Raw genomic sequence first — 71,406 nt, forward strand, 5'->3', positions numbered from 1 at the left:
AAGCCTGAGCGACGGTTACGGTGGTGACGCACAGCCAGGCGGATGGCAGCAGGGGTACAGATGGAAGGTGCCCACCCGCTGGCTCTGCCGTCACCCCCGGGGGCTTCTGGAGAGTAGCTGGCAGATGTGAGGGCTGAGGCTCCGCTCCTCGGAAGAGCAATTCTTGCTTCTGGCGGTAGGAGGAAGGTGGGATGCCAGCACCCCGACGGGGGCATGCGGCCTTGCAGAGGGTCATTGAGCAGCTGACGTGAGGGGAGCGAGGATGACGTCACCGGTGACGAACGAAGAGGGACCATCATGAAATACGCCATGGGAGGGAAGGAAAAGCTTTGTGCGGGAACACTTAAGGAGAGAGCTGTCCTCCCCACCCCAGGACATTTTCTCCGTGGAAAACAAATGATGCAGTGATTCACAACGCTAAATTGTGCCTAATTTAAGCAGGGGAGGGCACTCACCCCGTGTCCATCTTCTGCAAGGAGACAAAACGGGGTTCTGGGGGGGATGAGAAGCAGCAAGTGCTTTGTTAATTAGGAAGCAACCACCAGCTCCCTATTGTTTTCAGCCTAGGACAGAGCTGGTTGGTGAGGGTGGTCTTAAAAAAAACCCTCATGCAATTGCCAAACAAAGCAACCATGACTTTGGGTCCTATAATGGCTGCCCCTCCTTATTCACCAAGGGACCAGCTCCAGGCTCATTAGCACCTCAAGTGGGCCAGCTCTCCCTAGTTCACAGGTCGGCCCTGCTGTGTTACCCTAAGGGAGAAGTTTACATCTCCAACCACGGACACCAAAACCCTAGAAAACTCAGGACTCAGGACCTCAGGAAGGATTCTGCTGCCTAGCTGGCCTGGGGGTGGGGGTGGGGCTCTACCATCCATGGTGCAGTGGTTGCTTTGAGCTGGAGGCCTCCAGAAGAGAGCCACTTTCTCTCCTCAGCACCACTGTCTGTAGAGCATGCCCATGAGCAGGTGCGAACACTGTCTGTCACATCTCTGTTGTGGGGTCCGGTTTTTTGTTTGAAACACACACACACACACACACACACACACACACACGCCTCTCTAGGGTCCCAGTCTTATCACCTCTTAGCAGTCCTTTATCATCCAAAGGACAAGGATGGTCAGGGCATTCTAGATGCGATTGGGTGTTGGGGTGACGGTTCCCAGGGGAGGCTAAACTGAATCTCTCTTGGAAAGAAAGCTGGGGGAGACAGATGATGAGACCCCGGCCCCAGCCCCCCTTGAGGTAGAATCAAGTTGTCTAACTGTGTTGGGTTCTGTCCCCACCTCTGTGGAATGGAAAGGTCTGAACAGGCCTGGTATCGTCCTAAGACCCAAGGAGACAGCTTCTTTGACTACTTAGAATTGGCCAGTTTTGTTTATAAGTGCAGCAGAGATGTGGAAGAGGTGGTCCACAAGCTCCTTCTTCAAGACCCCCAGTCAGGGTGGGATAGAGATATTGAAGTCACTCGTGGCCCAGCTGGGGGCCTCCTGCAGAACTGTTTGTGACACCTGTTCTCAGTGTCTGAGATCCCAGGGGACCTGGGCAGGAAGTAGGTGTCATATACAGTATGAGGAAGAAGACCAGCATGGTCTCTCTGCCTGGGTTTGGATAGGTTGGCTTCTGGACAGCTGTATGCACGCCCTCCATTGTGTAGAGAAGAAAGCTGAGGCACACCGAGGTGGCAAAGCCGACACCAAATGCCACTCAGAAATGAATCCTCAAAAGGAGACCCTGTGCCTTGCAAGGTAAGACTGACTTCAGCTTCCAGACAGTTCATTTCTGAGTCTTCCCTGAGGGTCCTCATGTTTCAGGAGAGGCCAAAGACAAGCATGCACCTTTTGCCTGCAGTTCTAGTCCGAGTACCTACTAGTACTTGAACAATGGAGCTGGGTCGTGGCCCTGCTGATAAAAGATTTTTTTTCTTCTTCTTCTGTAACTCTAAGTACCTAAGGAATGCGGTGGTTACACAGGCTGGTCCGTTTGTTAGAATAAAACCACAAGGAAATGATCTTGCTCAGGGACCTTGGGCGTGGCCTCTGCTAGCAATGGAATGGCAATGAGTTGACTCCTGGCCCCAGTGAGTGACAGGGAAGGCCCGGGGCATAAGGTACAGCTGGGCATGTTGCTCCCTTTTGATGGGTCCCAAGAGTTAGGATGTGAAGGCACGGAACCAGGGCAGCAGTAAGCTGGACTCCTATGTTTGTAGGTTAGGAGGCAGCAAGTTGCCCTCACCCCCAAGGCTGGAACTTCCACCCTCCTTGCGAATTCCTGCCTCCTAGGTCTCAACTTTCTCTCTTGCTGCCAGTACCCAGGAGGATTTTCTAACACTCTGATCTTTCCTCCCTGGTCTGTGCCACCTTCCAGACCCCAGTTTGTAACAAAAGTACCAAGACACATTTTCTACTTTGTACCTCCAAGATGGGAATACAGGCTCTCCTGTGCACACATCTCTGGTGGCTGTACACCCTGTTTTCCTCTATGAGGACGCTTGGTAGATTGGGTCAGACCTGCTCTATTCACTCCAGGTTACCTGAGTTACCCTGAAAAGCCCTGTCTCCAAATAGCCATATTCTGAGCCACTGGGAATTAGGGAGGAAATATGGATTTGGGAGAGACATAATTCACCCCACAACAGCCTGGGGTCAGTTCTTGAAATAAATCACCTTCACAAAGATCCCTCCCCAGGCTCTGCTTCTAGGGGAACATAGATTGGAAGTGGACCTCCAGCTTTTTAGTAAAGGAGGGACGATCCCTCCATCCCTTAGTGTAGGATGTATGTCAGCTTGTTGCCTGGAGATCAGCTCCTGGCATGCACCTGTAGCTGCTGGTACTCCCAGGGGAACAGGTCAGGAAAAAAATAGAGAGGGGACCTGGGATAGGGTTCTGTCCACACTTCCCTTGAAAACCGTGGTGCTGTTCAGAAACTGCTTCCATGTGTGCTTTTGTTGATGGAAATCCGACAATTTCCAAAATTCAACTAGCAATTGAAATCAGGGACGGGTCTTGTGGTTCAGCTGGTGGAGTGCTAGCCTAGACGGGTGACATTCTGAGTTCAGTCCCCATCATTCCACAAGCCCAGATGTGGTGGCCTGTCTCTAATCCCAGCCAGCACCCAGGAGGCAGAGGCAGGAGGTTCAGAAGTTCAAGGTCCATCCTTGGCTACCCAGTGAGTTCATGGCGGGGGCCCGTGTTATGTAAGACCCTGTCTCAAAGGAAGAAAGGGAGGGAGGGACGGAGGGAGGAAGGAAGGAAGAAAACAGTTTAATAATATAAATAATTTGCTCTTCAACTTTCTTGACAGAGTCATCTTTGAGTTCCTGGTAAATCAGAGGAACAAAGGAATTACAAATTACAGGAATGGAAAGAAAGCCACTCCACAGACTAGCCCCAGGGGCTTCTCCAGCTGGCAAGGGAGCTGGATCCTTCAGCCTTCCCAGACTCAGCCAGGGACATTGGGAGTCAGGGCTCCCTGCAGTTCCCAGCCACAAAGCCAGCTCCACATGCGATAACAAACAGTTTAATTAACCTCTCAGCTTTTTCCATCTCTGTGGCAGGACTCCAAATACTTGCCACTGGGAGGCCGGGAATGAATGTCTTCCATCAGGATGGACACAAGAAACTACAGTACTGTGAGCATCAAGAAGGGAGACAGCCTGGGCTCCAGGCACAATCTCCTATCCAGATGTGTCTCATCTGCCTCCTTAGACATGATGTGCATTCTCCTCTATACTGGACAGATACCCTGAAGCTGCACCCATCCAGTGCAATGGTCTGTGGGGCCCATGTCCTATTGAGCTTCAACTACCTCTTTCTCTAAGTGGTGGGGGAAGGGGGTGGATGGATTCTTCTTCTTCGTCAGGGGCTCAGTGGGAATCCAGCCTCACTAATTGCCTTTTAATAAATGGGTTATTTTTTTTTAAATAGGTAAGTTGTCTGTCTGCACTTAATTAATAGTGACTAGTTACTATTGCAACCCATTTATCTGAGACAAGCTCTTATTTCTGTGAGAAATCCAGCACTCACTGCCTTATTATTTGGGTCAGAAGAGACAACGTACGCAGTGCATGAGCAGCTGGGGCAGGTGGATCCTAGTCTAGATCTGCCACCATTTGGTCACCATGCTCAAATTCAGCCTCTAAGATTTTGCTAAGGGTTTGGTTTCTTACAGTCAAACACCACTGGGCTGTAGACAGAGAATTCCTGACCCCAAGGATGTCAGAAGTAGCTAAATGGGCCATTGTTCCTGGCTGGCCCTTACAGTATGGAGTGAGGGTTGGGGAGGGTTATATGAGAAGTTGGAAACCTGCAGCCAGAGTGAGCTATGAGGGTTTGTCTGTCACCTGTGGGGTCCCTGTGTTTCAATGTCAGGGAGGACCTGGGGAAGAAAGGCAAATGGAGGTAGATACCACACTCACAGGAGAGCTCACTGACAGAGAACAGGTCGAGACCCACAGACTGCCTCCAGGAACTTTTAACCCTGGCTCTCAACAAAGCTTCAGCTACTGTCCTGCAAGGAGGACCGGAAGCCATATTCCCACAGATAATCCACTTGTCAAGATGCACATTTGTGTGTATGTGTGAGCATGTATACAAGTGTATGTGTACGGGGATGCGTGTGTGCACCTGTGCGCATGCGTGTGGAGGCCAAAGGCCAACTTGGATGTTTTCCTCAATTGTTTTTCGCCGTTTTGCTTCGTTTTTGTTTTGTTCTCAGAGTCTTTCGCTGAGCCTGGAGCACACCCATCCAGCGTGTCTTAGTTTCCTCCCAGCCCCAAGACACACACATTTTGAGGCCAATAAGAAGTCCTGTTTTTGTAGGAAGCAGTTAACAGCCTATGCTTGACCCTTCCCCTATAACCTACCCTGTCCCAGCCGGCACAAAAAGGCTGTGACCCAGCAGCTCTATTCTTCTGGTAGCCCTTGCAGATGGCCAACGTGGCATGGATGTGTTAACTGCTTCAGGGACTGTTCTAAGTAGGGACTGAGATCTGAGTGGCTTTCCTTACAACCCAATGAGAGGCTCTTCCCAAGGCTTCTCTGGTTTATTGGGGGTACAGTGGCATAAACACAGGAGGCCCTGTCTTATAGACCCCAAACACTGGTGTCTCTCACCACCAGTGCATTGTAGATTGCGAGGCCTGGCTCTTCAGGGCATCCCTTCTTGCCTGTTATTAGCTTGGGAACACCCATTCATTATATTGAGATAAGCAAACTCAGACGCCAGCCCAGACCAAGTTCCTCCAGGCCAGAGGAGGTGGGAAGAACCACCCTCCTCATAGAAATGGGCCCTGGGCTCCTGGCTAGGAGGAGCTGGGGGTTGGACGCTGAGTTGAGCAAAGGCCTGCAGTAAATGGAGACTATCCTTCTGACGAGTCTCCTTAGTGGGTCTAGGGAGGCTCAAAGGACTTAGAGACCCAGGGCCAGTTTGGATCCAATGTTCGGGGACCTCAAAAGCTGCTGAGTCAGAGCCAATAAAACGGCCCACCTTCACACCCCAGGCTGCTTGCCTCCTGCTTCCTGTGCCAGCGCCATTTGTAAATAATCAGCTTACACAAATGAGATTCTTTAAGCAAGCAGCACATCTCTACATGGCTTTGCGTAGGAGCCAAGGCTCCGAGGTGCCAAAGGGACACAGGGAATATGCTCTCTGAAGCCTCCCTTTTGTCTGGTCCCTTCCTCTGCAGGGTGGCCACTGTGGCACACACGAGCAAGCACAAGGGTATCTATTGTCTAACCGGGTTACACAGAGATGGCTCTTTTCTGCACTCTTTGATTTTTTTTTCCTTCCTTCACCGTGTGCCAATGCTTTGCCCACGGAACAGAGCTTTGGCTCTTTCTATGGCCGAGCTGCGTCTCATTGGATGGTGGCTCACAGTTGCAGATGGCTGATGTTCAGACCAGCATCATATTAAACAGTGATCTTCAACACACTCTTCCAGGTAAGTGTCCACAAAGAGAACGCAGTGGTGGACAGCAAGACAGACAGACAGATGTCTGCAGATCTGCATCCCCGCTTGCAGGATGTGGTGGAAGCCTCTGGAAGCCTTTGCCTGGTATACGGCTGGCTGCTGGCTTTGACCTGGTGTTCTTCCATTCGATGAGAGACATACGCGTGGCAATCTGGCCCAGACAGACCTGCAGATCCGTCTGTCCTAAAGTAATACTTGAATACTAGAAACCGATTACCCAGGAGGAGGAAGAAAAGGGGGGTTTAGGGGGGCCAAAGCAACTCCTGGGGGCCAGGGCTGTCCTGCCTGGCTAAGCCCTTGTCACTGTTGGGTCCCAGGGTTCTTGTGTGTTGACAGGGACTACCTCTAGTTGAGGCAGGAGAATAAGGCAGAGAGATCCCCAAAACCTTACACACAGGGGTATAAATTAGCACATAAGAGGGTCTAGCAGAGAGAAAGACTGGAAGCCCACCTCAAAGGATGTTGGCTAACAGGCCTAGCATGCAGAGAAAAGCCTGTTCAACACAAATGCATTAGGAAACCTGCAGACCTGCAGTGTGAAAGCCGGCCCTTTGTATAGCAGTGAGGAACGGAGAACCTTCCTGCCTGCTCCAGCCCACTTCCTTCTTTGGAAGTAGTCCTTTGTTAGTAAAATGTCCCCATTCCTGTCACCATCCACGTGTCTCTGTCCAATTCCTGGCCTGGGGACACAAAAGCCTTGACATCCTAAGGGTTGCCTACTGAACCCCAGCATCTGCAATATCACAGAGGGATGCCCCTTTCCCTGACCGTAAGGGTCATAGCTAGCTACCTGGAAGCAAGAAACACTGCCCTTCTCCCATAGATCTAGCTGTATCCTACTGAGATCTACTCGTGTATCCTCCAACCTCCTAGAAACAAAATGGCGGAGGGGCCAGGAGACGCTTTGCCACACCAGTGGGTACACTATGAGGGCTGGTCATCCCACTGACTCTGATCCAACAGGGCTAGGGGCTCTTAGAGTCTACCAGCCCTGGGAGGATCAGCCTTCCTGGGGTGACTGTCTTGCGGTGACAGTTGTGAGACAGATGGAAACAGATCTAAGAAGAGCGGTTGGAGCCCATCCATCAGCACATGGGTTATTAGACTATGTGCATACGACGCAGAGAGGCACAGGTGGGCCGAGGGAGGTGACACTGGGATGCTGACGGCGCCATCCCTGCAGGGACGACACTGCCGTTCCCTTCCATCTTCTGTGATGCTCTTCATGTGACTTCCATGTGAATGGAGAAGTATTGTAAGAAATAGTTTGACCCTCATACATGGTTCCTGGGGTGCTGTGAGCTGGCCCTAGCCCCTGCACCGGAGCCCCGCATCTGTCCCATCCCATGATGTGATTCGATTCGTGTGCTATGATTTACTCCACAGCACCCTAAGACTGGATAGGAAGGGAAGAGAAGTTCTGGGTGGGTTCTGCCCATGAACAAGCCTAGGCTGCACTGAACACACTGTCTGGAGGAGAAAGCTCCTGGGTCAGGCTCAGCCCAACACCCTGCTCAGCTTATGTGTGGAAAGAGGACTTGACCACTACCTGCGTGGGGAGGTCCAGGGTGGAGGATTCAGGACAGTCAGTCATACACTCTCCTTGATACCCCTCACCTGAGAAGTCCTCACCTGAGAAGTACTTTAGAACTGACAGGTAGCAAGGATCTTCTTTCCCCAGAACTACTGGAGTTTCCATCCCAAAAGGTCCATGGTCACCTGATCCCAAAGGCTCAGTTCTTTCCTCATGGTCCCAGATCATGAGGCACCCCCATGCCTCATTGTCCCCTCAACCATAGGTCTGGGTTTTTTTTTTTTTTTTTTTTTTTTTTTTTTTTGGTTTTTGTTTTTTTGAGACAGGGTTTCTCTGTGTAGCTCTGGCTGTCCTGGAACTCACTCTGTGGACCAGGCTGGCCTCGAACTCAGAAATCTGCCTGCCTCTGCCTCCCAAGTGCTGGGATCAAAGGCGTGCGCCACCACCGCCCGGCTCTACCCATAGGTCTGAACTGATCTGTCCTGCAGCTCGCACAGTCTGACATTCACAATTCACTGTGTCCAGAGCCTCCACCTCTCAATGCTCAGAACACTGGTCATGTGCAGGAAGGATTTTTACAGATGGCTCACCCCAGCCATGTGGCTACCCTACCCTGGGTACCAGGTGACCACTCTTCTAGCTTGTAGGCCACCTGCAGTAGGGACAGAGCATTTGTGTTTGTATGTGTGTGCATGTACATACATGTATTGTGTGAATATGTATGTGTATGAATACGTATGTATGCAGTGTGTGAATATGTATATGTGTGGATATGTATGTGTGAATATGCATGTATGTGAATAAGTATGTGTGTACATGCACATACATGTATATGTATGAATATGTGTGTGCCTGTACATGCATGTATGTGTGTGTATATATATGTGTATAAATATATATGGGTGTGCATGTACACACATGTATGTGTGTGAATGTGTGTGTGCCTGTACATGTGTGTGAATAAGTATGTGTGTGCATGCACATACATGTATGTGTATGAATATGTGTGTGCCTGTACATGCATGCATGAATGTGTGTGAATATATATATGTGTGTGAATATATGTGTGTGAATATATGTGTATAAATATATATGGGTGTGCATGTACATACATGCATGTGTGTGAATGTGTATTTTTATGTGCATGTACATACAGGTATGTGTGTGAATATGTCTGTGTGTGTGTGTGTGTGTGTGTGTGTTTCCACTTCACATAGCAGAAAGAGGAGAGAGAAGGGAGGGGAGAGAAGTGACTTCGGGACAGAGAGTGACTGAGCTGATGCCCAGACATGACCTCGGTACCTTTAGCTTCAAGAGTATTTCTTGATTTAGTCATAGCCCTTGAGGGGTCAGGAAGTGGCCAGGGGACTCCCATTTTCTAGTCACACTCTCCCAGGTGTGTAAACCATGCATGTAACATTGCTTAGAAAGTAGAGAGAACTGCAAGTTGACTAATGAAGTTGATTCACGGCCGATAGAATCCATACAGATTTATTGTGTGTGCCCGTAGTGACTCTCAGGCTTGGTTATGGTGAAGACAATGGATCCCTGCCTGAAGGAAAACTTTCTGGAATATTCTGTAAGTTGAGAAAGCATTTGAGAGACAAAAGCCAGACTTGGCTCTGAGAAACACATTTTCCATTCCCTCTTCTTGAGCCAACAAGTGGTATGGAGAGCATTGGGGGCTGCTTGGCAGGAATCTGACATTGGGCCAGGACAAGGGATGGGCTTCAGGCAGGAATCTGACATTGGGCTAGGACAAGGAAGTAAGTTCAGGCAGGAATCTAAATTTTAGGCTAGAACAGGGAAGTAGGCTTCAGGCAAGAATATGGCTTTGGGCTAGGACAGGGAAGTAGGCTCAGATATCTTGGTCATCCTGATAAGCCCTTAGAAACAGTGATCTTGAGACTTTGTTTATTGTCTTGCTTGTTCCTTGACTATTTGCATCTATTGTATTGCTAGTTCCTCAACCTAGAACTGGCCTTATTACTTGCATGTAATTAAAATGGTATAAGAGCAGATTGGGGAAAAAATTAACCCGCTTCAGCCTCTGAATTGGCTGAGGTCATGTTACAACGTTGTCTAATTGTCTTTTTTCTTTTTAATCCTGGCTCCTGCCCTGGAGAATCTGTTGACTGACTGAGCTGGCTTGGTCAAGATAGGTCTGTCCTTTGTCCAGTATGTCTGATGGTCTGAGTGTTCTAGCAGGGCACACCCCAACAGTAACTTCTCATAACCATGATCCCCTAGGAGTGCAAAATAACACCATAGAAGTCAAGAGAGCAAGCTGTGTTTTGTACAGTATAGGGGTGAATACTGGGAAAGAAGAGCCCTACCACTGAGCTACACCCCAGGCCCCAGAGACCGTCTTGACTGTGCCACCTGTCAGCATTGCCTCAGTTTTCCCCAACAAGGGGGAACGCTATCCTTTGCCCAAAATGGCTGTCTTCACCAAGGAACAGGTCGGCACGAACAACCTAGCCAGACTCTAAGATCGGCCAACTCTCCCCCATGGAGTCCATCATTGATGCATCGTGGTTGGTGGTTAGAAGGCATAGCTTCCCTGCATTCCCCTTAACCTCCCATCTCGGGGTTGAAGGATAGACTTGAGTGTGGGCCCTGTGTAGGAGGAAGCTATCCAACTGTAGAAACCCTGGGGGCTTCTTCCACAAGCTCAGCCCTAGCTCCCCTAAGAATACCCTAGCTCACGGTAGATGCTGTGCTCCAAGAAACTCATCCTTTCTTGCCACAAAGAACTTCATCCCATCAAGAGGTGCGTGGCTTCCAGCAGGCAGCAACTGAGTTTAGGTTACTGAATGGCCCTGTTGTGTAGTTGTGAACCAGAAGGGGAAATTTGAGAGTTCGGAACATTTCCTATCCTTTGGGGCATTTTTTTTATTTGTTTGTTTGTTTTTGTTTTTATAACACACCGTAGTCCGTGGCAGCTTCCTGGACTCTTTCAGAACCATTGCTAAGGTCATCTTGATTCAATGACCGGAGGCCAGTATGAGCTGTCCTGGAGGGCTCAAGGGTGGACTGGAGCTGTGGCTGGCAGCTTCGTGGGAATGTATCCACCCTCTGTCGGGAAAGGACCTTTCTCCTGCAGACAGTGAGATTAGTCTAAGGCAGACAGGCTTGGGTCTGCTCTGTAGAAGAGTTCTGGCGATCTGGGTATGTTACCTGCTCAGTGCATATGCTAGTGCTGTCCTCTGAGCCACCAGGCTCTGCCTTTGCTCCTGCTGTCCTTCAGACAGACTCCCTCAGCTTCAGTTGCCATTGGGTTCTAGCCCATAACTCAATTATCAAATTTATACTAATCTAAGTTCTGCCATGTGTCAGGTTACGTCTCCTCAGGCTGTGAGCTGCTAGAAGCTACATAACCATGAGCACTGGGGGGCGTTTCTTTTGTAAAACATCTTGGTAGGTCCTTTGAATACCAAGGGGACCCAAGGCATGGACCTTCAGGACTCTTAGGGTTGCAGAAAGCAAGAGGCCACCTTGAAGTGGGGTCTTTGCTGGAGTAGGGGCTTCCCCCTTCCTGCCCTCCCTCTCTCTTCTTCTGATCCTGGGGAGAGGCTCAGAGAGAAGACTCTGGGACATTCATGGAGGACAGCTCAGAGACCTCAGAGAAGAGAAGTAAACGCCCTGAGTATTTTTCTTGGTATCTACTTCTGGCCTGGTCACCATAACTGAGAGGCAGGGCTACTTTTGTCTAGCCTGGACAACTAGGTGTGTTTAGCTACAGTTTAGTCAAGTGGTTTCTGATACAGGCTACACTCCAGCATCAGAGCTGGCAACACTTGTTCCCCAAGAAACAGGGCAATGCACAGGCAACAAGGTTTATAATGCCAGGCTGGTGACCATGGCCACCAGCATTCCTTGTGACTGGCCTCTGTTGTCAAGACAGGGTTTTACCTATATAGATGTAACCATGGACCTTTCTATGCCTGTCCTTGTCCTGAATAATGATGTGGGAACTTATTTTATTTGCGAATGCCTACACCTTAAGCTAGGCTTGTTCCCAACCGGCCCATAACTCAATTATCCAATTTATACTAATCTAAGCCATGTGTCAGGTTACGTCTCCTCAGTTTCACATGTCCGACTTCTTCCTTATCTAGGTGGTGAATCTTCCCACACCTGACTCCTTCCCATAGTTCCTCTCTCTGCCGGATGTCCCACCTTACTATCCTGCCTTTTGCTATAGTTTCCTTTTAACCAATCAGAAGATCTCTTAGGCAGGCAAGAAAGGACAGAGACACATCTTCACACAGTGTACAAAAGCATCAGTCCAGCACATGGACTCCAAGGAGACCCTTCAATGAACTGCCTGTCTCCTTGTATAGCCTGGGGGCAGAGAGGTATATTTAGGTCAACTTCTAGGCCCAAGGGTCCAGTTGATCAGCTTGTGACCAACCTATAGGCAAAAGACATATTTTACATTTTTAAATGTCTTGGGTGAGGAGACTTATCTCACAATACGTGACAATTACACAAAATTCCTGACTCAAAGACACAAGGACAGTTGAACGAGCCTTTCTGCTTGCTCCTGGGGCATCATGGGTATTCTGATACTGTGGCCACCTGGACTCTTCAGAAGCTGTTTACTGACCCTGAGAAAGGGTCTCCTTCCCACACTCCAGTCCTTCTTGGAACACGACAAGCTGCTGACAGATGCAAAATGTACTCCAGGCCTCTACCGAGGCCACTTGGCTCCTGCACGTCAGCTGTTGAGATCCTAAGAGGCTGTGGCCCCCCACTTTCCACCTAAAGTAGACAGATAAGGCCAGTGTTTTACTGCCTGGGGTAAGGACCACCCAGGCAGCTTCCTGGCCCACTCTCTGTGGTCTGGGAGCCATCAGACTATCTCAAGAACATTCAGTTTGGATTCCAACAAAGCCCAGAGTCCAGGCATTGGCCCATGAGGATAGAGCTGGTTTACCAGTTCCTGCCAGGCTGGAACTGAAGGCCAGTAAGGAAACACCAGAACTGGTTCCTGAGCTCCTGTAATGGCAAGGGGCACTCTCTCTCCATCTCCTGCCATGACTGACTAGAGAATTGCAAGCTGGTATAAATGTCTTGGCAGAGCCATTAAGTAGACAATCTTCCCCCAGCTCTGGTTCAAGATGAGAGTCCCCAGGGTGACGGCTACTCATTTTCTCACAAGCCATGCTTGGATCTAAGTATCTAGAACATTCTCTGGTGTTTCCACCATCTGCCTCTGGCTCAGAGCACCTTTGATCGGGAAGGATTAGAGGAGGGGGGAGGGATGTGCCTAGAGACCCATGTGGGCCGCAGAGGGGAGGTCATGCAACCCCGAAGCAAGCTGGCTCTCACCAGGTGTGTCTACCTCAAGGTCTCTCTGCACTGGGGAACCGTGCATGATAAAATGCACCCGGACTTCAAGATGGACAAGACAGAGTTCTTCTGAGCTGAGAGGCATGGCAGAAAGTCAGTGAACCAGAGAGAGACAGAGAGAGGGAGAGAGAGGTCCACAGGGATTTCAAGGGAGACCAAGGAGGGGTGAGAAAGATGAATGGATACAGGGCTAGAGAATTTTGAGCCCAGGGATTTTTTGCAGGAAGTGGGATATAGAAATGAGAGGAAGGAAGCTTCCGTGTGTTACCACAGGCCACGCCAAGTGCCAAGTGCCCTGCTCACATGACCAGAGCAAAAGACTTAACTGTACGTGTCCTCACATGGTAGGTATGGGGTTGACTACAAATCGTGTTCCTTCTGGCCTATCTGTATAGCCTAATCTTTCCTCTCTGGACCTCCCAGGCCCAGGGACCCCTCCACCCACCTGTGGGATCCAGAGGCCCCGTGGGCAAATGTGTGTCTCGTGGAAGAACGCAGCCTCCTCTTCAGCCTCTGCAAGACACACTTCTCGTCACCTTCCCACTGGGGCAAGAAAGCTGGGGACCAAGGACTTAAGTCACAGGCTCCGAGTGAGTTTAAGGGCCCCGGCAGCTAAACACGGCTTCTGCTCGCCATCCTGTATGGGAATCAAACACGTGTCTCCAGAGGTTCAGGCTGTTTCCTTCCAAACCCTGCTCTATAACATCAGTGGTGGGCGATGGGTATCTGAGGAGTAAGAAGAGGCATTATGGACTTGCACCCAGGTCTGGAGAGACTCCTTGGTGCTTTGTCAACATTCAAAGAAAGCAGCCAGAAACCCTCAGTCCTGGGCTCCTGGCTCCTCCGGCATAGTGTCCTGACAGACTCCAAGGAAACTCAGGAGAGTTTACCGAGGAGCAGCCACTGGACCCCAGAACTCTGAGTCTTCCGTGACATTCAGGAAAGACAACTGATATCATGGAGCTGTTGCCCTGCCCAGAAGCTCCCTGTTGGCCTCACTTGGCAGCTAGTAGAGGCCTGAGAGAGCAGACCTCGGTCCTTTCTTTGTCGTATGTGCATAGGTGGGTCACTCAGTAATATGCTTGGCTGCCTTCCTGGTCTCCAGCAGGGCCATATGAAAGCTTGCCTCCTATATATTCACAAGCATCCGGTGGCCCAGAAGTGTGGGATTAGCCTGGGTTGGTCTCTCTGTGAGGTTCTTCTCCCCCAGGTGCATGCTGGGATATACCTGTGCAACGTAGTACCTTGAAGCTGTGAGCTTCTTCATCCACTGCTCAGGGCCTCCTGAAGCCTTCTCTCTCCTCAAAATCTGCTTTCTTCTAGTCCCCTGGGGCATGGTGTTCATGAAATGGGTTCAGGCAGAGTTGTGGAGAGGCGGGTCGGCACTCGGGAGCTGTCTCACAATCTTTCTCTTCACGCCTTTCTAGAAAGAGCCGTGTTAGCTTTTGAAGGGCAGCGGTGTGTGAATACCACTTAAAGGATAACTTTGGATTATTTTCTTAATGGCAAAGCAAACATTTATGTCTTGTATGCCAAAGGGCCTGCTGGAGTGTGGGAATATTGACTCTCAGGGCGCTGGCCTCCGTGACTGCAAGGCTCAGGCGGGGAAGGAAGAACTGGCTGCTGGCTGCCTTACTTGGCCACCGCAAGCCAAACACTTGCTCCTTTGTCCCTGGGCTTACGCAGGTTATAGCTGTGGCTGTGACTGTGGCTGCGGTGGGGGCTGGGGCTGGAGCCTGTGCCATGTGCTGCTGGTTCTATTTTCCTGCAAATGGCAAAGAGGGCCAGGCGCACAGTGCCAGGTCTTCCGAGTGGGCCCATCCTGACGGACACTTCCCTGGCTGGAAACAAGATGTCGGGAGGAATGGGAACAGATCCTGCCTCTCTGGCTTTGACATCTTGTGCCAGAGGTATAAATCACTGCTTAGAAGGCATGGAGATGGCTCAGTTGATAAAGAGCTCGCCTTACAAGCATGGGAGTCTGAGTTCCATCCTCAGAGTCCACAGGGGAAAAAAGGATGGGCATAGTGGCTTGCGTTTGCAATCCTGGCTCTGGGGAGCCTGGTATAGTTTCTGTGACTTGCTGGCCCTACCCTATTTGGTGAGATCCAGGTAAGTAGGAGACCCTGTGTCACAAAAGTAGGTGGACAGCACACGGGGAACAATGGCTAAGGTTGTCCTTTGACCTACACATGTATATGCACACAAGGGAACTCACGCCAACACACATATATACTTGAATAGATATCACATATGCACTCATGTGCACGCGCGCATACAGACACACACACACACACACAAAACAGGAAAGGAGAAAAAGATAACTGTACTTGCCTGAGCCCTCCTCTCCCACCTCATCCCTATTTATATATGGTGGCCATCCTGTGGTCCCTATTGGAAGCATCATCCAATGGCCCTTTGGTGGATGCAGCCTGCACCCGTTGCTTAGAGTACTGCAGCAAAGCATTGTACACACTGTAGCCTGGTGGTCCAGCCAAGGAAGCAAGGGCCTATGGTGACCACAGGGCCACCAAGGAGCTGTTAGCCAGAGCCATGCTGGTACCAGGGAGCTGTGGTTTCACCCACCATCCTTACAGCCCTGTGCAGGAGTTCCGGGAAGCTTGACCCTCTGGTAGGAGGCTTTGCTCTCATGGCCCAAGGACACGGTGCTACATGGGAAGCAAGCAGATCCTAACCCTAGCAAGAGATGGCGATTCGGGTGGTCTCAACCCACGTGAAGAAGCAGCAGCTCCTGATGGGCAGGAGCAACTTCCTGTCAGCTCACAGGGCTGCTTTCCCTCTGACTCCCAACACAACCTTGCTATCCTGTTCTGGAACTTTCCTCAGACACCCCAGCTGCTCTAGGCCCTGCCTGGAAAAGTACCCTGCTGTTTTCATGTCCTACAAGGTGACTCCATGTCCTGTGGCTCTGACTCAGTAATCTCTGAGAAGCTGGGGAAGGAGTAAGTTTCTAGGATCCAGGGTTTTCCAGGATAAAGCATATTTGCTGAGGCTGGAGGGGTAGAGGGCCTCCCTCCTAGTCCCTGCTGGCCTCTCTGACCCACACAGAGATTGTGGGGCTGGCATTTGTTCCGACCCTGAGGCAGAGAAGCCCATCCTTATAGGGGGGTCATGCTCTCTAAGCTCCTGGGTGCTACGTCTATCTCTCCATCCTTCTCCTGGCTCTGTGGCACGAGGAACCACGCAGGCACAGGGGTTTCTCTGTACATCCCAGGATTCCGTCACAGCTGTCACCTCACTGCTGTCTCCATGGCCGGAACGCGTCCTCCACTCGAAAAGGTTGCCAGCCACTCAGCCTCACCCTGCTCTGCTTGTGTACGTACCTGGCCTGTCATAGAAAAGACATCTTGAAGATCCTGTCAGTAGCCTTAGCCTTGTCAGGTCCGCCCACTCGGACCTGGCCCAGCCTAGAGCAGCTGTCCCACTGTAACCATCTGCCCTGTGGCCTTTGAGCTTCTGCTGTTGCGTCCGCTGCTTCTACAGGTCAACAGAGGTGAAGACTCTGGTTCTGACCCGCAGCGTGCACGCTCACGGACAAATGCTTGCATGCGAATGTACCAGTGTGCGAGCACAAGCTCACTATGAGCCTCTGTGGGTGTGCACGCCGTGAACCTATATGTGTGTGTGTGTGTGTATCTATATAGACCGCGAACATCTTTGTGCTGTGTCCGCATGTACCATAGATGCACAATGTATCTCTTGAGTAGATCTCATGGGTGTGTTATGTGCACACATATGAATAAAAGTCATCCTGTTTGAGGAAGGATGGTGTGCTTTGGCAGGCTGGGAGAATTTCTAGGCTGTATGTCGATCCTCATAGGACGACTGGGGCTTCCACATCTGCCCCCATTCAGGGGCACCTGGAGAGTACCTGATGTCTTCACAGTCATCTACCCTCATAAACTCATTCACCACGTTCCTCTTGGATTTCGGCAGATGTGCATGTGGCTACAGGTGCATGCACATAAGAGTCTTCTGATAGGGATAGCAGCTCCTCAGAGGCCAAGGAAGGTTGGCCACTGAGGCTCGGCTGAATGTAATATTGTATCGGCTTTACTGCCCGAGTATATGCTTGACTTTCTTTCCTTCCAAGTACCCAGTGGTCAGAGCCAAAGGACCCCCCCCCCCACATGGCACTAGAGAAAGGGCAAGGGGCAGGAGGGGGCTAGCAGGCAGGACATATCGCTCCTAGGGCAGCTGTCTCTCCTTGACCTTCAGAACACCATATGCCACGCTGGCCACCCTTTAAAGAGCAGCTGATTGTCTCAAATGCTGCCCTGCTCTGGAACCCGCACGCCCTCCCTCCACGGACCGCAGGCTGCCAGCTGAGTGGCGGGTGGCAGCTGCCCTGAGCTGGAAGCTTTTGATTTGCGTCAGTGCCTAGCTGGCCAGGAGGGGCCTGCACGGCGGGTGCTTGGCAGCTGCACAGAGTCACAATGACATCATGGCTCTCGGGAGCCCAGGCAGGCATCCCAGGAGAGACAGGCGGCATGGTCAACAGCAGTGCATGGTGCCGAGCCCTCACCTCTCTCCCTACTGTGCCGGGCTTTGAAGGCAGTTTCCGTGATGCGCACGCCACGGAGGTCAAGCCCCTAGAGGCGGAGCGGAAGTGGATTATCCCTCCCCCATCAGGCTCCCTTTGGCTCCCAGAGCAGCCGGCTTGTCATTCTGTGGCTACCCGGTCATGGAGAACTCCTGCTAATTGAGGGTCTCTGGAGGAGCCCTCACCACCCCTGCAAACCTGCAATTTTACCGAGATAAAAGCGTCCTCAAAGGGCCTCCAGTGCGAGCACCGTGGCTGCGAGCCGGGGTCAGAAAGAGTCACTGTCGACTCTCCCCTGGTGTGCCACAGAGGCTGTGCCATAGCCTAGCCTTTCCTGGGTGGAAAGAGCCGGGCAGTCAGTAGTGGAGTTGTATAAACCTACGTGTGTCGGTCTGTATCATTTACACCCCGCGATCTCTCTCTCTCTCATTTTTTTTGTCTTTTTTTTTTTTTTTTAAACTAATGCCTCCTGCTCAGGGCAGGAGCAATTGTGAATCACTTCAAAGACTGGATGGTTTATCCTTACAAAGAATTTCTGGGAAGGCGCCGGCAGCCTGTTCTCAAAAAAAAAAAAAAAAAAAAAAAAAGCGAGACCGGTTGTCACCATGGTCACCCAGCCCATCCCCCCTCCTGTCAGCAAAATACTCCTACTCCTGGAGGTAATTACCTCTGATGGAGCTGCCCATATCCCTTCTGCTAGTGTCTACAAGCAGCTCATGCTTCTTAGCCAAGACACCCTCACTGAGCAAGCTGTACCTCGGTTCACCTGCACAGATGTTTCCCCACCCTGAGGAAAACACTCTGAAGATGATACTGCGGTCTCTCAGAGCTCCCAGCACCAAAGCTTTACTGTACCCACGGCCTCTGCACCCCTCACTGAGTACTGGGATGAGGGTAAGGTCGGGGGAGGGGCAGTTGTGACTGCAATGGACTTGTGGTCAGATAGTAGTTGCCCTGCTAGCTTAGCAAAGTGAGGGGACCGGGCATCCACTGTGAAGGTGACCTGGGCTCTTTGCATCTTGCTGAAGGCTTCTTAGCACTCTGTGACCCGTCTTTTTTTCTTTTTTTTTCCTTCTCTCACTCCCCAAGGGAGCTCTTTAACCGGATTCTCTCCCTGGAATCCAAGAATCCAGGAAAAGGAGGTTTCCAGAAACCCCAAATCAGCCAGGTTGGGGGGAGGGGGGGCAGGGTTAGGCCCACAGGAAAGCACTCAAAAGGTTTACCTTGAGAGTTCAGATCTTGTGCCCAGGATCTATCAGCCAAGGAGACAGGAAGCTGGCACTAGAGCCTGGGGTGGTGACAGACAGTGTGTGACAGACAGTGTCTGATTCGAATGGAACTGTGGTCTGGAGACCGCCAGGCCACACTATGTTCCCTCCCCACCTAGCAACTGTGTGGATCCTATTTCTGAGTGTCTGGGACCTTCCCTTGCCCACCCCACCATGCTTCCTAGCCTCGTTCTGTGTGGCTGAGAGGCTGAGTGCTGAGTCACCCATGGGTCCCTAACTTGGAGCATCTTAGTCTATTTGTTTCCTGCGGCCAACCAAGCAAAGCACAGAAGACTGGGTGGCTTAAACCACAGACATTCACTGTCTAGGAGATCTGGAGGTCAGAAGTCCAAGGTTGAGGTGTGGTCAGGCAGCTGTCCAAAGGTCTGAGGGCAGCTGGTAACTGGCTTCTCCAGACCCCTGGTGCTATAAAACTCCCTGGACCCTGCCTCATCACCTGGTCGCCCCATTCGACTGGGCTGGCATCTCCTTTTTCATGGATGGTCGTAATTACAGTGGTTGCCTTTAAGACCTAGCCTAATCCAAGGCTAGCCCATCTTTATAGCCTCGCCCTGTGCATAGCTTCTTCCAAGTATAGTCCCACTCACAGGTCCCCCATGGACAGACGGGTGGCTACCACTCAATCCCTTAGGGATTTGCAGGAAAGTCCTCCCTATGTCAACCAACTTTCTCTAACTGACCCAACTGGGTGAACAGATAAGGAAACAGAGACTTCGTTGAGTGAGACACAGCCAGGACTACAACCTAGGTCATGTGTCCTTGATGTTCTGTCTGTGTTGGGGTAGAATGGGGGTCTCCTCGGCATCACTGAGCACCTCCAGATTGAGGGGACTCTTCTTTTGTGATCTGATTCTCAGCCTGACCCACCACTTACCAGCCCTGTGACCTCTGCACTGGTTCACCTCACAGACATGTGGCTGACCACCAGCCACTGGCTGTCTGATTCCTCCTGGTCTGTAGCTGTATGTGGCCACCCAGCCTGGCATGACCCTGACCTCTAGCCACTAGGGAGAGAGCTATGCGTCAGATGCCAAGGAGGCCTTGTGACATGCCAGGGCTCTGAGGCTGGCAGAGCCAGTATGTGTGGCCAGTCACTTAGGTCACAGGCCAGGCCACACAGAGTCAGAAGGGACCGAAAGTCTTCTTGTCCAGATGGATGACAGATTCCCCCCACTCTCTCTTTCCCATCTATTTCTGCTGGGGTCAGTGTCCTGACTACAGATGTGAAGCCTCTGAGGTCTCAATAGGTCAGGCTGCTATAGGTGACATGTGGCACAGACTTTCTGAGAGCAGGAAGGTGACCCATGAGGAAGAAGTAAGAAGAATCCCTGCCCACAAATAGTAACACACACACCAACTGTCCACCAAGATGGGAAAGCCTGGAGCTTAGTCCCAGTTCTCCGAGTCTTAGAGCTTCCAAGAAGCCAGGCTTGACTCCAGCCTTTGGGGTGCTGGCTTCAGAGAGAATCTATGGCTTTCAGGAGATCATCAGATGGACTACCTACCACTCAGGGAAGTGAATGCGGGGGGTGGGGGGGAGAGGTCCCCACCTGCCTGGCTTCTCTTCTTGAAATGGGCATGGCTCTCAAAGGCCCCTTGACTGAGGTGAAGGAATGTCCCTGGCTGGTGATAAATTGGCAGATGAACATGCTGTTATCCCCATGCTCCTGGACACCTGGGAAGTGGTTCTTAGCCCTGAAAACCCTAAGACACCCATGACATGAGCCGTGGGGCCAATTGAAAGGAAGGACGGGGCAGTGGGACAGATGGTACTTCTGCCAACCTGGGAAGAAGGGAGTCTCAAGCAGAGGCAGGGCCATCCTTTCTAGAGTCCCAAGGTTCCAAACCTGCCTTGTGTATTTGAGCAGGTGGGCAGAGTGACGAAGGGCCAGACAGTGAGAGCCTCTGGACGAGGTTCTGCTGCCCTGTGTATCCAGCACCCACCGGCACCCATCGCTGCCCTGGACACAGGATCACGGTGAGGCAAAACACCTGCCTGCTTGCAGCTCTGGGAGACATTCAGCCTGCACAGTGTCCCTCCCACGCTGTGACTTTGTCTGCAGCTTACTGAGTTCCAAGACCCTTCTCTCCAGAGAGCCTCCAGGCTGGAGTCTACGACCTGAGCCCCAGCGCCCGTTGAAATGCATTTTTCTTTTCATCCCATCAACGCTTAAACAGGGATGGCTCTTGAACAAAGCCCTTGGGTAGCCTCAGACCTCACTGATTCCACGGAGAACCACATCCGTGAGTGCCTCAAGCTGTGGCCTCATACATTCACTCTTTCCCCAAGATGGCAGCTCAGAAAGATCAGAAAGAATGGACTTGCTGAGCAGTTCTGTAGGTATTTAGACTCATTCTTCTTATAGAAAGAGCCTGAAGCTCTTAGGTGGTGGACCCCCAAAGGGACAGGGCTCCCCCATGGCAACATAGTAGGTCTAGGTGAGGAGACCTCACCACATACCCTCCAGGACCATAATCCCCTATTTAACCTCTGTCTGCAGCAGGATTCACTTGACAGGATGAAATAGAATCTCTCTATGTATGGCTGATGTGGAGAGCTTTGGGGACTGCTTGGCAGGAATCTGACATTGGGCCAGGACAAGGAAACTTAGGCAGGAATCTAATTTTAGGCTAGAACCGGGAAATAAGTTCCGGGAGGAATAGGATTTTGAGCTAGAACAAAGAAGTAGGCTTCAGGCAAGAATATGACTTTGGGCTAGGACAGGGAAGTAGGCTCAGATATCTTGGTCATCCCGATAAGGCCTTAGAAACAGTGATCGTGGCAGTAATCTCCGGACTTTGTTTATTGCCTTGCTTGCTCCTTGACTATTTGTATCTAGTGTCTTGCTTGTTCTTCAACCTAGAACTGACCTTATTTACTTGCATGTAATTAAAATGGTATAAAAGCAGATTGGGGAAAAAAATTAACCCGCTTCAGCCTCAGAACTGGCTGGGGTCATGCTACAATGTGTAGCCCTGGCTGTCCTGGAACTCACTCTGTAGACCAGGCTGGCCTCAAACTCAGAAATCTGCCTGCCTCTGCCTCCCAAATGCTGGGATTAAAGGCATGTGCCACCACTTTTTAAAGACTTATTTGTTTATTTATTTATTTATTTAATGTGTGTGAGTACACTGCAGCTATCTTCAGACACACACTAGAAGAGGGCATCGGATCCCTTTACAGATGGTTGTGAGCCACCATGTGGTTGCTGGGAATTGAACTCAGGACCTCTGGAAGAGCAGTCAGTGCTCTTAGCCACTGAGCCAACTCTCTAGCCAGTCTTTTTTCTTTTTAATCCTCGCTCCTGCCCTGGAGAATCTTGTTGACTGACTGAACTGGCTTGGTCAGCTGGTGGGGGGCTCCCACAGTGAACTGGCACAGTGTTCGGGGCCACAGTCCTCTCCAGTCAGCTGCCATTCCCTCAGACAGGCTGCCTCACACAGCATAAGGATAGCTAGCTGAGAACTTCTCGTACTACTCCACCCCGCCCAGGCATCAGAGGAGAGGATGTTGATACTTCAGGCTGTTGGCAGAGTGAGAGGCACAGACCACGGAGGACTATGCAGAGTGGCCATTTGAAAGGATGCTGGAGGAGACAAGGCGATCAGAACTTCCCTGACCCCTCCCCCAGAGGTCACTCTTTAGTTAGTGTTCTCCCAAGTTCTGGAGCTGTTGCTTTCTCTGACAAGACCTTCAGAGGGATGTGTCTTAGTCAATGCTCTATTGCAGTGAGGAGACACTATGCCCAAGGCAACTCTTATAAAGAAAAACATTTAATTGGGGCTTACTTACTAGGAACCTGAACTCCAGGTTGGAGTTCAGGGCCAGGCCCCCTGCTCCCACTGAAATACATTTTTATTGTGGTGGGTGTGGGGCTGTCTTAGTGAGGATTTTACTGCTATGAACAGATACCATGACCAAGACAAGTCTTATAAAAGACAGCATTTAATTGGGGCTGGCTTACAGGTTCAGAGGTTCAGTTCATTATCATCAAGGTGGGAGCATGGCAGCATCCAGGCAGGCATGGTGCAGGAGGAGCAGAGAGTTCTACATCTTCATCTGAAGGCTGCTAGGAGAAGACTGACTTCCAGGCAGCTAGGATGAGGGTCTTAAAGCCCACGCCCACGGTGACACATCTAGGCCAACAAGGCCACACCTTCTAATTGTGCCATTCCCTGGGCAGAGCATATACAAACCATCACATGGGTTGTCGGGGGATGCTATCCATCCCAGCTTTCCAAAGCCTAGGGTTGGTGGAATCAATGTCTCCACCCACCTGTAAGCCCCTTGAGGTAAGGGCAAAGCCAGATAGCCCTAGTTATGGCCACATGCTTACGCCAAAAGACACTGGGTTACGCCCCCCCCATCCCTAAGAATTCTTTACCTCCCTCCCTACCCCATACCTGTTCATCCTGCAGCCTCCTTTGAAGCCTACAGAACCCTCACCACACCCACACAAATGGACCAACTGAGTCAGTATCCTGACTGTTTCAGCTTTCTGTCTGAAATGAGGGTCCTGGCCTTCACTGAGGCTGTCTTGTGATCAGCCCCACGTACATAGCTTCACTCATTGATCCAGTTCTTTGCAGGAGGGGGTCTCACATTCTTGATCACCAACTGGACAACTCCAGATTCAGGTGGCTGGCCCCATACCTGTGGAAGATCTCTAGAACAGAGAGGTCATTGCATGTGCTTGAATTTCCTGTTCTTGCTGTGGCAAAGGCTCGCAAGCCTGAAGGACCAAAGCCCAGATTTATCTCCCAGTGGTTCTGGAGGTGGGGGGTGTCAGGGTCTGACCCAGATTCCATCAATTAAGGTTGAGGTGTTACAAGGCTCCAGGGAGACTGTCTCCATGCCTCCAAGCTTTGGGAGGTCCCATACCCCTTCATTCATCTTAGGAGGGCAGAGCCAACTGTAGGCAGCCCATCTCTCTAACACTGAACCCTCCTCTCCCTCTTCCCACCTAGCAGAGCTTGTGTGCACCCCAAACCTTCATGGACAAGCTAGTTAATCCTCCTACCTCACCCACACTCAACCTTTCTTCCCTGTATAGACACAGAGAGAGAGAGAGAGAGAGAGAGAGAGAGAGAGAGAGAGAGAGAGAGAATGGCTTTATGAAACGGAACAGCCATCTTTGGGGGACCATTCTGCCAACCACACTTGGCTCCTCTTGGGGACTCTGGACTTGTCACCTGTGTGTGCCTTGACAGTGACATCGAGTTCCTTGATTGACCCTTTCTTCCGCTTTCACCTTGTCCGTGGCGCCAGGCCTGGGGCCCAGGAGGATCAGGTGGCCAGAGGCACAAGCCATCCATTGTGTTTGTTTGGGTGGGTCCCACAGGGCCTGGCAGGCCAGCAACAGCATCCTCCCACTGGTTTTTTTAAAAAAAGGCCTTTGTGAAGGCAGCAGGTCCCCACCCTACTCCACAGAAGCCAAGGCTGGCTCCCAGCTTCCCTGTCCGCTGGTAGGGTGACCGCGTGGCTCTTCATCCTGTGTGGTTAATGTCACCAGCATCGCATGCCAGAGGGCTCAGACCCACAGGAGACCAACAGAGGCACTGGCTGAGGGCCAGTTCCTTCATGGCTACACCATTGGTGACGTTATAGGGAGATGGTGCTTGGGAGAAGACTGTGGCTGGCCTGGGTGACCTGCCCCAGGTGGAGCTGACAACCTGGTGGCCAGCAGGTGCTTGGATTGCAGATGCTGTTGTCGATGTGGAAAAGATTAAAGAGAGGAGAAAAGGAGGTGGCCAAGAGATGACTATGAGTAGTAGAATTTGCCATCGTGACAAGGGTCAAAGTCTAGAAAGCAGTGGGGTCCTCCAGGGACCTGGGAACAGTTAGAGCCTCATAGACGGAAGAGCTGCAGTGAACCATCCGGAAGTCAGCATTTCATCTCCAGCCAGTCCCAGGGAGTCAACCTGCACCGTGGCTCAGAAAACACCCCCAAGACCAGGGGTCTGCTGATGCTGTTACTCAAGAGACTGGACAACCAGGACAAAATCCTCCTCATGCGTGTTAGGGTGCTGGCCCCTACAGACGCTCCTGGGAACGAGGCTTCCCTCGGCCTCCCTCGGCCTCCTATCCTGGATTCCAGGACTGAAGAGGCCAGCCCAGAGTCTTGCTGGCTCCCTTTTTGTTCTATTTCTTTGGAAGGTCACAGTCACTGACTTCAGGAGCCGAGGCTTCTGGCTTCCAAGCAGTGGGGGCTCTAGGCCTGTCCCCCGGGCCAGGATCACGTTGGGAGGGAGGGAGGAAACAAGGCAGCTACTTTTGTGAGAAGAGAACTGGGTGGGGGTACAGGAAGGGCAGGGAAGGAAAGCAGGAAGGAGGGCGGGGAGGGCGGCGCTGATGGAAAGCTGTTGAAGGCCCAAGGACAGGAGGTCCTGTTTCTGTCCTGAGGTAAAAGGCAGAGAGAGGTTCCTCTCTGCTCCTCCCACAAGGCCTCAGACACCAAACTCCTGCAGCCCCTCATGGTGCCAGACCAGGAAATGCCTTTGTAGGGTATAACTACAGTGGAGGGTGGGCCCTTCTTGCCACCTCATCTGCCTGAGGCCTCACTTCCTGCCAAACCTGTGAGACATTCCACAGGCCGCATATGTGCCACCGGGGGCTGAGAGGGTTGCCAGTCTTGCACGGGAGCTGCTGGGTCTGTCACTGCTGTTTCTGAAGCTCTACGGGACTGGTGCCATTCCAAGAGTGGATGTGAACGGGCAGCCCAGGCAGAGAGAGCGGCTTAAGAGAGTGACTCATGAGCCAAGCTACACAAATGGGTGGCAAGCTGTGGAGAAACTACCTCTCCAAGGACATCAAGGGGATATGTGAGAGTTGGGGGGGGGGGTCACACCTAAGGTCAAAGGGCAAAGGAGGGAAAGGTATGGCCAAGTAAGGGCTGAGCCATGGGAGGAGGAGGACCTCGAGGGTCTTCTCCAGGAAGGATTGCAGCAAAGCAGGAGCAGTTTAGGGAGGATAGACTTCCATCATCTGTCATTCCCGCCTCTGATACTCTTCCCTGCATCCGAATGGCTGAAATCCCAACCGAAGCCCAAAGGGGAGGGGTCTGGTGTGATACCGGCCTACCTGGCCGGGAGTTTTCTAATGCATGACATAGATAACACAAAGGAGGACAGAGAGAAACAGCAAAAATCCAGTTGTTTCCCCGTTGCTTTCGTGACTGTGGATCGCAGTTGTGGTGGGGATGGTGATGATGGCCCTGGCCGTGGTTTTGTTGGCCGTGGTATTTGCGGTGGTGACAGTGGTGGTAATGGTCATGGTGGTCGTGTTCCTAGGTCTGGCGGTCATGATGATGCTCGTGATGATACTAGTGGTCTCTGGGGATGGCGAGGGTTAGTCATGTTCTTAGGTTTGGTGGTCGTGATGCCGATGATGTTGATGTTGGCAATGGTACAATGGAGGACAGTGATGATATGGTGCTGCTAATAGTGGTGATGGTGCTGGTAACGGTGGTATGATAGTGATGGCAGTCATTACATTGGTTTTGGTAATGATGGTGATATGGCTGATGTCGGTCATGGTCGTGGTGATGGTGTTCATGATGGTGGTCATTACATTGGTTTTGGTGCTGATGGTGACGTTGCTGATGTTGGTCATGGTGATGGTGTTCGTGATGGCGGTCATTACATTGGTTTTGGTTGGTGATGGTGATATGGCTGATGTCGGTCATGGTCGTGGTGATGGTGTTCGTGATGGTGCTCATTACATTGGTTTTGGTGGTGACGGTGATGTGGTTGATGTCGGTCATGGTCATGGTGATGGTGTTCGTGATGGTGGTCATTACATTGGTTTTGGTGCTGATGGTGGCGTTGCTGATGTTGGTCATGGTGATGGTGTTCGTGATGGCGGTCATTACATTGGTTTTGGTGGTGACGGTGATGTCGGTCATGGTCGTGGTGATGGTGTTCATGATGGTGGTCATTACATTGGTTTTGGTGGTGACGGTGATGTGGTTGATGTCGGTCATGGTCATGGTGATGGTGTTCGTGATGGTGGTCATTACATTGGTTTTGGTGCTGATGGTGGCGTTGCTGATGTTGGTCGTGGTGATGGTGTTCGTGATGGCGGTCATTACATTGGTTTTGGTGCTGATGGTAGCATTGCTGATGTTAGTCATGGTCATGGTGGTGCTGAGAGGGAAATGACAGCAATGGCATCCATATTCTTACTTTTGGTGGTGGTCATGGTGATGACATCACCATGGCAGGTAATGAAATTATCTCTGGAGGGGATGGGGACCCCACGGCCCTGGCACCTCTGTGGGCCACTCAGGAGCACTGAGGGGTGATGTCTGAGAAACCAAGAACCCAACTGCTGGTCAAATACCTGGGGACATGGAGCCCAAGGAAGAGACAGATTATCCAACAGTCCCCTGCTTGGCTCTTAGCCCTACTGCTCAGGGACCTGTCTCAGCCATTCAGGGGTAGTTTTCTCTTGAACACTAGGTAAACCCTGAGTTCCCTCTGTCTACACTGGGCTGTTGAGTAATGTCACCAGGCTCAGGAAATCACCACCAGCAAGGATGAGCCCTACTAGCCATTAAAGTCACCACTCAGTGACTGTTTACCCACACTGACATACATCTTAGTTCTCTTTGGATGGCTGGCCACAGGTCATGCATCCCACGGCAGGCTCCAGTGCCTTTCACTGACCCTTCCTTGCCTGGGTCACTCATTTCCCAAGGCCCTTGCAGGCCACCCAGGGGAAGTTTGATTCTGGGAGCTAGTGCTGCGGCCCACGGTTTCTCTCCCTTCCTCTTCCCGGGAATCTGCTCATCCAGATGAAGTTTTCTCTTTCCTTCTCAGGTCTCCAGGAAGCCACCCCTCCTCCCTGTCAGTGAGAACCATGGCTGGCACTGGGAGAAGAGACACACTAACGCCCCAGGAGGGAAGCTGCTGACTGCTGGCCACACCCCCATAGCTGCCTGGCCTCTAAGCACATGCTCTCTGCATCCTGTCAGAGAACAGGTGCGTGGATTCAGTCTAAACTTACAAAACCGAGCAGTCTGACCCTATATGGTTTACGCATGAGTTCGCTCCATTGCTCTTTATTTATTTATTTATTTCTCTTTCCCCGCCCCCCTGAGGATTGGTCCAGGAGTGTGCCAGTCAAATTGAGCCAGATTCCCAGCTCTTCTAGCTCCTCTGTCACTCCTGAAATGACACTTGACCATAAGCACACATGTGTCACTACACTGCATACATACTGCACGGGCACATAACACACTCACACAAGCACATGTGGACATAGAACATGCACAGAATCATTCACCATACATGTGACACACACACACACACACCCTCAAGTGCCTAACGCATGCGAACTTATTAATACCACACACAGTCATGCATGACACAGTTCCCCTGTTTATGGCACATAATACCATGTATATACCCACAGGCAGCATGCTCTAACATGCTCTTGAAAACACACACACTTACACTCACACAAACACACTCACACACCACACACCATGTACACAAACAGCCCATCCATTTTAACACATACACAAAGGAGTCATAAGCATACAAGAGCACACACACACATGTATACCATAGAGCATACACCACACACACACACACACACATGTATACACACACACCAGCACCTTTTTATCTTCTGTGATTTTAGGTGGGGGTTCCCACATTGGTGTCGGCTTAAAGGAGGCTGCCATCCATTTTCCTTACTGCTTCTAGGACCTTGACCACAGAAGCACCCTGTAGGACCTCAAAAGGCAGCCTGGTTTGGGGTCGAGCACAGGCTGGAAACCCCAGTGATCCCAAGTGATCCCGAGGGGCCCCCAGTGACCCCGAGGGACCCCAGGTGACCCTGAAGGACCACAGGCATTCCTCCACACTCCCAGACTCCAGGCTCCTGACACGAGGCTGCAGCCCTCCATAGATCTGTGTCCTTCAGTCACATAAGGGCAATGCTCCTAGCCCCTCCACAGGTAGAGGACATGACCATAGGCCACGTAGTCTCAAAACAGATCTCTATTTTAATGAGGTACCTAAAGGCCAGAAGGTTTTAGTCAATTAAGCTTTCCTTCCCAGACAATCCTCCCTGCAAAAGGTATTTAACCTCAGGCCCATCCTGAAAAAGGTGGGTATGGTTTTCTCATCTACTTTCCGCCATGAAAATAAACGTCTTAAGACCACGGACTGTTTCTTTTCATTGAGATCCACCGTGGGGAACAACGGAATAGGCCTTTGCCTAAAGAGCCATGTCTAATCTCCCGCAGAAGACCTCTCTGCAGTTCCAGCCACAGCGACCACCAACCCAAGCCAGCTGACCACCGCGATCAAGCCAAGAACTCTCATCCCCGCAGGACCCTCTCTTTGGCTGTGGGCCAGTCCAGCCTGTGGGCCCCCACTTCATTCTCAGCTCTTCCACAGCTTCCAGCGGCAGCTGGGTGCCCAAGAGCCTGAGAACCAGACAGTCCCAGGCCACCCTGCTGGCCCAGGGACACTTGAGCCAGCTCCGGCTGTCCCCAGGACCTCAGACTGTGCTCCCCCACCCCTGGAACACGTCTGTGGGGTGAGAGCAGTCAAACTTCCCATTTCCTGCCTCCCTGAGCAGCGGCCCTGGCCCCGTGGTGGAGTGGATGTGGGACCCCCATTTAACCCAACAGCAACCCCACTTTTAGACCATGCCCCTAATAGTTAATCGAGGGGTGTGACAAGCTCATGGGACAAAGAGGGGATGTTGATAGATAGCACAGGTTCTGCTGTGACCACCATGTATCCAACCTAGGCTGCGCAACCCTCAGGAGGGCTCCAAACAGGCCTGGACTCTGAAGTCCAGCTATGAGAAAAGCTGTTTCAGGGGAAGGGCGAGTGTCAAAGAATACGCACAAGACTTTTCTACAGCCCCCAGGAACCAAAGACACTTTGTCATCACGGAGGACTCTAACCATTAGTGTCCTTAAGCCCCACCTTTCAAATTGCCTGCCCAGTGTTTTGTTTGTTTGTTTTTGTTTTCCTGGGGACTGGGCCTGAAGCATCCTGGGAAAGCCCTCTAGCACGTGAGCTATCCCCAGCTTCAGCTCCTCTGTCTTGCTCTGCTTGGCAACAGCATCTCCAAGAAGATACATCTGACCTCCTCTGCAACTTGAAGCTGTATATTCTCCTGGGAACCGCCTTTAGTTTCAGCATCAAAGTGCATCAGAGCCTGTATCCCTCCCCAATCAGCACTGGGTTCCTGCAGGTTCAAGCTGCAGCCTCCACAGCCAGGAACAGACAGCACCTGCCCTGGGCTCTGGTCTTAGCCATGCAGCTGCCTCTAGCTCAACAGGTAGCAGGTGCCTGTCAGCCAGTGTAGGAGGGCCTTGACCATGGCTCCCAGGGACCAGCGCCAGAAACCTTTCATGGCCATGGTGAGACAATCTCTTCTGCAATCCCCTTCTCTTCCTTTCCTTGGAGACATGCACCCCAGAAAGGTCAAGGCTTCTACTGGCCATGCTAGTAAAGGGTTAATAAAGGATTTGGAAGAAGAGGAGGAGGAAGCCGAGGAAGAAGAGGACTTGGTAAATATTTGCTAAGAACCCACAGAAAACAGCTCTGCACCCCACCATGAGGCCCAGAAAACACAGAAACCCAGGATGAAAAGAAACCACAAAGGAGAAGGCAGACCCGAAGTCTGGCAAGCATGCCCCTTCCTCCTCAGATCTCTCTGAGGACCCTGAGCCTTTCCCAGGTTCATGAGCAGCTGAGCTGCCAGGCAGACATTAGCAGAGTCTGTGTGTGTGTGTGTGTGTGTGTGTGTGTGTGTGTGTGTGTGTATGTGCACAGCCTGTCCCTGCAGCTGCTTTATGCCAAATGCCTGGAATTCTAGAGTCCCTCCCACCCAGCAAGCAGGGCCAGCTGAAGGCTGACCCCCCCCCCCCCAAGTTGGCTGCCAAGAGGATTCTCCTGCTACTATGCCTTCGCTTTACTCAAAAGCCCAGAGCACCAGGTCAGCCAGTTTGAGTACTGTACTTGGGAGGCCCCTCCCACCCCTGCTTGCAGTGAGGCAACCTGACCCGGCCCTCCAGATCATCACATGCTCTCCCCACCCCCACCTCCCACCCCCCCATCCCCCCACGAGCCACCCGACGAGTCACAAGGCAGAGTTTCCATTCACGTCAAACATGCGTGGATGTTGGTCCTAAAACCGGTGGGAACTCGAGGGAAGAGGACAGTTTTAGAAAATTCACATGCCTGGGGTCACGTGGTGACCAAGGACACGGCATCCTCCAGCTTGAGGTGAAAGATCCTTAGGGTGTGGACTCCGTACTTGTGTCCCTCCCGGGCCCCCATCATGTAGCCACTTCAAGGAAGGGGTTCAGATGTGCAGCTTCAAATAAGATATTCTACCTGTAGGACTGGAGGAATCAGTGGCCCCCAGGCCTCAAAAGTCTATTTGAGTCCTGCCCCACACATGCTCCCAGTCCTGGCTGTAGCATGGGATCCAACACAGGAAGATGGAGGTGTCTCCTTGGAGGAAACCTTAGGGAATTCAGAGACCCTGGAGAAACCTCTATAAGTAAGGTCAGGGGTCAACTTTAGCACTTTGGGACCCTAGTAACCATTACCTTCCCGACACACCCCACCCCATTTTCTTTTGAGTGACCTGGCTTTCTCTTCTTATGGGGAGTATAATGGGTTATATTGTTACCCTCAGGATGCCCATGTGACATGGGGAGGTCACAGGGCATCAAGCCCAACTAGCACCCAGGCTATTTCACTGGCCAAAGCAATTGTCAAGGAGTTGGGCGTGCTCCCCCAAGTCCAAACATCTCATGTTGCCTCGAGTTTTCCTGGATGGGCAGTAGAATCACCGGGATTCCCCAAGTTCAAGGAGGGCCCTATTCCTAGGGTTCCTGGGTCATTTCTGCTGAAAATGAAGCCACCCCAGAAAACAGCAAACTTGGGAGAATAGTGTGGTTCTTGATGAATGATCAAGGGTTCTTTGCTGATCCAGCCATGGGTTCACTATGGAGCTCAGACACCTGGAGGGACAGGGTGGAGCTCAAAAAGATTGGAGGAATGGGGAAACTCGGCCAGTTCTGTAGCACAAGTGTAGCCTGTCAGTGTGGATAAGCCACCTCCTTCCATACCTCCCTTGGTGGGAAATCAGGAAGTCCCACTATTGCAGGGGGATGCTGATCTGCCGTGCCATGCCCTAACCCTGGTGCAGCCCGCAGCATCACCACACTCCAGGTTGTGGTCCTGTTCTGGGGTAGGAGAATGGATATAATGTTTCCACACAGCAAGGGAGGGCAAGTGTTTCAGGTCCACTCAACTCTTCAGCTGTACAGCTTTGGTGATTTTGAATGACAACGCCTCCCTTGTACGCTCAGATATTTAAATACTTGGTGCCCAGCTGGTGAAACTTTTGGAAAGCATTAGGAGGTGTGGGATCCTTTGAAGGAGGTGTGTCCCTGGGGGACAGGCTTTGAGGTTAAGCAAGCAATTCCCCGTGTGTCTTTCTCTCCCTGACCTGTGGTTGTGGATCGAGATGTGAGCTCTCAACTGTCCCTTTGCTCCACCGTCACAGACTCTGACCGTCTGAAACCATAGCCAGCCGAACCCCTTTCTTTGATAAGCTGTCTTGTTCGCAGTGTTTTGTCACAGCAAAGAAAAAGCAACCAAGACGATGGCTTTGATAGCTCTAGACTCAGGCAGGCCTGTTAGTCCAGAACCTTCCCCTAGTCCTGACCAAGCAGGTTATGTCCAACTTTCTCATCTCCAGCGTCCCATGTATTCCTTCAAGGACACACCCTAACACCTTTAGCTCACAGGCGATTCTCCTAGGCTCCTCCCAGGGACCGAGAAAGGTTGGCTTACATCATCACGTTATACGTCGTGACGTCACACGTCATCATGCCATCACCTGTTGCTGCCAGGTGCACCAGACACGCTTGGGCTGTAAATTAAAGGACTGCCCTTTACTCCAGTTCCGTTTCCTTCTGTCTCCCTCTCCCTCCCCTTCCCTGTCCCCCGCATCCTCTTGCCTCCCCCCCCCACTCCTCCTGTTCCTAACATTCACTCCTTTCAGCCCTTCTCTGAGACGCCCCTAATCTGCCCTCGTGACTCTGCCCCCCCCCCCGCCGTCTGTCTGCCTGTCTACATGTCTGTCCATTCACCTGCTTCTACTTCCCAGATCCTCAGTCTGTAACTTCTACCATGTCAGAGGAGGAAAGGCCGGCACTGTGGTGGCTCAGTGGACCCCAGATCAAGTGGCGTTTTAACCAGGAGCCTTCACCCAGAGTCCTGCTCAGAAAGCAAACTCTAGGCTGTCTCAATGTAACTCAGGCTATCCCTCCTGTCTCAGGTATCTCTCAATCCCACCAGGCTTTCAGTCAGCCACAAGAGAAGAAAGACTGAGCAGGCGTTAAAGAACTCCTTTGTGCACATGGACCCACAAGTTCTATGTCTATAACACTACAGAAACACTTGAGATCTGGAAGGCTGGGGAACCTGTGTAAGGTGACCAGATTCAGGTTTTCCTGAGAGCCTCTGGCCCCACCATACGCATCACTAGTCAGCTATGGCATTTCCTATAAGATGCCCGGCCACCCTGTGACTGATACTCCATAAGCCCATGTTGACGTCCCCGTGACCTGCATGTTTTGTGAATGTGCCTGATTCTCATGTCGGCCCTAATGCCATCTTGGAGGACCCCTTCTTCTGTCAGTCAAAAAAAGACACTAGAGAATGTCACCCATGGCTGCCCTAGCTTTAATCAGGCCTCCATGCAATGTCACCTTTAAAAAAAAAAAAAAAAGCTGGACAGTGGTGGCGCACGCCTTTAATCCCAGCACTTGGGAGGCAGAGGCAGGCGGATTCCTGAGTTCAAGGCCAGCCTGGTCTATAGAGTGAGTTCTAGGACAGCCAGGGCTACACAGAGAAACCCTGTCTCGAAAAAACCAACCAACCAACCAAACAAACAAACAAAGATTATTTTATGTATATGAGCACTCTACCTGCATATACCCCTGTGTGCCAGAAGAGGGCATCAGATCTTACGATAGATGGTTGCGAGCCACCTTGTGGTTGCTCGGAATTGAGCTCAGGGCCTCTAGACAAGCAGGCAGTGCTCTTAACCACTGAGCCATCTCTCCAGCCCCCCTGACCATCACCTTTGCAGCATGATCTCTGAACACCTAGAGAGCACACCACCCTAGGGTGCTAGAGAAGGAGCTAGTCCCTCAGCTGGGCCTCAAGACTATGATACACACTGGCTAATGCCTTCCCTCTCTATTCTGTAACCCAGGGGCCCAGGTCAAACATAGTAAGACAAGGTGTTCCTGGCAGCTCCAGAGAGACCCCATTCCTGTCTCTTCACGGTCTTCCAGTGCTTTCCAAAACCCTGGTGTCCTGGCTCATCTCACCATCTCACCTCTCAACAGTTCCTGCCTCAGTTCTCACATGAGCTCCCCCCTGGGAGTTCAGGGTGATCTCACTCTTACCTGAGCAGTCCTTCCAAGGCTGACACACATTCACGATGTCACAGACTCACATTTATGGGCACATGAATTTGGGGGCCAGTAGACCATGCCACAAAACTCCAGAGGGTGGGGGCTTGGAGAGATGACTCAGTGCTTAAGAGCACTAGCTGCTCTTGCAGAGGACCTGGGTTCGAGTCCCAGCAACCATGTATCTCTTCACAGTCATCTGGAGCTCCAGTCCCAGGGGAATCTGGTCTCTGAGGGTACTGAACATACACAGTGCGCAAACATAGGTGCAGGAAAGACACCCATATGCAAAAGATAAAAATAATAATAATAATTAAAAAAAACTTAGCGGGATAAGGAGTGCAAGCCAAGTTTAGAGTCTCCCAGTTGGTCAGAGCCCAGAGCAGAGCTTGACAGTCTCCCCCTCAGTAGCAGCTATGCCTTGAAGTCCAGGCAATGCCTTGCTGCCAGCGTCCCCACAGCAAACCCTGCTGGGCTGCCTCTATGACACCCCTACCACTCCAGAGACTAGGAGCATATTCCGGATCTGTTGTTAAGGGGCAGGGTGTGATATGTGGCGTGCCATCGTTTGTGTGGAAAAGGGCAAAACGTGAATACACACGAGGCTATTTATAGTTGCAAAGATGACCTAGAAAGATAAATAAGAAACTAATAAAAAATAGTGACTTAGGAGCTCGGGGAGGTAGATTTTAACTTTCCCCGAATGTACTTGGCTGTATCGGTTGACGCCAAACCCGTGTGGCCGTCCTCCATGTTTAAGAAAAAACAAAACAAAACAAAAAAATTTTAAAAAACCCTTCAGCTTTAAAACAAAGTACCCTTTAAAAAGAAGCCAAGAAAATAAAGCTTATGCCGGATTTATACACTAACCAAGCAGAGGGTGAAAAAGATTTATTTCAAATGACGTGAGAGCAGTGTTCAGATTGGACACTTTTAGCAGGCTGCATCTTCAGAGAGAAGAGAACAGCAGAGACCATGGATAACGCTGGATCAGGCCCCACTATCAGCATAGTTTCTGCCATAGGGGTTCCCCCTCCTTGTGCAAACTCAACAGTTCTGAGAAGGTACCCCAGTTACTGTTGCCGGAGAAAAGCATGCCCATGCAGGATCTAATTGGTTACGTAGCAAACAAGAACTGGACCTGGGTTTTCATGGTTTAAACCAGAGCTTTCTGAGGAGGCTGGGAGTCCTGGCCACTTGGCAGCCATGAGGCTGAACAGAGCTCTAATCCACCTGCTTGTGGCTGACTGATTACAGAGCAAAGGAAGAAGGGGGAGGGGTGTGTCCGAAGGATTTGGGTTATGCAAAAAGTTAAGGAACGAAGCAGAGACTATGCAGAGTTCATGGCCTAGGGCACTGAGCTGAGGAGACCTTCTCTGGCTGTCCAGGCGCCCTGCCCGCAACGGGGTTCAAATACGTGTTAATTTAGAGAATTAATTCCAGGTCCAGGTGTGACTTAGTGATAGTGCTTTCCTCGCAAGCAGTTTTACTTTCAGTACACACATACACCACACACACACACACACACACACACACACACACCACACACACGCATACACATGTACATGTGAGCACACACCTGAGCACATATGCATGTGTGCACACCGGTTCATTCCCACAATTCTGAAAAATAATGAAAAAGGTTTAATCTCACAACCATTGGAGATCGTTTCTATGCCAACTAACTCCTCACGCTGACAATTGCTGATTAAGGGGGTTAGGGAGAGATCCTTCTGTGTCTTGTAAGTTTGGAGCAGTTGATATGGACAGTTCTTCTTTGTTAGAAGTTGGTTAACAAATTCAGGGTAGGTGTCGAAAGTGGAAACTGGCCCTCTGCAAACCCCTCTGGAAGCCGTTACTCAGGTAGCTATCACTGATCACCAGATACACATGCACACACACACAGACACACACATATATACATGTACATATTACAGACAGACACAGACACACATGCACATATACACAGACACACACACAAACATGCACATACACAAAGGGACACACGTATATACACAAACATATACACATGCACACACAGAGAGATACACACACATACACATGTACACAGAGACACACACACACATACACATGTACACAGAGACACACACATGCACACACAGAGAGCACACATAGATACACACATATATGCACACGCATATACACATACACACAGATACAACATATATACATATACACAGAGACACACATACACACACATATATATGCATACATATGCCATACACATGTACATATATATAGACAGACACACATGCATACATACACAGACATACACGCACACACAAACTTGCACATACACAAAGAGACACACACCCTTTAAAAAACAGTGAAAAGGAGACCATGTGTCTGCCATATCTTCCATATCTCTTCGGTTGCTGGTACTTTACTGGGGAAGCCACAGGAACCTTGTTGGGGACAGAAACGGGAGGCTTGGTCACTCGATGGGCCACATACAAACACAAGCAGAATGATGAGAACCCTTGTCTGTGCACACGATGAGAAGAAACATCCAAGTTTTGTTCAGCTTCCTGTAGCGTAGTTGGTATCTGGTGTCCCCTCAGCATGCAAAGGAGACGCTTGGAAGAGCGCAGGGGCCCTTCCTATAGGACATGTTCTATAGGAACTAAGTTCCTGGACCGGGAGGTAGAACTGTAATCCTAGGGCTTGATTGCAATCCACCCAGGGTCAGTGCCAGATTACAAGGGACACAAGAAACCTATCCTTGGGAAGGGGTTCTCAACAGTGGATCCCCAACATGTATCTCAGAGCCCACGGGAGGTTGACTCCACCCCAGCCTCCTGGGAGAACTCCAGTACCACTTGGAGTGTAGTTTGAGGCCCAGCCTTGGTCTACTTGGGAGTTCTGTCTCTAAATTCTCCTCGCTCATACAAAGTTGGGGCCCAAGGGTAGCTTACAGGCCATCCTCAGTCTCTTGGCTGTGGGGTTTTCCCTGCATGCTTCCCTCAAGTGTCCCCTCCTCTGACCAGTCCATCAGAAGTGACAGAAGGCATTGTTTCTGCCTCCCACTCTGGTCCATAAAGTCAGAGCAGCACTGTACAGGGCACGATCTGGGGTCTCATCCTGCCTCCTTATCTGGGACGTTATCCACCTCATCTGGACTCTGCTCTTGGTTAGTGCGATTAGACAGTTTGAGCTCTACAGGGAGGCTTAGGGTGGAATGGATATGGGGGTGGGGGTGCGTGTGTCTCATCAGAGCCGGTCTGCTTTGCATACTAATGTGAACTCCAGAGAAAGAAAGACCCAGCACTTGAGGCCGAGCCCAGAAGCTATGTTTAGCAGTTTCCCACCTGCTTTGCATATCGAGATAGATCCGTGTTCTCCACAAGGACAAGCATTTTGGGGTCACTGGTCCAGAGCGATGCTCCATGTCCCACTTGCAGAACAGAGGACAAGGTTTAAGGGAAACGCAGAAAACATTTCCTGTGTATCTATGTGCCTTTCCAGGCCACCTGCCAGTGACACAGAACGCTGGCCTTGGTCCAGGTGGGGAGGGGCGAGCACAAGCCTGAGTTAAGAGTGAAGATCGTCACTGTCGTTAGGAGTCACGCATCTTCCAAGGACAGGCCGTGGATGCATCTTCCCTGTCCACACACTGACCCCTCTTGAAGTCCAAATGGACAGTTGGTGACGGAGAAGGCAGCAGGCACACTCCTGTGTAACCAGGCCCCTCCCTCAGAAAGAAAGGGGTCTTTCCTAGGCGAGCTGCCGCCATGGAAGCTGTCCAGCTCTGCAGGCAGCCCTGGTATCTTAATGACTGGCATGTGGCCGCTCAGCAGCCAAGCAGGCTGGCTGTGTGCACAGAGCCAAGAACAAAGCGGGCCATTAAAAGGCAGCGCAGAAGCTCCCGCTGCAGGCTGTGGAGCCGGAGCAGATGGGGAAGGGCCGTCTTTCCAGGCCAGGGACATCAAGGATCAGTCTGTCACCCAGGACTAGATGTCTGGGACCTCACCGGCCAGAGACTGGCCAGTCACACAGCAGGCTACAAAGTCAGTCTGAAGAGGAAGCAGACGGTGTGATTTATCCCCAGACCTCCCCCACTGCAGGGGTTCTGAGGACCGTCTTATTCATGGCTTTTCCCTGTCTCTCCATTGCCATACTCATTCGCTCATTCATTCATTCATTCATTCCTCCACTCATTCATTCATTTCTTCACTCATTCATTCATTTCTTCAGCATTCATTCATTTCTTCACTTATTCATTACTCAAACTCACTCATTCATTCATTCCTCCACTCATTCATTCCTCCACTCATTCATTCATTTCTTCACTCATTCATTTCTTCATTCATTTCTTCACTCATTCATTCATTTCTTCACTTATTCATTACTCAACTCATTCATTCATTTATTCACTCATTCATTCATTTATTCATTTCTTTACTCATTTGTTTATTCATGTCTTTGTTCATTACTTCTTAACTCATTCATTCATTCATTTCTTTGCTCTTTCATTTATTCGTTTCTTGACCCGTTCATTTAACTTGTTCACGCATTTCTTCACTCATTCATTTCTTCACTCATTCAGTAAGTTGTACATCCATCTACTCACTCACTCATGAGGCTTTTGATCAACACTTACTATGTCACCTGGTGCTATCTGAGATTCTAAGGAGAACCCTGGAGAACCAGCTATAACCCTTTCTCCAAACATTTGCAAGTAAATAACAGGCACCCGGAAGCTAGTGAGCCAGAACACCCAGAGGAGGCAGTTAGGCCCTAAACCTAGCCAGTGATCTTCCCATTTTTCCAGAAAGACAAAAATTGGAATTTTTTTTTTTTACATTAACACTCCAAGTATCAATATTGACACTTACTTCCCCCAAGTTTTAAGTGCAGAATATGTATCAAACAAAGCAGACCTGTGAGCCCCACCCAGTTCCTGGTCTCAGGTCCTAGAGCCAGCCATGCTATGAACAATAGAGAGAGAAGACATGGGACCAGGTGGGTATCTCTAGCACACAACTGTGTGTGGTAGTCCCTGAGGCCAGCTGGCCTAGGCTGTGGTGACAAGGCTATAAGTGTGGAGATCGAGAAACCACTCCCACCTCAGGGTGGCAGAGGGCCTCAGGCCTCTGCTGCTGCTGAGATCTTGTGCTGAACGGACAGCAACTCAGGCTGCCTCCTAGGATACCCAGGACTGTGGTATTCCAGCCAGCCGCAGCTCCAGGTCTCCTGATAGCCTGGCCACTCCTGACACAATGGTAATGTCCCTTCCACTCAGGGTCAGACTCAAGCTTCTCCCTCATGGCTGTCTCAGGGGTACCCCTCTCTGTCTTATACAAGGAAGTCCCTAAATGCATGATCTGTCTGGGTTCTCCAGGAGAATGGCTAGTAGGTTGTAAAGTCAATAAATAGGGCTAACATAAAACACTGGCTCAGGCTTCCCAGCATCCAGCAGCCTCCGTCCTCCATGTATGGCCATCCATTGTCTCCTGTGTCCTCATGCTGGCTTCCCTCATAGGTCCAAGTCATTCCTGATGGTAAGGGCGCTGGCCCTCCAGGGCCCCCTGTTGAGCTCAAAGGAACCCCATTTCCACAAAGCCCTAAATCTAACTGAGGTCATTCGGTGACCCGGGTCAGGGCGTGAGCATCCTCTGGAGGAGGCCTCAGGTCACCCCTCACCCTACCTACCACTCCTTGCAACTACATGCAAGCCTAAAGCCGCACCTGAGCTCCAATCTGCGAGCCGTGAACTCCAAGTGTAGCCTGCAGTCCCAGCTGCTGCTCACCGCTCTTCATTAGAGCTGAAAGAACATGTACATCTTTCTCATCTTTCCACTGATTCGAGTGGACACCTGGGCGTGGTCAGTCGGTACCCGGAACGTTTCTTCTCTGCGTAACCTCATGTGCCTCTGCACATGGCCCACACAGCTCCTCCATGTACTGGTCAAGAGTCTTGGGGGCATCCATCGGCCTTCCTCTGGCTACGGGAGAAGCCCATCTTAGGGACAATGTTCTCTGGACTTATAAGGTTTCAACACATAAGCTGGTTCCTTTGAAACAGAAGCTACTGGCCACCCTCCCCCCATACACCTGAAATGTATGTGCCCACTAGTAAAAGGAGGGACAGAGCTGTCCTAGGTCTGGAACCACCTCCTCATCTTGTCTCTAGCCAATCACCACCCGCCCCATCTTGTCTCCAGCCAATCACCACCCAGGCCTGGGGTAGGAAAAGAGCGGCCTCCCTCTCGAGCTTGCTGTAACTACAGAGGTGATCTGGGGGGGTTGTAGCAGGAAGTGAGGCACAAGCAAAGCCGTCTCTAGCCACAGAGATGCAGCCAAGGGTTGTCCCTCGTTCCCATCACTTATCATCCCCACGGTTGTCTGTCGGTGTTGTAGAGAATGGAGCATCTCCCAGCTCCGGACTCGCCTCAGCTATTAACTGGCTCTAGAATGTCTTCAAGTACACTTAGCTGTTTCGTAGAACATTTTGTCCACTTAGAATTTGTCAAAAAAGAGTCCTGCAACCCTTCAGACAAGGGTGCCCAGGAAGGGGCTCAGACTCAGCTTGGAACTCGGGGAGATACAAGTTGTTGGCAGCATCCTAGAATTGAGATACCCTGAACTCAGGCGTCAGGCACGGGCCCTGATGCCCACGGCAACCACTCAGCTCAACTCACACCCGTTCGGCAAATGAACGTCAAGTTTTTGATGACGCCTGGTATAGAAGAAGAGGCAGCTCACACACCAGAGCGAACTGGAGCAGTTGTGACTTTTAGGGACCTGTGATATTAAATAGCAGAGATGGAATCTAGACGGTGAGTGTCAAAATAAGAGGATGCCCTATTTGGCTTCTATGTGCAATATCCTTGAGGTCACCAAGTTTGAAAACCCCTGGCATCTGTCCCTGCTAATAATAAGTACCCAGCCCTGGATGCATGTATTACATTCAGACAAAAGACTGAATTTTCACCCCTTACCATGACTCAGTGAAAAAGATTCTATGGGCTGGAATGCAGGCGCAATGGCAGCTGCTCCAGCAGTCATTTTGGGCCACATGGCATGATCTATAAATGACATATCCACAGGCCACATGTCACCGAGTATAGCTATGACAGGGTCCCAATACAATATTATAAACTTAGGTCAAACACTATGAGATGTATGTTTTATAACTCAATTGTGTGGTTCTTGGGTGTGGATTTTATAGACAATGACATCAGGGCTCAGTGTCAAAGGTTGGGCACGCCTAAATACAAGAATTCAAAGTGTTCGGCACTGCAATAATACAGGCTGCATCCTGACTTTGTATCTGAGTATATTGCCGTGGAGTCGCCTAATTTTAGCTGGGGACATTCCCTAGGTATTACAGACTAGGTGTGACCGTGTATCACAATTCTGACCAAGACATTTTAAGTAGAAATACTGTATTTTCTTTCCAGAAATTCTACTAAGAAGTAGGACTGTATTGCTCATTGCAGACTGATTCAAGTCCCCAACACTGAGTTTACGCCGAGCCTACCTCTAATGTAAGGGTGTTGGGGGAGGGGAAGCTGAAGGCTGTCTGCAGTGGATGGGGGCATGAGGGTGGGTTCCCATGATGGGGTCAGTGCCACCCTCTGCCTGTGACACTCTCCCATGGGAAGGTGACAGTCCACAGGCAGAGAGGCACACACTAGTATGGCCACCCAGACCACTGACTTTGGACCTCAGCCTCCAGGGCCTTCTGATCATAGCAATGAGCTCTGGTGGTCCACTCTCCATAGGATGCAGACTGACATGTGTCAACCGTGGACTCAGAGTGACAGAAAAGGATCAGAAAATCTATGACGTTTCTAATGATAGAGCAGACGTCGAATGGCAGGGAAAGGCTCGCAAAGTAACTTTTGAGAAAAGAGAGCAATGCCGGGCAGCGGTGGGGCACATCTTTAATCCCAGCACTCAGGAGGCAGAGGCAGGCAGATCTCTGTGAGTTTGAGGCCAGCCTGATCTACAGAGTGAGTTTCAAGATAGCCAGAGCTACACAGAGAAACCCTGTCTCAAAAAAAAGGAGGAGGAGGAGGGTGAGGAGGAGGAAGAGGAAAAGAAGAAGAAGAAGAAGAAGAAGAAGAAGAAGAAGAAGAAGAAGAAGAAGAAGAAGAAGAAGAGGAGGAGGAGGAGGAGGAGGAGGAGGAGGAGGAGGAGAGGAGGAGGAGGAGAGGAAGAGGAGGAAGAGAAAAAGAAAACAGGGTTGTGCAGCTTAGGAGCCTTGATACAGGCACAGGGCTGGGTTGTGTCAACTCTGAAACATGAAAAGTTTCTAGAACAAGGAGAGGTGGGTTCACTCCTCATAACGTTGTCCTCAGAGTCCACACCAACCAAGGCTGTGGGGACTCTATAGCTGTGATGTACTTTCCAGAATGTTCCAGAGGAAGAAAAGCCTACATAAGGGTACACCTATAGCCTCCATTCTTCCAAGAGATATGAGGAGCTGGACTGCCTCCCAGGCATCCTAGGGTCTAGCTGGGCTGTTGGGCCTGTGGGTTTGGTGACCTTGAGTTCAGCCAGTCACAGCCTGGGTTCTTTCCTCCACAGTCTTCAAAGTCCTAATGTTTGAGAAGTCAGGGTGGGGCATAAAGGTACCCAAGTCCTCCACCATCTGGCATCTCCTAGACACCTAGAAAAGACAGGGCTGTGGCATTCACCATTATTCACCCACAGTCCAAGTTCATCCTGTCCTTGAATGAGAAGCTTTGAGACTCCGGCCAATGAACACCTCCCCAAACCCAGTGCTAGACATACCTCAATCGGGCTGGGTGAACCCCAAGAAGACCACGGATGCTCTAAGAAGCTAGATCACTGGGTGAGAAGCAGGGGGAGCCACCATGAGCATGAGGCCTAGGAGAAGTAGGTCCCCAGGCATCAGAAGGTGGCCACTTCCAGTAAGCAGTAAGTAGGACTCAGAAACATGGCCCAAGTACAGAGGATCATGTGACCTGGCTCAGACCTGCTGCCACCAGCTCAAAGAGATGCTAGAAAAGACAATGGGCATATACCTGTGTTCTGGGAGGGTCACCAGAGCAGCCTCAAGAGCTGACTGGATCATTTCAGGGCCCCACTCCCCTCACACACACACAGGCTGTCTTTGCTGATGGTTCAAAGCTTAGCTGACTTAGTGGAGATCGGCTTTTCTTACCGCCACAGTTAGGTGCTGCCTGCGTCTTTGGGGTGCCAAGCAGCCTCGTGGCATCCACCTATTGGTAAGTATCAATGCCTCAAGTTATGACCGTGTCCTGGGGTCTAGGTTGTTCTCACTGATAACCAATAAACACACAGACTAGCTGTGCAGGCGGGCACTGTAGCCATCCCAGGCTGTTCCAAACCTAAACCTAACCTGAAGTTTGTGGGTTTGGGGACTGACAATGAATCAGGAAGAAGCAGCTAGAGAGAAGACAAGGCTGGGGGAACCCAACAAAGTCTGTCAGTGGGGCAGAGGGAAGCTGGCTGAAGGATACAGGAAAGAGAGGCTGCCAAGAAAATCCCTCGGACTGCAGAAGGGTCTGATGAACACATGTTTCCATAGGACTGCTTGCTTCTGAATGACTGAAGTTTTGGGACAGCTACCTCTGTGGGGGCCCTTGGGTGAGGTAAGCTAGGGGTGGGGTACAGAGAGACTGTTCCTGAAACACCCCTTGGGACACAGGTCCACATGCTCAGAGGTGTCTCCCCCAATCTGATGCATGATGAGGTATAAGGGGCTCAGAGAGGAGCCTGGTTCTGGGTGCTAACACATCAAGTGGTTCCTCTAGGACACCTTGGCATGGCGGAGGCATGGCCCGCTCCATTGAAAGGTAGCTTATACACAGTCTTGACACATATTCCTGAATCCCACAGGCCATGACCTGATGCACTCTGACCTCGATTCCCCACTGTAGCGGGCTGAGGGCACTCCATCAAGATCCATCTGGGACCTACATGCAGAAACCTGCTTGGGTAAAGCGTGTAATGGAGGAGTCACAGCTGAGGTCCTACCTCTGAGCATCCTGGACTGGAACGGGCTCTAAAGGCTGTGCTGTGTCCTAATGAGAGGGGAGAAGAAGGAGCCTGGGAAGAGGTGAGCAGAGGGGACACCACATGCAGAAGGGAAGAGAACAGAGCCCTCCTCATGCCTTCAGAGGAGACAGGATGCTACTGGTACCCTGACTTTGGACTTCCAGCCTCCAGCTTTATTCTTTTTATTTTTTATTTTTGGTTATTTAATTTTTTGGTTTGCCAAGACAGGTGTCTCCCTGGCTGTCCTGGAACTCTCTCTCTCTCTCTCTCTCTCTCTCTCTCTCTCTCTCTCTCTCTCTCTCTCTGTAGACCAGGCTAGCTTCAAACTCAGAGAGCTGCCTTCCTTTGGCCAGATCAAAGGCGTGGGACACCATGCCTGGCTTGGCCTCCAGCTTCTGAGAGAATATAATTCTGATGTTAATAAAACATTATGATCTTACCGGGCTCTGGCAGCTCCAGGACACTGACTCCAATCCGCTCAGGGGGTACTGGCATGCCCAAGTGTCACTTTGTACCCCCTTATTCTGTACCTACTCTTAGCGCTTGGCAGTAACCTCTGAGTTTTACACATGAAGCAACCTCATACTTAATTTTTCTTTTGTATATACTTTTTAAAATAAATTTTATTATTAATAGAAACTGTAAATAAAAACACACACAAAAACAAAAACCAAACACACACACAAAATCACTTTTTTTTTTTTTTTTTTTTTTTGGCTTTTGGCTTTTGGCTTTTGGCTTTTGGCTTTTGGCTTTTGGCTTTTGGCTTTTGGCTTTTCAAGACAGGGCTTTTCTGCATAGCCCTGGCTGTCCTGGAACTCATTCTGAAGACCTGCCTTTGCCTCCCTAGTGCTGGGACTAAAGCCCTGTGCCACCTGGCTGAATCATTCTGTGATGGGTTTGTATATGGTCAGCCCAGGGAGTAGCTCTATTAGGAGGTATGGCCTTGTTGGAGTGGGTGTGGTCTTGTTGGAGTAGGTGTGTCACTGTGGGTGTGGGCTTTAAGACCCTCATCCTAGCTGCCTGGAATCCAGTCTTCCACTAGCAGCCTTCAGATGAAGATGTAGAACTCTCAGCTCCTTCTGCACCATGCCTGCCTGGATGCTGCCATGCTCCCACCTTGGTGATAATGAACTGATCCTCTGAACCTGTAAGCCAGCCCCGAGATTAAATGTTGTCCTTATAAGAGTCGCCTTGGTCATGGTGTCTGTGCACAACAATAACACCCTAAGACATTTTTCTTTTTTTAAAATCACATTATCACCTTTTTATTCTTTTTATTTTGTTTGTGTTTATGTGAGGACGCAATGCACCTGTGGGGAGGTCAGAGGTCAGCAAGCTTGATGTCAAGCTTCCTCACTCAGATCCATCTGGAACCTGCCCAACACTACTAACCCCAGTCTTCAGGCATCCACACAGGTTTGACTGAACTCTTACCAGAGCTTACTGAAGCCGATTCCAGCTTTGTCCAGTGCTGGGGAAGATTCATTGCTGTCGTTATTCAGTGTGTATGTGTGGATATCCTTGGGAGAACGTCCCAGAGACAGAGCCCCTGGCTAAACCTGGTCTGAATTCTCAGACCTGCTGCGAAGATCCTGCCCTAGTAACCCGGAGAAATGCCTTTCTCTTTATCCCTACAGTAATGTGTTTGAGTAGGTTTTTGTTTGGTTGGTTGGTTGGTTTGGTTTTTTTCTTGCTTGTTTGGTTGTTGTTAGTTTGGTTAGGTTAGGTTCAAGATAGCGGCTTATGGGTCTAGGCTGGATTTGAACCCACTATGTAGCTGAGGAAAAGACCTTAGTCTTCTAGCATGCTTAAGGCTTTGGTGTTCACAGTCAAGTCTGCTGTGGCTGCGATAAGCCTGTGATCCACCTCAGCAGGATGCACAAAGAGCCGGAATAGATTGTGTGAATGGCCGACGTCATCTCCCTTAGTTCCAACCTTTTTGGATACACCTCTCGTTCCCTTGCTCAGTCAACTTCTCCGTGAACTTCTGGTCCTCCTGCCTCCGTCTCTTGAATACTAGGATTACTGGCATGCCACATCAAGCCTCAGGTATGTGTGCTGAGGATTGAACACAGGACTTCCTGTGTAGTAGGCAAGCATTCTTCCAAGAGAGGCAAGCCCTCTCCCCGATTTCCTTTTTTTTTTTCCCCTCTTGTAGTCCAGGGTGGCCTGAAATTTAATATGTAGTCAAGGATTACCTCGAACTTCTCATCTTCCTGTTTCCATCCCTCCCGCAAGAACTGGAATTACAGGTACGTGCCACCATGCCTGGTTTATTATACGCCAGGCATCAAATCGTGATTTTATGCATGCTGGCTGAGAACTCTATCCACTGAGATATACCCTACTTCTTGTCTTGTTCTTCTAACACTGATTTGAGCATCATTGCTCTGAGTACTTCAAAAAGGGGGTTCTGGAAATTATCCTTCCTGCCAACAATTCACAGCTGCCTAGGTAGCAAGGCTGGTGCCCCTCGGGATGTGAGAGGAATCACTTGTTAAGTCACTCGGGCCTGGAGCCATTTGTAACTTGGTGGCTATACTGGTCTCATATCCCTCCACACACCAGACAAGCCCAGGGCGTGGTGAGTGGGCAGTGCACACTGAGTCCACTCACTGGTGAGCACAAGAGGGTGCACTGTCTGTAAAGAATTGCAAAACTGACTGTTTTTTTTTTTTTTTTTTTTTTTTTAGAGATGTCAACTCTAGCCAATCAGGAACACTATTCTTTTGGGTTCTTCCCTGTACCCTACCACCTTGCCCAGCAAGCCAGACAATTCAAGTCACACCAATATGCCCCCAAGAAAAAGAAGAAATAAAATACAGAGGTTTTTTTTTTTTTTTCTTGCAAAATTGAGGAAATATATTCCCCCAGCTATTAGGGAAACATCCAGAGAAACCCCAAACCATAATCAAAATTTAAGAGTAGCAGTTCCTTGTTTAGTTAAATATAGACCCATTTGACTTAGCAATTTCACTTCTGTTCCCAAAAGAACTGAAAGCAGGAACTTAACGATGTATCTGTGCACATAATGTTTACGGTCGTGTTATTCACGGGAGTCACACAAAACCAGAAGCACTTAAGAGTACCCATCACCAGGTGAGGAGATACATGCAACCAAGTGCTGCCTGTTCCTTAAAAGGCAGGAAATTTTAAAACCTGACACCACAGGAGTAAACCTTGAGTAAAAGATGCCAGAAACGCCTGAGAGGTCTCGTCTATATAGAAGAAGCCAGCATGGTCGTGTAAGCCTGTCATCCCAGCATCAGCGAGGTTACAAGAGGATCGGGAGTTTGAGGTCATCATCATCTACACTACACAGAGTTGGACAGTTGAGGCCTTGTCTCGGTCTCTAGAATCAGATCTGTAGACAGAAAGCAGAACAGTGGGTACAAGGCCTGAAGAGGGGACCTGAGGGATTGTGGTTTAACTGGATTAAGCTTTAGTGTAGACCAATGGGAAATTGATGGTAGGACTACTACCCAATATGGAGCCTGTTCAGTACCACACCTAAGAAATGATTAAATTGGGCCTGGAGAGATGGCTCAGGGGCTAAGAGCACTGGATGTTCTTCCAGAGGACCCGGGTTCAATTCCCAGCACCTGCACTGCAGCTCACAACTGTCTGGTAGCTCCAGTTCCAAAGGATCCATCACCCTCAGACAGACATGCAGACAAAGCACCAGTGCACATAACATGAAAGTTAAAATGAAACATGATTAAAACGATAAATTGTGTTTGTGACCTATATGCAATCAAGCAGGAGGACAGAGGCCAACACTGGAGGCTTCCTCGATCACTCTCTGCCTTACTGTTAGAGATAGAATCTCTTGTTGAACCTAGAGCTTGCTAATTAGGCCAGGCAGGCTGCCTGTGAGCTTGTGTGGCAGGTGCTTTAATAACCAAGCCATCTCTCCACCCTTAAAATAGTAATCTATAGAGAAAAGAGCTAACCAAGGTCACGGACCTGTGTGCTGTGCTTGGGAGCCGGCCCGTCTGCTGCCTGCACATCCCCTGATGAAATCCAGCCAGAAAAGAACTAAAAGTGTCTCAGCTTGACACTCAGCTCTAAGTGGCCCACAATGGCTTCGGTTGTGAGCTGCCAAGCCAAACCTTCCTTCTAGATTTTTCCATGTCACCATCCCATCAGAAGCTTTCTGCCGAGGTAGAGAGTCATTTTATAGAGGGAATCTCTGAGAATTGAGATGTTTCCTGCTAAGTGTCAGGATGACTATGGAGGGGGGGGGCGAGGGTTGGGGAGCCTGGCTTTCCCAGGGAATGGCCTTCCAGGTAGAATCGCAGTACCTCCTCCTCTGACAGTCCCTGGAGAGGCCATGTGACCAGGCTTCTCTCAGGGAGAGCTTTCAGCTCATTCCCACCCTGTGCCCCATGTGCTGAGAGCTCACAGGTCCAAACACCTGCTTGGGGGCAGGGAGGGAGGGGAAGGGAATCCTGGGTAAGCACGCAACTGCCTGCAGAGTTCAGTGCTCCTCCATGAGGCTGGGCTCCTCCCTACCCTCCACTGTCCAAGCCTCTCCTCCCCAGCCCTGCCTTGGACAGGACCTGAGCTTCTAGCATATCCTCACGGCCAGTTGATAGACCAGCCAGCTGGGCACAGGTATTGACCATGACAGTACGGCAGCACTCTGGGAGTGACAAACTAGGTCCCCGTGGCAGGATGTCACAGTTGACACAAGTAGACGAACAAGAGCTGTCCATAAAAAAGACAGAGCAGCAGTAGCCACCATTAACCAGAAATACCTCCCTGCCTATTGCCACTCCCCACAGTGGGACAGAGTTGGGGGGGGGGGTGTAAGAGCTTTTGCTCTGCTAAGCTCACAGCCAGCTGCCAGTTTCAGGGGAGGATGGTGCCCTTCCCTTTTCTGTGGATGGGGACATTTGCATTCCTGGGTACAGCCTGTTCAGTTTCTGCTCGCCACTGAGCCTCCAGCTACATCGGCCTCCACCCTAACAGGAGGGAAAACCAGTTCCAGTGGGTGGGGTACTGGTCTCTCTGGGCAGCTGTAAGAGCCCTGGGGAAACCCACAGCTGAGAGTCAGCCAGCTAGCCCTGGCTAGGTGCGAGGACCAGCCCCGCTGAGGCCCTATTGTGTTTAGAGAGGAGGCGATGGATGGGTAAGATCCCATTCAAGATGCTCTGGGTCACATACAACCCTGCCCTCCCACTGTGTGCTGCCAAGCGCTTAGTGGGGCAGATACTGCAACTTCCTGCCCAGCTGCCAAGCCCAAGCTCTCTGGGAAGCAGGCACTCACTGTAGTGGAAGCTCTCCAGCACACCCACCTAGGAATACCTCTAATGGAGCTTTGATTTCCAAGAGTGTGTCGTCATGGAGACGTACTTAGGGTGATGCACAGAGCAGGTCACTGCTAGAGAAGAAAAAGCATGTGGTATTGTGGGGTCCAAGACAAGGTTTGGGTCTGAGAACCTTCTGGAAAACAAGGCTATCACCATGGGTATGTCGACTCGACATCATAACTTTGTGGCAGGGCCGATGGAAGGAGGAAGGGGTGTCTTTGGTCTATAGCCTACTGTAGGGTGCCCCAGGGGTGCACTTGCTTTTTCTTTTATGTTCATTCATCCCTCAGGCTACCCCCTGACTCTCAAATTCAATGAGAATGCATTTAGGAGGCCTGGCCAGCCCTCCAGGAGGCCTGACTCTCCTCCCTTACTCAGCCTTTCATGGGGCAGGAGTGGTTGTTTTGGAGAGAAATTTCCAAACACCAGCTATAGTCCAGGTAGGTCTGGGTGGAGACTGCCAATTCCAGGATACGGCTAAAAGCATGGCACATTGTCTTCTAAATTTTAAAGAAGTTGGGGAGATGTGACCACCCTACCTTGGTGTCTATGAGGAGATGGCCCCTTTCCTGCGGGCTCAGCTCTCAATCCCAGCTGAGGACAGACAGTGTCACCTCCACTACCTGGGGTGACACCATGAATCTCAGTGGCTCTTGGGTCTCAAGAATGACCAAGGAGCTGATCCTGCTAGTGGAAGGAGGTGACAGGAGGCAGAGAGGAGCCTGAGTCGTGGAGTTACAGCATGGCCTTTCCTTCCCTCGCTTGTGAAAGTAGAGAGTGGATGTGTAAATGTTTCCTATGCCCACCATGGAGCGGAACTGGCCTAGAGATCCCCAGAAAAGGAGAGTTGGGGAGATGGGCAGGGTTACCTTGATGGGGGTCTGGGGTAACGTTGCTATAAGTGGGGTAGGAAGGAGAAGGGGCAAGAGAGGGAGAGAAGAAGAGAGGGTAAAGGGGAGGGAGAGAGAGAGGAGTAACATGGGACAAGCTCACTGAAAACTCAGGCAAGGGGGAGAAGGAAGAGAGAGATGGGGGAAGTATTCTGGGTTGCTATGGTAGTAGCCCTTGGTCCCTGAGCCAGAAGGTGAAGACACAGGGCATCTTTGAGCGGGAGGAAGAGGGTAGGTGAAGGTTGCCATGGAGAAGGGCATGAGCCCCAGGCCACCCTCAGATGGATAGATCCTACAGGTCAGAAGCTCTGAAGCAGTGTGAGTCCCTCATGGCAGACAGAGTGAAGACCTGCCTGGACCCTGGAGCCATCTGAGACCCACTTTGCCCCATCCTGGCCCTTTGTTTCCTATCACTCCCTGACCCCTGCCCCAGGTTGAGACATCCACTTGTCACCTCCAGGGGCCCTCCTGACCATAGCTATAGTGCTTCCGGTCCTACCAGTCACTCACTGTCACCCTCTCTGGACTCTGTGCAGCAGCTCACCTGAGCTCCAAGCCACTGTCCCTGCAGAAGCCTGGAGCCAGGTACACAGAGGTCTCTTGCCATCAATTGGGTTGGGTAGATGGTGTTCAAGTTTCTTCTCTGTTGGTGTGATTAAGAAGGAGAGAGAGAGAGAAAGAGAGAGAGAGAGAAAGAGGGAGAGACAGAGAGAGAGAGAGAGAGAGAGAGAGAGAGAGAGAGAGAGAGAGAGGAAAAAAGCCACCTTGACAAAAGCAACTTAGGGGAGAAAGGTCACAGTTCCAGGATTTGGTCCATCACAGCAGGTAATTCAAGACAGCAGGACCTGGAAGCAGGCCGCCTCATCCACTATCAAGAGCAGAGAATGCATGCTTACATCCCACTCACTTTCTCCTGTTTTATATAGTCCAGGACCCAAACCTGGGGAATAGTGCCGCCCACTTTTAGACTCAATATAATCAAGACAGTCCCTTATAACATGCCCCCCAGGTCAACCGGATCTAGACAGTCCTCCACTGAGACTCTCTTCCCGAATTACTTTAGATTGTATCACATTAACAGTTAATGCTGATCATCACATTTGGATGGGCAGATGGGTGAATGAATGAATGAATGAATGAATGGAGTACATCAGCCTAGGCATAAATAGTGACCATTAGGAGAACCCCATCAGCCCCACAGTTGCAGAGGTACTGGCTCTAGGAACCCATCAGTGACCCAGGAGTGATCCTGCCCTCAGGAGTACAGTAGACATTTCAGAAGCAAGCGAGCCACTGACTTTCCCTGAGACCCACCTACCACTCAAACTCAGAAAAGTGAAGAGTTGTCAGCTCTGCCCTGGGTGAGGGCTTCCCAAGACCCCACCACCCACCCACAGCCTGGCTCTGAGGACTATGCTCACTGAAGGTGTGGACCAGGGCCAGCCGGCTGGACTCATAAGGCGACCACAAAGCAGTAGCTACCATGGCAATTGGTAGTCTGCTACTTTTGAGGATGACAGAAAAAAAAAAAAACCAGCTCCAGGCTCAGCCTTGTATGAGGAACGCTATTCTGTTGATGCTAGCACGACACACTAGATGTCCCCCCAAGAGAACACAGCGGGGTCTACAGTTAATACACCTGCTACAGCCTCCTGTTTGCACCCATGTGAAAGACCTGGGCAACCTAGGAACACAAGCAGCCAGAAAGAAAAGGCAATTTGATTTCCTCAGCACTTGGGAGGCAGGTGCTTTATGATAGTCTAGGAGCCCCTAGTGGGCATGATTGTGTGGTGGCCCCTGCAACCTCTGCAGGGCATGCTGCCACTCTGGCCAAAGGCATTGGGGCTTTAGGGGTCCTGAGGGGGCTTGGTTTGTAAATTTGTGGCATTGGGGCTTCTGTTAGTTCTAGTGTTCCTCCATGTTGGTGGGAATTTAGATGTCCAGTCCTGCAATGCTTATGACTCCCTAACAGACTCGGCCTCTGCCTCTGGATAGCACAGTATCTTCTCAGTGCTGAGGGCCTATCTTTCCTCATTCTCCCCAAAGAGTCCTGCAAAAGAAATGTGATTTTTTTTGAAGATTTATTTATTTTATATATGTGAGTACACTGTTGCTGTCTTTGGTGATACACACCAAAAGAGGGCATCACCCTGACCTGGGGAATGCTAGAGCTCTGCCCAGTTCTATCCAGCTCTACCCAGCTCTACCCAGCTCTACCCAGCTCTACCCAGCTCTACCCAGCTCTGCCCAGCTCTGCCCAGCTCTGCCCAGCTCTGCCCAGTTCTATCCAGCTCTGCCCAGCTCTGTCCAGTTCTGTCCAGCTCTGTCCAGCTCTGCCCAGCTCCACCCAACTCTGCCCAGCTCTGTCCAGCTCTGTCCAGCTCTACCCAGCTCTGCCTAGTTCTGTCCAGCTCTGCCCAGTTCTGTCCAGCTCTGCCCAGCTCTGCCCAGTTCTGTCCAGCTCTGCCCAGTTCCGTCCAGCTCCGCCCAGCTCTGCCCAGCTCTGCCCAGCTCTGCCCAGCTCTGCCCGTGCCCATGAACCCTCACCTAGATAGAATCATGGACATGCTTCCTCTCCCAGATTCAGCCCCACTGGGATGTTGGGGAGTCAAGCCACTGTTGGTTGGCCTCCCTCCTTTTTAAGGCTTCTTCAAGGCCTTTTCAAGGCCTCTTCCTGTTCCTGCCTCAGGCGCCCAGTTACATACTGGGAGCACTACTCAGACCCCAGGCTTCCACTTCCTCACAGACTAAGCTAAGTCACTGCATGAGGTAGGTCCTCTACTGGGTTCTGTACCCGCTCCAGGTTGGCTGCATAGCTGAGAGCAGATCCTGAGGTTTTGTTTCAAAACAGGCACCATGTACATTTGACCCAGCTCCAATCATGTCTTGAAACGGTTGAGCAAATACCAGGGGCTATGGACCATGAAGCATTTCGTTTTCTGAACAGCTCCAAGCATCCCTGGGCTGGTCAGTCTGGAAATGCTGACAGGTAGCGAGCAGTATGACAACTCTCGCCACTGGCCTCTGCACCCCCAAACAAGATGGAACCCCATCGACAGAGTTTCTATCCAAACCCTCTACCCTGGAGCTGCCTGGGGAAGCTGCATATATGTTACACACCCACACACACTTAAACACATATACATACGTGCACATATTCACACCAAGTTACACACACCCCACGCATTTACTCACGCCTGCGTTATAGCACCTCTTATACACACTAATGCATACATGCTCACACAAACACACACACCATATAAACACAGCATCGTGTTTACCCCTCATACCACAGGCATACCATATGCACAGGTACATGTGCGCACATGTGTGTGTGTGCACACACACACACACACACTCACTCGCGCATGTTGGGCAGAGCCAGTCACTGCCTGGAGTAGTCACTGGGTTGGTTCTCAGGGACTATGGCTGATAGCTGCAGGCTGCTATAAGCACAAGACAGGTTGGGGTAGGCCAGGCATAGTATAGACACTCTCCAGTCCCTACCACAGGTATGGCTTCTGGTGGCAAGGGAGTAGCCCTCACGGCTGGCCTAAAAGTATGATGTCCAAGACTACTCATGGCCACTGAGCCAGGCGACCAGCTATGCAGCCACACAGCATTCTTCCTGACCGGCTTGTCTGGGACTGCCGGTTCAGCACCTTCCTTTCCCTCCGGGGCCAGGTGCAGAACTCAACAAACACAGCCGAAGCCCTGGGCAGTAGAAGCTATGCGTAAGCACGGCTGTGCTGGGATCCGTGTTGGCAGCCCCTTATTGAATGCAAGACTTTCTTTATCGAGACCATCCCAGGACACTCCAGGGAGCCCAAATCAGAGCCCAGTGTCCTTACCTAGGCTAGCCTGGGCTAACCCAGGAAAGCCCTTGGAAACAACCAGATGGAGGGGGCTATGATTCATCTGTGTTCATTAGAGGAGAAACTGAGGCACGAGGCAACAGAAGCACAGATTGGCCAATGTCACAGGTGCCCTTTCCTCAAACAGCTGAGGCCCTCATCAGCACATGTCCCCTTGGCCGGGAGTTCTTTGCGCCACACCTCAGCTCCAGGGAAGACTAAAGCCCTGTTCCTTGAGTCTTGAAAGAGCTGAGGGCGGCTCCCAAGCACCTGGCTTTGGAATTTGTTCCTGTCACTAGCTCAGAAGCCACAGAAGTGGGGGGGGGGGCTTGAGGGTGCTCACTCAACTGTGGGTCCTAGTGGCCCCGCCTTGCTGCAACAGAGTGTGCCTAGCCAGGTCCTGGGTCCAGGGAACAAAGGACACAGAAGCACCGCTCAGCTCCAGCCCCAGAGGCCTAGCAACGCAGCTAGTAGGAAGGAGAATTCCAAGCTGGTGTTCAGTCAGGTGACATTGTGATATAAGTGCTGACTGAGCTTCATTTGGTTTTACTGTGTTATTCACATAATCCATCCCCCCAACAGCCCCCCCCCCCCAACATCCACCATGAATCTTCACCATGTGGACTGGAAGCTTCCATCAGCTTGTTTACTCCAGATGGGGGTATCTCAGGTAAAGAGCCATCTGCATTATAAGAAGAAATGCCCTGAAGACATTCCCATAAATCCCTTGGTTCCCGATTAGGGAACCAAGTTACTCAGTGAGCCAGGTGTCTGCTCCTCAGGCCCACCTTCTACATCTCCACAGAGTCTGCAACCATCGTTGTTGACACTACAACTCTGAGATGACTTCAGGGCTAGAAAACCAAGGGGCTTGATGGGCATTCTGGAAGCAGCTCTCCTCTGTCCCCAACCCCCTAGGCTGGGTCCCAGACTCCAAGTGGGGGTCCATTCAACCGACAGGGCCGAGCACCTCGCTTGCCTCTCCCAGTGTCTGCCAGGAGATGGCTGCCAGGCTAAAAAAAGCAGCATTGTTCAGCCGCGTGGCTTTGACGTCTCTGCCTGCTGGCTTGTTCCAGACAACAAGTCCACACAGGCTTTGGTCTTCACTCAGGCCCCAGGTACACACCCACATTCAGTGGGGCATGTGCACCCTCAGGCAGTCACGTAAGAAGCCACTGCTGAGCCTGCCTGTGAAGGAGCAGGGCCTGGGAAGTCCAGGGCCAGATCCCAAGGGGCCCTGAGGAATGCTGCCTCTGACGAGAAGTGCCGGGGACAGCTTCCTGTGGGATTTATGCTACCGCCTCCCTTTCGGGGGCAAGCAGTCCTCTGAGTTGGAATGTGGAGAAGGAGGGTGGTTTCTATGTAGAGATAGTGTGGGGGAGGGTGCAAGTAACACTGGGTACGTGCAAAGGCTCAGGGGACCAGGCTAAGAGGTTGTCCTGGGGTCACTTGCAGGGCTACAGACTCCTTTGGGCAAAGCCCTCTCCAGAGGGTTCACACCCAGCCTCCCATGTCCTCCTGAAGGCCAGCTCTTCCATTCTCATCCTTATTACTTACAGCATCCTGGGGACACTGCAGCCAGGATGGTCTGGTTCTACCACTTCTGAGCCGCATCAGAAGGACAGGAAGGACAGCTCCCACTAGGGTACCAACAGGTGGACTATCAGCGTCCTCCAAGTATTTATGCAAGTTTGCTTTCTACCCTAGCAGGAAGGAGGATGGGGGAGGGTAGCGACATATTGGATACATCACTCACCCCTGAGGTGGTGTGGGAGCCTTAAAGATCTGGGTCAAATCCAGTAGGTTCAGGACAACGTCCACAGGTCGAGGAGCAACTGGGCAACAGGATGTGGAAAGCAAAGAAGACAGTCATAAGAGGGGACACTGTGAGAGCCACCTGGGAGCATGAGACCTCGGTATGACTACAGAGGACTGAGGTTCATCCAAGGAGCATCCCATTGCAAAGATGCAGCTGAGGCTGGGCCTCATCCTGAACTTCTACTAGCTAGCCTGAATGGCTGCTGAGGCCAAAGCCTCTTAAGGCTCACTGCATGTGAAGTAAAGAGTTCGCATGTGTCAATCACTCCCCACCCACAACACCTGCCACTCAAACACTCCGGAAGCTCCTTCTCTGTCCAGGAGAGTAAGTAGTGCAGCCCCTTCCGCTCCCCATAGCCTCCCGCATGGCCTGCCAGGATGGACTTTATCTGACCTTCTTGGCCGAGGGGACCAGATTGTCACATCTGTACTGTCTGGAGCATGCGTGACTACCTTGCACCTGGAGAAGATGCGTCAACATCATGGAGGAACTATTGCCCTTCCCATTATTCTTGCACAAGACCTAGCCAGTCAGTAGTTCAGCATGGAGAAGAAAGGGGGGCTCACAAGCTCCAGCCTGTGGCTGAGGAGTTGTTGATCACCACTGATGGCCGCTGGGGAAGGGGGAGTCACTTTTCTTCAGGAGTGTGGTCCCTTTTTAGTTCAACCTCTCTACAGGGGGTGGTCCCACATTCAATCCCACAGGTGCGCCATTAATCGAATGGGGAGTGTCTTAGAATTTCTACTATGAAACACCATAATCAAAAAGTTGGGGAGGAAACGGTTTATTTCAACTTACACTTCCATATTGCTTTTCATCCTTGGAGGAAGTCAGGACAGGAAGCAGGAGCTGATGCAGAGGCCATGGGAGGATGCTGCTTACTGGCTTGCTCCCCGTGGCTTGCTCAGCCTGCTTTCTTAATAGATTCAGCCAGCGCAGAGATGGCACCACCCACAGAGGGCTGGACCCTCTCCCACCAATCACTAATTAGGAAAATGCCCTACAGCTGGATCTTATGGAGGTGTTTTCTCAATTGAGGTTTCTTCCTTTCAACTCTAGCTTCAGTCAAGTTGACCTAAGACTGGCCGGGTCAGTTGGGTTATAAAAGAAAAGAGAGAAAAGAACGTTGGAAGTGTAAGAGCGGATCTGGAGGGGTGAACAGAGGAATGGATATGATCAAAGCACACTGTATGCATGTGTGAAACACCCCCCCAAATAATAAGAACATATTTTAATTGTTCATTTTTAAATTGATGTTTAAAAAAAAAAAAAAAAAAAAAAAACAAGAAAAAGTGGGGAAAGGGAAGAGGCTGCCAGTGAATTCCAGGCAGTGGGCACCAAGAGGTCCCAGGGGGTTAGTCATGGAGTAGGAGAGACACAGTGAGACACACCCCTTTAGACACTGTGTCATTGTCCTGTGTCAGGCTGTGACTGCCCTCTTCCCTGGTCTAGTCGTGTGAAAACAAAAACCTTGCATTATATCTGCACTGTTTAAGTTTTCATTTTTCTTCTATTTTTTTTCTACAGCCCTGGGGGTTGAGACTCAGGGCCTCAGTCAAGCGCCATATCACTGAGCCACAACCCAGCACCATGTATTTTGAGGTGTGGTATGTGTATGCGTGTGCTGCATACATGTAAGTATGTGGAGACCCATACCCAAGCGTGTGCATCTAAAGGACTCAGTAAGAAGTCCAGTACTGTGGTAGTTTGAATATGCTTGGTCTAGGGAGGGCCTCAATTAGGAGGTGTGGCCTTGTTGGAATGGGTGTGACCTTGTTGAAATGGGTGTGGCCTTGTTGGAATGGGTGTGACCTTGTTGGAGGAAATGTGTCACTGTGGGAGTGGGCAATGAGACCCTACTCCGAACCAAGTGGGAGCCAGTCTTCTAGCAGCCTTCAGATGAAGATGCAGAACTCTTACCTCCTCCTGCACCATGTCTGCCTGGATGCTGCCATGTTCCCGCCTTGATGATAATGGACTGAACCTCTGAACCCGTAAGCCAGCCCCAATTAAATGCTTTATACGAGTTGCCCTGTCATGGTGTCTGTTCACAGCAATGGAAACCTAAGACAGGTACCTTCCTCTATCATTTTCAATCTTACGGCCTCAAGCCAGGGCTTCTCACCAAACTAGCAGCTCACCATTTTGTCTAAGCTTTCTGGTTAGCACGCTGTCGGGATCCGCCTGTCTCCGTGCTCCCTGAGCACTGGGGTTACAGGCATACACAACCAAGACCAACTTCTTATTTGGGTGCTGGGGATTTGAACTCAGTCCTCGTGATCTCGAAGCAAGTACTCCTACCCACCGAGCAACCTCTCCAGGCCCTTTTTCTGATAGATCTACTACTGGCTGGCCTTGCTGGTAGCTTTTAGTGGGCCAGGGCTGACTAGCCTATCATCCACCTCCTAGTTAGATTTCAGCTGCTGTGATGAAACACGATGACCACAAGCAACCCGGGGAGCAAAGGGTTAATTCCTGCTTGCAATTCTTAGGTCAAACTCCATCGCTGAGGGAAGTCGGGGGCAGAAAGTCAAGAAGGAACCTGGAGGCGGGAGCTGATGCAGAGGCCATGGAGGGATGCTGCTTACTGGCTTGTTCCTCATGGCTTGCTCAGCAGTAGTCTGGGGGCTGCCACATCAATTGTTAATCAAGACAACGCCTCACAGACTTGTGTCTGATTGACAAAAAAAAAAAAAAAAAATCAAACAAACAAACAAAAAAACATAAAACAAACAGCCACACTGTCTAAGGCATGTGTGCCAACACTGCTTTCAGACCTAGCATCTCTGGATACGCCCAAAGCCACCACCACCACCTGAGATGGCTTGACACAGAGACATCGGCACTTTGGTGTGGGCAGATAGAAAGTGCTTCTCAGGGGCTTCTCCAGTGAGGTGCATTTGATGGAAGATAAGATTGTAAGTCAGTAGTAAACAGACTGCCCATGGCATCCTGAAGGCCTGTCTTGAGGAGTGGGCGTGGCATCTCTGAGGCAGGGAGCCATCAGTCAGAGCAGCTGCCTTCTCAGGCTTCAGGGGTTGCCGTTGGCCAGAGGCTCCATCCACCCGGACACTGGCTTGGCCCATGGACTCCAAAGGACTGTTTTGTTTTGTTTTTTGAAGGGGGTGAGATTCAGTTTATGAATTTATTCAGTTTTTCTTGCATCTTCAAATCTGCTATCATTATAACAATGCATGTATTCATCCCAACATACACACACATACATATACTCACGCATACACATATATATACACATACACACATATATACACACATACACACATATACACACACATACACACATATACACACATACACACACATACTATACACACATACATAAACACATATACAAATATACACACATACACACATACACATACGTAGACACACATACAAATACATACACACATATACAAATACACACACATACACACATAACACATATACAAATACACATACATGCATGTACACACATGTACAAATACATACATACAAACAAATACATACATATAAATACATACACACATACAAATACATACCTATACACATACAAACACTATTACACACATATACACCACATAAATGCACGTGCACACACTATACAAACACACACATGTGCATACACATGTACACAAGCACACTCAAACACACACACACACACACACACACACACACACACACACACACACACAGAGCAATGCCTTAAGGCCTGAGCAGAGATGGTGGCTTCAGGCCTCAGGCAGCCTGAGCTTTGTCAACTGGTTTTAGCTGGTTAGAAAGATTAGGGAAGGGACAGGGTGGGTATTCTGCCCAACCCATGCTCAGCATGTAGTCTCTGGCTTGATGAAATCAAGTGACTGCCAGACAGAACCTGCCTCTCACCCAGCTGGGAATGCTGCTGCCTGCTGCCAAGCCTGCTCTTGGGGAAAAGTGGGAAAAGCCACTGTCCAAGAGCTGCAATCAGATAAGTTGATTTAACTGGCCCTGCCACTGCCACATCTGGCCCAGTAGAGGCTGTGCTAGATGTGCTAGTAGAGGCTGGGTTAGAGAGTTCTTATGGGTGCAAGGGGATACATTAAGTGTACACAAATGAGTGTGTGCTGGGGTAGATACATGCATCAGAGTGTGTGCTTGCATGTGTCTGTGTGTGCGCGCGCACGCGCGCTAGGGTGGATGTAATCATCACAACGTATGTGTATGTGCATGTTCAGATAGATATACGTATCACTATATATGTGCATGTGTTGAGGGTGGATGCACACAACATCACTGTGTGTGTGTGTGTGTGTGTGTGTGTGTGTGTGTGTGTGTGTGTGTGTTTGGGCACATGCATACATCACAGTGTGTGTACTTGTGTACCTGTGAGCTTCTCACTTAACCTGAAGGCTTCGTAGCCCTCTGACACAGCAACCTGGCACCCAAAGACAACCAGCTAGAATAGGAAGGGATCAAATACCTGCCGTAGTACTGTCTCGACCGCAGGCATTTCTTGCCCCTTTCCGTGGGAAATTTCAATCCTCAATGTCCTCCAAAGAGAGAATCTGTAGTCTTCCTCAGTCACCAAAGCTCCTTAGGAATGACAAGGTCAATGCCAGCCTCTGACCCCTCACACAACACAGCTCACAACGGGGATCCAGGTGCCCCTTCAAAGGGAGAGTGATGGTGCCCAGGGAAAGAGAGAACCCTCTGTAACTCCTGGCCACGCTGCCTCTACCACATCTGGCCCTGGGGCTCTCCTGGAGCAGAGATAGAGGCCAGGAATCCATACTCAGAGCTGCTGGCCTGGAAGCTGGCCTTCTCCATCTTTTTCCGTGGAGCTCTTCAGCCAGAGTTAGCACTGTGCTCCCACAAGAGTGCAGGAGCCTTGCTCTGAACACAGTGCCCAAGCCCCTGAAGATGTGGGCTTCAAGCCATCCTAAGTGCCAGTCACCCCCTCCCAGCCCTCTTGGGGTAATCTGTTTGCAGAAATAATGATCAAGGCTGAGGCAGAGGATGTCAGGAAGCCCAAACCCCCAAGGGTTTGGGATGGTCAGGCTTAATTCACAACTTGACTGAATCCCCTGGGAGGTGAACCTCTGGACACGCCTGTGGGGGAATTGTCTTGGACTGCCTTAGCAGATGTAGGAAGGCCCACCCATTGTGGACAGCACCATCTCCTTTATGTAAATGAAGAAGGATCCATTATGTAAATGAAGAAGGGAGTTGGGCAACAATAAGCATTGCTCTCTGCTTCCTGACTGTGGTTAGGAGGAGGAAGAAGCTCCCACCGCCCTGGGCTCCCTGCCATGGTGCACTTGACCTGTAGCTGGAGCAAAGTCTTTCTCCTTTAAGTTGCTTTTGCCAGAGGATTTTTATCACAGCAACATTAAAAAAAAAATTTAAGGATTAAAGAAGAAAGGGCCAGGGGCTGGAGAGATGGCTCAGTGGTTAAGAGCACTGACTGCACTTCTAGAGGTCCTGAGTTCAAATCCCAGCAACCACATGGTGGCTCACAACCATCTGTAATGAGATCTAATGCCCTCTTCTGGTGTGTCTGAAGACAGCTGCAGTGTACTCATATATAATAAATAAATAAATCTTTAAAAAAAAAAAAAAAGAAGAAGAAGAAGAAAGGGCCAGATCCTAGCTGCCTAGGGTGACCGAGTGCCTTGGCTGGGCAAAGCTAGAGTGGCTGCCTTGATAAGTTTGCACACCCTGGAATAGCAGGACGAGTGTCTAGAGCACAGGCAGGCAGAAGTGAGACATCACCATCTGCTGGGAATCTGTGTGGACCGACTGATGCGGCTTCTCCTCAGTTCACGAGGAAGAAGTGTCTACCCTCGGGCCAACTCAGAAGGCAGTACACACCTGGAGCCCTCAGGAGGCGGAGGCACGGAGACAGCAAGTTCTAGGCCAGCCTGGATCACAGAGTGGACACTGAGAGAGAGAGAGAGAGAGAAAGAGAGAGAGAGAGACAGAGACATAACAGAGAGACAGAGACATGACAGAGAGACAGAGATATGACACAGACAGACAGACAGACAGACAGAAAAAGCTAGAGAGCACTGTGGTCATATCTCTGAATCTTTTGCATCCAGATCCTCTTTGTAGTTGGTCAGGAAGAGTAGTGGGTAGCGTGGGTTGAACAGAGCCAGCCATTCATCTGCAGAAGAACATTGGGATCCCTTTCAGCTTTGGGTATGGCCATGAACAAAGCCACTCTGAACAGCTGTGTGCAGGCTCTGTATGAAGACAGGTCTTCATATTTCTGGGACAAATGTCCAGAAATGAACTCCATTGGTCATATGATAATGTACATTTGATTTCCTAGAAAAACACCAAGCCCCATGCAGGGTACACCATTGGACAGCAGCTAGAATGGTCCAACTTCTGGTGTTATTCCCCCACAGGCAAGGGCCCACGCACAGTATGAGAGTCCCCTGTAGTGGCTAGTGTTTCTTATTTGTATCTCTAGGTCTGTCTGGCAAAATGTCAGCTTGTATCTTTTGCCCAAGTTCCCACTGCATTGTTTGGTTTTGACCATTGAGTTGTGGGAGTTCTCTGTGTACCGGTCTTTGTGGGATGCATGGTCTGCAAACACTTTCTCCCGGTCTGTAGCACGTCCTTTTAGCTCTTGTGCAAGACCTATCCCACAGCACAGGCGTCTCGTTTTGATGAGTCTAGTGTGCCTGCCTTTACTTTGACGGCTCATGCTTCTGGTGTTACTTCTGAAACCTCTTCCCCTGACCTTGGAGCCTGAAGAGTTTCTATTTTCCTACGAGTTTTGTAGTTTGGGGGTTTGCAGTTAACCTGTGATCCATGGTGAGTCTGTTTCAGTCACAGCTTTGAGGTTCAGGCCAAGGGCCATTTGTTTTTTCAGCCTCGACTTTGCCCCAGCAACACGTAACTCTCTCCCACTGACTAACTTTTTTGTCGTTTTGTTAGAAATCAGTTGGGCATAGGTCAGGGCCTCTGCTTCTCTAATAAGACCACACTGTCGTGATGACTATCCCATTACCGTAAGCTGTGACATAGAAAGCCCATTGCTCCTGCTCTCATGTGGGGAATTAGGAACGTTCTGGTAGCCGGTGCCTCTTGAACAGCTGCCAGTTAGCCGGCACGCGGATTCAGAGCCTGAGCGCGTGCGCGGGCGATGCCAGTTGAATGGTAAATGCACTTCTTATTTTTACCCTGGAGAGACAGATTGCTGGAAGGAGGAGAGGAAAGAATGTTTTGCATACACCATCGGGTTGAAGCCAGGGCCCCGAGGCTGCTAGACTCCACTGAAGCTCTGTTCGCCTCTGTTCTTGGCTCCTGGTGCTGCCTTGCCTGGACCCCAGCCATTAGTTACAGACCTTGGACAAGCAAAAATGTAGTGAACACTAGGGGCCGAGTTTCCTGGGCTTTGGGGATAGGGTTCACTTCTGAGATTCAAAAGCAGGGAGGGATGTGTCCGGGGTGACAAGATAGCTCAGCAGAAAGTTCAGAAGGATTAAATCTAGTTGCTGGTGTCCATGACTCCTGCTGAGTCACCGTGGCCTTGAAAAAACGTGGCTGAGGTGGACGCAGCTGCTGCTCTGAGCTGGGAAACCACCTACCATGCGGAGTCACCACTCACTCCCTATGCAGGTAGAATGGGACCAGCCTGGAACCAAGACACCCCAAAGTAGACTCTCCAAGGAGTCACTAGACCCTGATGCCCTCGCTGTACCTCCAGACAGTTCATCTATCTGAGTGGGGGCCAGCTGATGGTATCTGTTGAGAGCCAAGGGAGGGTTCCCCAGAAAGAGAAAGATGAACGGGCAAAGTGTAGGTGGGGAGGCAGACGGGCAACATGAATTCTAAATGGGAAAGGGCAGAATCAAAGACTCGGGACTGGAACTCCTGTCAGGCTATAGGTTAGTTCTTTACACAACATGGCAAATTCCTCAGGTTCTGGGAGCCGCAAGTCCAAAGTCAAAGTGTTGGTTGGCCATTCTCTTCTGAAGGTCCTGGGAGAAAGTCCTTTGTGTCTCTTCTAGATCCCAGTAGCTGTGGGTATCCCTAAGCCATGGCCATATTGATTCTCTTCCTCTTCCTCTTCTTCCTCCTCCTCCAAGAGATGGCTTCCTGCTGTTTCTTTCTGTCATCTCTCTCTGCCCCTGTCTTAAAGGGACACAAATGATGGCCTCTAGGCCCATCTGGCTAACTCAGGATGAGGGCCTCTTCTTAAGAACCTTCCTTTAGTCATGTCTGTCAGCATAATAAGAAAAAAAAAACATCCTGAGAGGTCCTAAATTTAATTTAAGAGCCAAGAGAGTGAGGCTGGAGGAGAGACAGAGGAGATGGATATGTTAACAGCTGCAGGCTAACCCAACAAAGACTATTTATGCTGAAACCCTGACTGAAATCCCATCACAGAGGGCCACAGTGCCCCCAATTCTGTTTACATAAAAACCCCAGGTGTGTTAACTCCAGCTGGCCCACAAGTCACAGGCCTAGCCTCTACCCCCAAACCCTCTGTGGATCTCTTACCCGTGGCTAGCAGGGGCTCTGAGGGGTCAGGTGACATTCCTCAACCGCCACCTCACCTGCAGCCGGAAGCCCACAGACATTTGTCCCAGCTCCTCATCCTTGTCTGGTTGACATCCAGACCTCTTTTTCCTTTCCTAGATCCTGCCTCTCAAGAGTCAAGATGGCGGGCGACCAGGTAGGAAGCCCTTTCCGTTTGTTTCTTGGAACAGTTAAATGCCAGTTCGCTGCTCTGCCATATAAAGTAATATTCACAGGTTCCTATGTTGAATCATGGGTGGATCTTTATTTATTTATTGACATCCTAAATACTGCCCCTCCTCCACTCCCTCACAGGGTCCCTCCTCCCATCCCTCCTCCCCTTCTCCTCTGTAGCCTCCACACCTCCACTATGATACCTAATAGTCTCGGAGGGTGAACACACAGAGCAGCAGGCTGAGGCAGAGTCTGGCTGGACAGGATAGAAACCTTGGTCAGCTCCTGGAGCAGCCTTCATCTTAGCTCGAGATGTTAGGTGACCTGGGAAGGAACAGGTGGATAAAGGGAAGAGCCAGAGAGATGAGCAAGGACGCACCCTCAAGGAGGACTCAGGTCATGTGCAGCTTTGGGCTCATCCCTGGGACTGAAGGGGACAAAACTGCGATGCCTTTGGTCTGATTCCAACAGCCACAGACAGCCACCACAAAGTGACATAGTTAATGAATTCAATCACACTCTTTCGAATAACACTCTTTGGAACTGCTTTAGTTTTTACCGTCCAAAAGTCAGTCTGTTAACGATCGGCATTGTGTGTTCTAATTCCTGAAAACCTATGTTGACTGTTGCATTTCTTTGTTTCTTTGTTGTTTTGGGGTTTCTTGGTTGTTTTTTTGTTTTGTTTTGTTTTGTCTTTGTTTCGGAGACTCAAAAAGGGGCATGTCCCTTCCAAGGGGGCTTCCCTTCCGATGACTTTACTCAGGACTCACTGAAGGACCTCAGACACCCTAGGAGCATGACAGTGATGCCCCTGCACACCACTGCCATGTATCCCAGTGATGGCAAGAGTCTCTCTACGTCCTGAGCCCCAAGTATCTTCCATCACAAGGAGTATGTGGTGCCGGGATTTGGGGGCTCCAGAACCAAACATTTATCAGAAAAGACAGGGAAAGCCACCCCTACCCAGTCACAGATGGGTGGGTTGATGCCGCAAAGGGACCGTGACCCTGGTGTGGGTTCCAGAGGCTGAACTGCCAAGGCTCCCTAAGCCACGGCGGTCTCGACTGCATTGCCCAGCCATAGTACCAGTCCAGAACCTCATCCTCTTCCGACTCCAAGTTACTTCATTGGGGAGTGACGTTAGGCCTTGCCCTTTTGGAAGTGTTTCTGCAAACATGACCTCGTTTTGCCTGGTGACCGCATCAGCCAAGCCCGTGGGGCATACTGGCTCCTCCCCCACCCAGCTCCTGCCCCACCCCCTGTCACAACACGTCAAAGCTGAACAGGAAGTAGAGCTGTTTCTGGCTCCTGCCAGCCTGAGACAGAGTCTCCTAGCAACTAAAGAGGGCTTCCAAGATTGGGGGTGTGGAGTGGGGGGATACTAGCAGTAGTTACTGTCCAGACACCTCTGCAGCTAATTCCATCTTGACCCAGATGAGACAGGACTTGAGCAGTTACTGAGGGTGTTGGCATGTGTATGTGGGATACTCGGTGGCTCAGCCAGCTGAGGTCCCTCTGGGAGATCCATACAACCAATCCCAGAGTTCCCCCTCCTTTGTTGCCGCTGTTCAGGGGCCAGAGGACCAACCTGGTGTTGATATTCAGGGACAGATGGCTCCTTACTGTGGCCCGGAGACTCTTCTCAAGCCCCAAGTGAGTGGCTCCTCCCATGCTGTCAGGAGGATCATGGGAGACAGAAACATGAGACAGGTCCCTGTGTCTAAGCTTCAGGTCCCACCACTCCCTAGAATCTCCACAATGAACCTTCTCTTTATCAAGGAAACAGTTGCCAGTGTGTCCCTGCCCCCATCTCCATGTGCTGCCTCCCTTGGGGTTTCCATTGCTGTGAAGATGAGGAAGGCAACTCTTATAAAGGACCTTTAATTGGGGCTGGATTACTGGTTCTGAGTTTCAGTCTATTATCATCATTGTGGGTAGCTTGACAGTGTCCCACAACGTTGGTGGAGCTAAGAGTTCTATCTACATCTTATTCTGAAGGCAAACGGGAGAAGATTGTCTCCCACATGGCTAGGAAGAAGGTCTCAAAGCCCCACACCCACTGTGACACACTTCCTCCAGCAAGGCCACACCTCATAACAGTGCCACTTCCTGGGCCAAGCCTATTTAAACCACCACACTGCTCACTGGACCCTATTCTCTGGAAGTGTAGGTGGGGCCAAACCCCACATGGCTCTGACTCCAGTACTGGATGAATCTATCAGCCAAGGAGGGTGTCATGGCTATTCCTGGTTGTCAACTTGACTATATCTGGAATGAGCTACAATCCAGAACTGGAGGGCTCACCTGTGATCCAGATCTTGAGACTGGAAGACACAAGTTTCTAACCTAAATCTTGGCATGGAGATCTTGAGGCATAGTGGCCATGGAAAGCTTAGGCCTGGGCAAGGTAGTACATGCCTTGAATCCCAGGAGACTGAAGCAAGGGGATTTCTGAGTTCAAGGTCAGCCTGAGACAAAGCAAGTTCCAGATCCAGGCGTGGTGGTACACACCTTTAATCTGGGCCACACCTTCTGCTGGAGGCCTACATAAGGACATTGGAAGATGGAGGATTCACTCTTCTTCAACTGTTTGCACTTAATGGCCAGCACATCTGTTGGAACCTACTTCTACAGAAGACCAGCTGAAACCTAGCCTTGTGGGACTGAGCAACTGCTAGACCCTTGAACTTCCCATTCACAGCTGCCCGTTGTTGGGTTACTTGAACTACAGACTCTAAGTCATTATGGTTAGCATTCTGTCTAAACTCCACCCCCACAGTTACCTGGCAACAACTAGGTAGGCCTGGCCTACTATAAAAGGGGCTGCTTGCCCCCTCCTCTCTCTTTTGACCTCTTGCACTCTTGCTCTCTTGATCCCTCTGTCCCCTCACTTGGTTCCCCCTTTTCTTCCCCCTCTCTCCACATGCTCATGGCCGGCCTATACTCCTCTTCTTCTCCTTCTCCTTCTCCTCCTTCTCCTCCTCCTCCTTCTTCTTCCTCTCTCTCTCTCTCTCTCTCTCTCTCTCTCTCTCTGCCTTTCTCTGCCTCTACTACCCTCTTAACTCCCCTCCCCATGCCCTGAATAAACTCTATTCTATACTATACCGTCATGTGGCTGGTCCCTCAGGGGGAAGGGATGCCTTTGCATGGGCCCGCTGAGACACCTCCTTCCCCATACCTCACGACACACACAAAGAGCATATCCTATATCTCTTTATCTTTTTATAAACACATCAATTACAATAAATTCCCTTAATATATACTGACATTCCATAAGGTCTGTTAACTCTAGAGATCCCTGAACAATCCAGAGAATGAGGATCCAAGAACCACCGTCGCAGACATCTAAAGCTCTTCTCGAACCTTCAAAGCCGCCCCCCACCCGACAGCAACCCTTGCATTGGCTGCCCCCAAGCCCCGTACCAAGTGACCCCAGAGACCAGAGGATCCTCAGATCCTCAGACGCTAGACAGGCTCCCGAGGGCCATCATTTCCTCCGAGCTGGCCATGAGCTGTCTGAGTGGCTTTTACCTGTGTAGTCTGAGGCCTGTGATACAGCCAGCCTGTTCCAAATTCATGAAAGGAAGACGCCCCGGGGAGATGAGAGCATGCGGTGGAAACTCTCAGCGAGCCAAGCTCTTGGATTTTTTCCTTTCCGGTTCCAAAAGGCGAGGGTAGGTGGGAGCATGGTGGGGGTGGGGTGGGGTGGAGAAGAGGAGTCTGGGCTGGGAACTGCCAGCAAGGCCCTGCCTGGTGCCTGTCACAGAACAGCACAGCAGGCGGCATCTTCTTCCCACTGAGAAACAGGAAATCCACCTGCAGTGACCTGAACTCATTTGGGAGATTGAGGCCACTAGGAAGGCTGGGGAGTGAGTTTTCTTCCAGGTTGTAAGCATCGGGTAGTACAAAGACAAAGCCTCTTGCAGCATCCCAGACTCCCTCCGTCCTCCCTTCCCCCTTTTCCTCTCCCCCCATCCTCCAGAACCAGAAGACAAGACCGTTTCACAAATAAAGTCTTTGCTGTGGATGGTGTCTCAGTGCTGAAGGCTTGCTCTCAGCCACTGGGAGCTATCCTGGAAGAGGTGGGTTCTAGAGAGAGAAAGTTAGATCCTTAGGTACCTGTCTTTGGAGAGGATTGTGACAGACTCCATCTGTCTCTCTCACATGGGAGGTGAGCAACTTCCTTCACCATGCACTCTCTCTACGACATGCCACCATGAGCCACAGACAACAAGGACTATCAGTCACGGACTGACCCCTCCACAACGTAGCCATTATAGCAACAGAAAAAAATAACAGAAGCCCTCATTAGCCTCTCCTGGTACCCATTCATCCATAGATCCAGAACTATCTGCCTCCACCAAGCGGACATTAGTCGTCAGCCAGAGGTCAGGGCAGCATGCTAAGTGTCTCACGGATTTTCCATGTCATGCTTACAGTGACAAATATCTACTGAATACCTGTGGTGGCTTGAATAAAAATGGACCCCATAGACTCCTGTGTTTAAATGCTTGGCCCACAGGGAGTGGCACCATTAGGAGGCGTGGCCTTGTTGGAGGAAGTGAGTCACTGGGGGCGGGCTTTGAGGTCTCAGATGCTCGAGCCAGACCCCAGTGAGTTGCAGTCTTTTCCTGCTGCCTACGGATCCAGATGTAGAACTCCCAACTACCTCTCCACCGCCATGTCTGCCTGCAAGCTGCCATGCTTCCTGCCATGACGATAACAGACTAAACTTCTGAACTGAAAGGCGGCCCAAACAAAATGTTTTCCTTTGGGTTGGAGAGATGGCTCAGCACTGGCTGCTCTTCCAGAGGTCCTGAGTTCAATCCTGGCAAACACATGGTGGCTCACAACCATCTGTAATGGGATCTGATGCCCTCTTCTGGTGTGTCTGGGAGACAGCTACAGTGTACTCACATTAAACGAATAAATGACTCTTAAAAAAAATTGCAACAACAAAAAAAATCTGTTTTCCTTTATAAGAGTTGCTGTGGTCATGGTGTCTCTTCACAGCAACAGAAACCCTAACTAAGGCAGTACCTACTATGTGTCTACGGCTGCTTACATAGATCAAAACCCAGCCACGAGCTTACAGCCATGCTTTGTATTCTACCACAGCCTACACAAGGCTACTAAGATCCATTTACAATGAACTTGATGACCGTACCACAAAAAGATCACAGCCCTTGGGTATCTTTCGTAGCTTTCCAGAGGCATCATACGTGAAGCAGCTGGAAATGTCTGCAACCTGCCGCCAACATTGGGGTCACTGAAGGGAGCTATCTATCATCTACAGGAACTGGCCAGGAAGAGCCTGAGGCTGGAGCGAGTGAGCCCAGGAGCCAGGGTGTGTTTCAGAGCCTCCTCTGAAGACAGCACAGTGGCTGAACCCCTTTGAAATGATGGGAAAGGGTAACAAGATATCGGAATCCTGCCTCTCTCTCTCTCCGTTTCACAATCAGAAGACAAAGCAGAGAAGGGCCAGCCTGAGCTTTCACACCCAGGGCCCAAAGCCTCTCTCAGCAACACCCACACTGACATCAGTGAAGTCTTGTGGACCAGAACTGGCTGGGAACAAGCAGAGAGGGCCAGCCCAGGAGTGTAGGTAGCTCCGGTAATGGGTGTGTCTCCAGGAAAAGGTAAAAGTGTATAAAATGGCTTCAGAGCTCAGCTAGGTCTCCCCAGACTGGAAGCATCAGTGGGCACAGTCACCTGCCCAGTATGAATCCGAGCTTCGTGTACTGCCTGTGACCTGGTCCTTGTTGCTGTTGGGCAGAATGGCTCCTGTTTCGCCTGAGTGGGTTCTCATTAGCCATGGAGGCCAGCACTCATTTACAGGATACTGAATTGTTGCTGCCAGTTGGACGACGTTTCCACCAACCCACAAGCACACACAACTTGGTTTGATATGCGTTCCGGTCAGAAGACACCTGTTGATCCATGTTGCCAGGTCATTAGCATAAAAGTCAGCTCACAGCGACAGCTCTGGAACTCCGCTGGAAACTGGTACCTTTAACAGGGGGGGGGGTCTCTGAGTCACGTGGTCATGGGTGCTCGGAGCCCTAGTCAGCTACAGCGTCCTGCCCGTGGCCCCCCTGATGGGCCAAATCACCACCATAAAGCCCAGAAATGCTAATCACGTGGCTCTAAATAGACTGGGGAAATATTTACACTATGAGCTAAGCAGGAATGTTTGGCCTCAATCAGAAACGTCACCATTGGGCTCTCAAGCTTGTCACCCCGGGTCCACGAAGCTGCGTGAGCACTGATTGAGAGTTTACAGAAATACTTTAGCAAGTGGTAAATTCACAAACAGTGCGAGTTCGGCATTGTGATGGCCTGGAACCCATCCCTGAGCCGTCCTCACTGGTCTCCCTGCTCTTGGCCTGGGTAGAAAAGCGGTGGTGGAGAAGATCCCGGAAGTTGCGCACGCAGCAAGGACCTAGCCCGTCCTTTCAAATCCCCTCCGTGTTCCAGAACAGGCTGTCAGGCAGAAGGGATTCTCTTATTGTTGCGACTACTACCTTTGCTTTCCTGTGATATGTCCACAGCTGGTACCCACCTCCAGCCCTGTTCACGGGCCAGCGGGATAGCTGTTTCTCCTACAGCATACTCAGCCCCTGCGACCCCTGTA

At 50.7% G+C, this 71,406-nt stretch overlaps 4 long non-coding RNA genes across 6 annotated transcripts in view; all 4 read left to right on the forward strand.

The window, feature by feature from the left end:
- LOC143435165 (uncharacterized) overlaps window positions 1-3,913 on the forward strand; it is a 6,149-nt gene extending 2,236 nt beyond the window's left edge. For all 3 annotated transcript variants that reach the window (XR_013105221.1, XR_013105220.1, XR_013105222.1), the window contains 2 exons: window positions 1,615-1,747; window positions 3,304-3,913. This is a non-coding gene — a long non-coding RNA (uncharacterized LOC143435165). The remainder of the gene's footprint in view (window positions 1-1,614; window positions 1,748-3,303) is intronic.
- A 14,178-nt stretch (window positions 3,914-18,091) lies between these two features.
- LOC143435180 (uncharacterized) lies at window positions 18,092-28,888 on the forward strand. The gene is made up of 2 exons (XR_013105241.1): window positions 18,092-18,321; window positions 27,537-28,888. It is a non-coding gene; the product is annotated as an uncharacterized LOC143435180 (long non-coding RNA).
- Window positions 28,889-45,843: 16,955 nt separating this feature from the next.
- Window positions 45,844-47,886, forward strand: LOC143435206 (uncharacterized). The gene is made up of 3 exons (XR_013105303.1): window positions 45,844-46,255; window positions 46,365-46,458; window positions 46,900-47,886. It is a non-coding gene; the product is annotated as an uncharacterized LOC143435206 (long non-coding RNA).
- A 15,214-nt stretch (window positions 47,887-63,100) lies between these two features.
- On the forward strand, window positions 63,101-70,443 carry LOC143435197 (uncharacterized). Its single transcript, XR_013105270.1, has 3 exons — window positions 63,101-63,233; window positions 64,719-64,755; window positions 70,069-70,443. It is a non-coding gene; the product is annotated as an uncharacterized LOC143435197 (long non-coding RNA).
- Window positions 70,444-71,406: the final 963 nt, after the last annotated feature.

The sequence above is a fragment of the Arvicanthis niloticus genome, chromosome 20 (genome assembly GCF_011762505.2).
Source record: "Arvicanthis niloticus isolate mArvNil1 chromosome 20, mArvNil1.pat.X, whole genome shotgun sequence".
In the NCBI taxonomy this organism is placed as follows: Eukaryota; Metazoa; Chordata; class Mammalia; order Rodentia; family Muridae; genus Arvicanthis; species Arvicanthis niloticus.